The sequence below is a fragment of the Bos grunniens genome, chromosome 15 (genome assembly GCF_055505025.1).
Source record: "Bos grunniens cultivar Pamir isolate PY7600 chromosome 15, Bosgru_T2T1.0, whole genome shotgun sequence".
Classification (NCBI taxonomy): Eukaryota; Metazoa; Chordata; class Mammalia; order Artiodactyla; family Bovidae; genus Bos; species Bos grunniens.
This window is the reverse complement of record NC_141179.1, coordinates 44,824,616-44,895,378: the sequence shown is the minus strand read 5'-3', so window position 1 is coordinate 44,895,378 and position 70,763 is coordinate 44,824,616. Positions and strand designations below refer to the sequence as shown.

Sequence of the window (70,763 nt, the reverse complement as noted above, 5' to 3'; positions counted from 1 at the left end):
AGCTGCTGGTGGGGCCTGGACTCCCCCGCCATGGAGACCCGTGAAGGGTGTGAGAAGGTGGGCAGTAGGTAGATGGATAAAGGTGAAAGAGAGAGTTCCTAGAGTGCCAGCCCAGCCCAGCCCTGACCCCATGTGTGTAGTGTGTACTTGGGCAGCCTCAGTTTCCTCATCTGTAAATTGGGGTGGACGCTGGTCTGAGGTTCCCAATAGTCTAGTGTTTCAAGGACAAGTGGCAAAGGGGATTGGGAGTAAGTTCAGCCTTTTTCCTGGGCTTCCCTGGTAGCCCAGCTGGTAAAGAATCCACCTGCAATGCAGGAGACCCTGGTTTGATTCCTGGGTTTGGAAGATCCACTGGAGAAATGATAGGCTACCCACTCCAGTATTCTTGGGCTTCCCTGGTGGCTCAGCTGGTAAAGAATCTGCCTGCAATGTGGGAGACCTGGGTTCGATCCTTGGGTTGGGAAGATTCCCTGCAGAACAGAAAGGCTACCTGCTCCAGTATTCTGGTCTGGAGAATTCCATGGACTGTATAATCCATGGGGTGGCAAATAGTTGGACATGACTGAGTGACTTGCACTTTCACTTTTCAGCCTTTTACCTGCTCAAGAAAGAACTCACTTTGAGTTTGAAGGAAGTCAGTGACTCGATCAGAATAGAGATTTGGGAAGCATGCAAGGTCCCAGCCTGCTATGACCTGTACCTTGACCACTGTCATCATAGACACAGCAAGTCTCTGGGGCAGCCAAAGGAGAGTCCAGATAATTTAACCAATGATGAGCGCTCCCCCCAACTCTCACACAAACCAACCAGCTCCCTCTGACCCTCTCCTCTGTCTCTGAGTCTCTCACTGTTTCTCATTCTTTCCCGCCAACAGCTGGCTATGGAGGCCTCTCCAAAGGGGGCCAGCATTCAGGGCCCTCTTGAAACCAGAGCAGATTTGATCTAGGAAAGGAGGATTGAGGTGTCTTGCTCTTGCACCAGCTCATGCAAGGCAGCACCCCTGACCTGGAATCACATGTTCACTCCCCACAGGGAGTGTACAGCCCAGCCCACCTTTGGCCTCCAGTCCCAAGATCTGATGAGATGGGCAAAAGCTAAGCTGCCCAGAGGAGCAGACTTGCTCAGTGAGGGATTAAGGGTCACCGCAAAGGCAAAAGTCATGTGTGGGCACATGTGTAGGGGAAACAAGGCACTGTTTCATTGCACTGGGCAGTTTTTAGAAGCGAACTATTCACTTAGTAGGTTAGGGCCTGGGTTAATCCATGGGTTCTCAAGTCAGTGGTTTGCTTACTTAACAGAAAGTTATTTTCCTTATTCGGGTTTGTACAAATATCAAAATGGCAGTCATTTAACCTAGCAGAGTGACAGGTGATGGGTGTTTACCTTTGCTATTCTTCGACAGCCTTTCAATGCACCAGGAGCCCCAGAGAAGGCACTGATGGGGAGCATTTAGTCAGGAACCCAAGTCTCAGCTGTGCTCCTTCCAGTGGGGCATGCCAGTAACTTCCACACAGATGGAGCACATGTCTGAGCCTCCCCCAAGGCCTGGGGCAGCTCTAGAAATGCCTGTCAGTCCTCTCACACAGCAGTCAAGGCCCAGAAGGCCCCGGGGTCGAAAGGCCCCTGGAAATGACCAGGGAGGAACAGCATGTTGAGCCCTTGCTGCTGAGCCGCATTAAAGACGAAGGCACTGCTTGGATTGGCTGCTCGATGCTTCCCTTCATCAGCCCCTTGACCGCACCTGTGGCCTCAGTGGGCCCAGGGAGCATCCCTCTGGTCTCACTGGGCCTCAGCCTCCAGCCCTGGGCTGAGCTGTCTATCCTAACGTGTTATGAGGCTTGAGGCTCCACCAGGTCCTGCTCATTGCTTAGAGCAGCTTTGCCCCACCAGCCCTGCCCACAGCCCCTATGGCTGGGGCCCTGTTGCCTGCTGATGCTCAGTCCTCCTTGCACCTGGCCCTGGCTGTGAATTCCTACCACCAAGCTCCTCGACCTGCAGATCCCTTCTGCACTGCATGGGATCAGGGCATTGAACCTTATGCCTGGTGATTGGCCCTCCCTGTGGCCTCCTGGTTTCTATTGCTAATTAATGGCTAATTCTTACTCAGCCCTGGAGAGAAGGTGGGGTGCGATAAGGGCAGGGGACTTTCCCAACCACCTCATCCTAGGAGGGCTCCAAGTCCAGGTCCCCCAAAGCCCTTCTATCCTCATGACTCTTTCATATGCAGAGACATGACCATGTTGCTCCCTGAGTACTTGGGACTCTGGACATATGTGTCTGGACTGCAGAGAGGGCAGGCCTCAAAAGGCTGGGACTCTGAGCCCTGCATACGAAGGCAGACTGGAGAGGATATGATGATAGAGAATGGCCCCATAGGGTGAAGAGAGAAGATGGGGCAGGATGGCACATGGAGGAACCTGCCCACTCGGAGAGCACCTAAAGCCTGACTCTATGTTGTGAGCCCAGAGAAGAGAACTGACAAGTTTCTTTTCCATCCATTTCTCCTCTAGCTCTACTTCCTTTTCTTCTTTTCCCCATCCCATGGCCCCTTCTGCTAAGGAGATGTGCTGAGACAGCCCCACTACGGGTCTCAAAGTGTCTAGGGACACATTCTCCCATGAGGAACATCATTTCTATAGAGAATGGCTCCCAAGTGGGTTCCTGGAGCCCAAACCCCATGTAGCCAGAGCTTGTCTACACTGTTGCAGCCTTGCTCCATGCTGGACAAGTCCTCCCTACCCAGCACCCTACCCCTGGAGGGCCTTGACCATGGCAGCCTGTTTCTGTGCCTTTTTGCTGGCCAGTTCTTGTGTTCCCAGAGTACCTTAGTGCTTAGGACACATGCTTCAGTGGGAATCTGTATATTTAACTATCCCCCACCTCAGGTAACTCTAAGACAGACAGGAGTGGGAACTCTGGTCTTGTCAACTGCTTCTCAAACTTTAACAAGCATCAGAGACATCTAGAGAACTTGATTAAAGCCTAGATTCCCAAGCCTTCTCTTCTGATATTCAGATTCAAGACCTGAGGTGACAGCAAGAATTGGCATTTCTAACAAGCTCCGGGGTGATGGATGCTGCAGGTCCAGGGACCTCACTTACGGTTACAAAGACCTGATTCAACCTCCCAGCAAAACAGGGTGGGGGACTCTGGCCAGCCATGCAAATACCTGTCAATGGGCTCAGGCTCACATTTGAGGAAACTCAAGCCAGACCCAAGCAGGCCATGTTGCCACATGTCAAGCCACTGGCCTGGCCCAGATGGCCGGGGCATCAAGAGTGTCAGCCACTGCCATTGGCTGGTCCCTCATTGACGGGTTGTCATCGCCGGCAGAAACTTGGCCAATGGCAATCAATCAGGGGGCCCGCGCTGCCTTAAATACCAGCAGAGCAAACAGTTTCAGACAAAGCTGCGCCATATATCAATTACCAAGAGGCTGCGTGCTCCTCTGGGCGGAGGGAGCTGGAGTGAGCGGCCAGGGCTGCTGCCCCAGCTGATAAGGGTCCGTATTGTTCGGGGACAGCTGGCAGCCCGATAAGGGCCTGCTCGTCCGAGATAATGGCAGTGGGCAGGCGCCTCGCGGCAGTTTAGAATTTCTTGGGTCTCCAAGAAAGGTTCTATTAAGCCCACTGACCCCAATTGAATATTAATTAGCTAATTAACGGATTTATTGTTCCACGCCATTTCTGGAGAGGCCATTTTTTTCGAGTGCCATTATTTTTGTAAATGATTTTTCGCATTGTGCATAATTGAATCTTTGCAGCTGCCAGCATCTTCTGCATGATTTGGCAAAAAAAAGGAAGCAGAAGCACTTAGGGTTTTCTTCCCCCTCCTCTCTCTCTGAACAAATGTTTTCAGCCCCTCCTGCTAATGCTGGAGCTAGGGGGAAGAGGGGGGAGTGGGTTCTGTTTCACAGGTTTGTTTTTTAAGCTGAACTGCAGCGTCCGCACTCCTCTCCGCCCTTTTGTAGGCAGCTGAGGGCCGAGGCGCTCCGGGCGGTTCCGCACCAGGCCTTTGTCTGGCTGTCTTCAAACCGGCCAGACCTCGGTTTTTTGCAGCCCAAACTCCTTAAAGCATTGTGCTTTCTACTAGTGGGCAGGGAGAGGGAACAAGGTCCAGGCCTGTCCCGCCCAGAACTCCCAGTGGAGCGAGGCCAGCTCTAACCAGCGGAGCAGCGCCACCTGTGGGCTCTACCTGGTTTCGCGCTCGCCTGCCATAGCCCACCCTTCCCTCACCCGAGCCTACCTGGGTCTGGTTGCTCTGGCGGGACAGAACCCCATTCCAGCATCTCCCTGCTGTTCTTCAATAAGTCTGTTCTGAATTCTACACAAGGGCTGTCTGACTCCCTGGAGCTGACACCTGCCCATAATAAGTTGACCTGGGTGGTCCCACAGGCAAATGGCTGATTGAATCAAACCCATTCCTCAGCAGAGGGCCTGGAACTGAGAGGGGTATGTGCACTGGGGTGGGGCTTACGTGGAAGGCCCAGCAATATTTTCAGGCCGCATCGGGGAGCCTGTTGGACCTCCCAGCCCCCTTCAGCATCATTAATGAAGCTGGGAGCAGACAGAGGCTCCAGGAATATTAGTCAGGGGCCCCCAGTGGGTGAGTCTAAGAAAGGCTTGTGCCCAGGACTTGGCCCTGGCCACCAGGGGCTGCAGAGTTTTATTGGGATTTTTTATTAAGCCACCTCTTCCTGCCCTTGTTCCTGTCCCTATCCTGCTGCTTCTGTTCAGAAAGAGGAATTCTGAGGGCTTTCTGAGCAAAGAGATGAGTCAGGAAGACGGTCTTGTATCCCCCTCTGCAGACACTGGCTGGGATCATGCCATCTGCCCATTTCCCTTCCTCTGGTCTGGAATAGAGTCCCAGTGGACAGCCTGACAGATGTCATAGGCATCCCCACCAGGTGCACAAGTTGTAGAAGGGACCCAGAAGTCTGGCTAAGAACTGGAGGTGGCCCTTAGAGTTGAGGAGGGGGAGTCATTCAGCTTCTGTTTGAAGACCTTCAGGGGAGGGAAACTTTAATAATAAGGGTCCTCTTATATGAAGTCTGCATGCTCCTCCCTGCAACACCTCCCCCACCCAGAGTCTCCCCTTCCCTTGACAACAATTTAGCTAATAACACAATAATCATAATAGTATCTAATGTTAATTGAGGAGCTACTATGTGCCGTGTGTGTGTGTGTGTGTGTGTGTGTGTGCTCAGTTGCTCAGTCACTCAGTTGTGTCCAACCCTTTGTGACCCCATGGACTATATAGCCCACCAGGATCCTCTGCCTATGGGATTTCCCAGGCAAGAATACTGGAGTGGGTTGTCCTTTACTTCTCCAGGGATTGAACCCATGTCTCTTGTGTCTCCTGCATTGGCAGGCCAATTCTTTACCACTGTGCCCCCTGGGAAGCCCCACCACACATAGTACCAGACACCTATTAGACACCACCTTATTTAGTCTTCCTAATATTCCTGTGAGGGAAGTGGGAGTCTGAGGCACAGACATATGATACTACCTAAGGTCACTCATGAAAGTAGCAGCATCAGACACCAAACCCCACTTTGTCAGACCCTGCTTTTGACCACTCTGCTCCCCAGACAGGAACACCATGGCCCCAAGACAGGTCTTCAGCAGTTAATGCTGCAGATGCTCCTCGTCTAGCAAGGTCTCCCTTCTTCTTGCCATCCTGGGCCTCCTTCCTGCTGTCCAAAGCCCAGAGGAGGTCTGGCCAGGAGAGAGAAGAGGGAGCCCATCACCTTCCACATTGTAGACACTATACTGTGTTAATGCAGCCTCACTGGCAATAAGGTTCTTAGCAAGGGTCCCTCTTCTCCCAATACCACCTGTCCTCCAAGGTTCAGATTAATTGTTCTGAAAAGGAACCAAAAAGAATAAAGACACCAGAAGTAGGGTGAGACCCCAAGTATTGGGTTGGTCAAAAAGTTCATTTGAATTTGCCATAGCAGTGTGCAGAAAAACCTGAATGAACTTTTTGGCCAAGCCAATATGTGCTCCCAGACTTAATGAAGTCATCAAGAACATAGTTGTTTCCATTCCTTCATTCTGCCTCCTGGGTGTCAGCTTCATTCTAAGGCTGGTTTCCTTAGTGGTCATAAGATGCTTCCAGCGGCAAACAGAGCTTTCTTGGGACAACCTGGATACCTACTCACAGTGGACCAATATTTGGTGTCAGGTGGACCCTTTTGATTTAGACTGATCATCTGTGGAATGCAGGTTGAACCAAATGTCCACCAGAGAGGGTGTCTCAGGGAGATGCTCCCTGGTTCCTGTGAGAGAGAAAAGGATGTTGCTGCTCTGCTCCTGCTTCAGTATCTCAACCGGACATACACGGCTTCTCCCTGGATTTACCTAAGAGAAATTTGCCACTGCAACATAGCTGATTCTCACCAGAGGAATGCATGTTCCTCCTAATAATCTCATTTTTATTTCTCTCCAATAATTATGACCTGGAATTACTGTGCTAAGGAAGTGTTTGACTCATTTCTGATCCTGCTTTCCCAGGCTCCTCCATTCACAGAAAATGCTCCCACTTGAGTCATTTGGGATATTGGCACTATTCTCAATTCCTTTCTCTATGAGCCCCAAATGTCTTCCCTGGTAATGGAGGGGGTGATACTGAGGAGCTGGCCACAGTCCAGCCCAACTCACAAAAAATTGTTTACGCAATGTGAACACTGTTCCTTTGGCCATTTTATTCTCTGTGCTTGCAGATGCCCTGGGAGCAGAACATGGGTAAAAGTCCTTGGGAGGAGATCTGGGAGGCTGGGTTTTCTGGAAAGGGAAAAGGCAGACCTTGGAAGGCATGGCAGGTAGAGCATCTCACCTCTGCATCCCCAGGGGGGGTTCAAGTATATGTTTTTTGAATGGGTATAAACATAAAAAATCCCAGCAGGGGCCCGTGAGGAGCAAGCCATGCAAAACTCATTTCTCACCTGGGCAATTTAAACCCCAGGTGTTCCCACCCCTGGGGTCTGCTCCTTCTGATTCACCCTTTATGTCACTCCAGAATGGTCTTTCAAAGACTGCAGATCTGATCATGTCCTTATTCCATTTACAAAGGCCTGACATTTCCCTGTCGCCTCAAGGATAAAGGTCCACTTTCCCAGCCTGGTGTGCGGGCTCCTGCCAGTAGCCTGGCTGCTCTCCCTTGGCCTCTGTGTTCTGTGTGGCAGGCATACCGAGCTCTGGGCCACCCTCCACCTGAGCTCATTCTCTCCCACTTCTGGGCCTTTACCCACTGCCTGCCATGATCGTCTTCCCTTGTTTGATGGTTGAAGCATCATTTCCTCAGGAATTCTCTTGTATCCCAGGCTGTTAGTCACCTTCTCTTTCTTCTTTCTGAAGCTCTATTATGACACTGACACTCTGAGTTATGACTTTTTCACTGGCTGGCTCCTGCCTCCCCTCCTTTCTTTGAGAGTTTTTGAAGGCAGTTGCTTTGCTTCATTTCTTTTGTATCTCACTTGTCATATCCTATATTAGATGCTCAACATACATTGGCTAGATAGAGAAGTGGATGGAAGGGGGAATGGAAGTGGGGAGGGATGGATGGAGAAATTAAAACAACCTCATTTTTTTTCTGCCTCCATCACACACACTTAGGTGTTTGAAGACTTGCCCCTCAAAAGCACCAAATGTAGTAGCTTGATGGGAGGTGCCTAGTGATCAGATCAGAGAAGGCGATGGCACCCCACTCCAGTACTCTTGCCTGGAAAATCCCATGGACGGAGGAGCCTGGCAGGCTGCAGTCCATGGGGTCTCGAAGAGTTGGACACGACTGAGCGACTTCACTTTCACTTTTCACTTGCATGCATTGGAGAGGGAAATGGTAACCCACTCCAGTGCTCTTGCCTGGAGAATCCCAGGGATGGCAGAGCCTGGTGGGCTGCCGTCTATGGGGTTGCACAGAGTCAGACACAACTGAAGCGACTTAGCAGCAGAAGCAGCAACAGTGATCAGATATAGAACTCTGTCCTAGGCCATGTCATGCGCAATTTTTAGCCAATAGAGTGATCCTCTCTGCTTGCAATCAGCATTGTTATCTCTTGGGAGAGGCAGCATTTAAAAATATCACCCCATGGTGCTGAACTCTGCCACCTGTTGAACCCTCTAGTCTCTCAAAGTCCTCCCCAATAAAGGGCATCCCTGGACCTTAATCAACAGAGGGCCCAGGGCTTGCACTATGAAGGCCTGGAGGTCCCCAGCAGGACAGAGCATACTACTTTTTCCCTCCTCTTATATTTCCACTTTAACAGGTTATGGGCTGAACATTGGTGGACATCTATTGCTGCTGGGACTGGGAAAGAGCATTCAGTATCACCACATGTCCTTTGAGAGGGGAATCAAGGGCTCCCAGAATGTGGAAGGGGAGGGATCTCTAGGATTATGTAGCAAATCCCCCAGTGAACTCAGGAAAGCAGAGCCAGATGGAGTTGGGAGCCCAAGTTAGAGTCCCTAAATTAAGGAAACAATGTTAGGGCATCTCCCTATGTTATTTAAAATAAATATAATACCTAAAGTGCAAAAGAAAAGTGCATTTTTGAGATGAAACAAACTTACATACATGACAAAATTAATATTGTCCTTTGGGAATTTCCTGGTGGACTCTGCGCTTCAGGGTGGGGGGTAGCCCCAGTAAGGTCCCTGGTTGGGGAACTAATCCCACAAACTGTGCCCCCACCAAAAAAAGAAGATTTGCCCTTTTTATTTTGTTTTTTCCACCTGCAGGTTCCAGGCAGGAGGTGGAGAAGAAGAAGATGGGTCACTATGAAGGGCTGTGTTGGCCATCATTTCCCAGAGTTAGAGGGGCCTGAACAGGGGTCTCCCTTCTTAGACTCCAGCTGCTTCTGGAGACAGCAAGCACCTGTCTTCCAGATAAATGCGACATCTTGATACTTGGAGGTGCTTTCCACCATCCTTTCCACTCTGGGTAGCTGACAGAACCAGAGAGCTCAGGCTCAAAAAGTTCAGAACCATGGAGAGCTCCAGGGAGCGCTGTAGCCCTAACCCCATTCTCCCTTCTACAGGGCATGTTCAAGCTTTGGGTTTGAGCAGGAAAATTTTGAAGCTCCAGAGGGGATGATGGCCACCAGTCAGCCCTGCTTTTCCCTGTATCCCTCCTCCTCAATACCTTCTCTCCATCCAACCCACTAGTTTGGACCTATCTTGCGCAGTCTCCTCCAAGCTCAGCTTTCCTGAACTCACTTGGACATTTGCCTGGAGGGAGAGGATCCTCTGATGACGCTCCCACTGCCTCCCTGCTTCGAAGCCTGGAAAGGCATCTGTAAAAAGCCACAGCCTGAGGCTAGGTGGGAGGACAAGGAGCAAGGTCCCTCTTCAGATGGGAAGCAGTAGTGATTAGCCTTACCAGGGAGGGACGGGTAGCCCATTTCATTACAGGGAAATGAGATTTTAAAATCACATTTTAAGGGCTGCATCAGCTCTAAAATGGCCTGTGGTGGGCCTCAGAGCAGTTGGTAATTAGCTCTCTTGTTTCTAATGAAAGCAGAGGGGCAGGAGGAGGGGTCACTTAATGAACACTGGGATTAGCTTCCAAATAGGCCCTGAGTAAGAAGACAGGTGCAGGAGAGGGGGTGAAGGACAGGCCAGGCCAGCTGGGTCTGAGAATGAGGGGCATCCAACCTGTGTGGACTTGGAGAAGGGGGTCCAGGGTTTCCTGAGCCCCACAGAACCAGTGCCTACACCAACCCTGCTTTGTGAAAGTTCCCCTCACTTCTTCAGTGGGAGCTGATAGGGCTGTGTGGGAGCCTGGTGTCCTCGTCTAGAAGCAAGGGGCTCTACTGTCAGGGGGATTCTAGAAATCTATAGCCCTGGATGAAAGGCCAGAATGAAGCAGGAGGGGCATCTCAGGGGTCAAAACCACCCTTCCACCAGGGGGTGCCTGATGGGGTGCACTGTTGGCAGCAGCCCCCAACCTCAGCTCTGTGACACACAGTCAAGAGAATCCCACCTCCATTGGCCCCTCTCTGGGCCAGGTCAGTCCAGTAGGAGCCCTGAGACTGAGCCTCAAGCTGGATCACCTCCACCCTCAGAACAGACCAGCAGAGCTGAGGGCAGTGAGGGTCTGGAAAAGAGGTAAAGGAGGGCTGGTCATGCTGCCCCATTGTCCTGTGGCCCTCTGGGCACTGCCAATTTCTGCTTTTAAAGCACCTCTTCTCCCTGGAAAACTGGTCACTCAGAGTCTGCAGAGAAACCTACTTTCTTGACACATTCTCTGTGGAGGGCAGTTATTTCAAGTGTTCAGAACAATCAGACTAGAATCCCCAGAAGCCAAGGATCCAGCCAGTGTGTCCCAAGTTCGTGGTATTACAGTGCAGGGAGACTAGTGATGGCAGCCAAGAACCCAAGCCCAGTTTCTTGGTATTTTAAGCAATACTACTTCTTATGAACCTAGAAAGCAAAAGGAGAGAAGCAGCGAGCAGGCATCAGGGCTGAGAGATGCTCTCTTTCCTCCATGCATTGTGTCCCAAGGAAGATCCTTGGCTGGAATACAGGTCTCAGGATGAGGGAGACAGAGCCCTGGGTCAGGCTGAGGCCCAGGAGGCCAGGCTTCCAAACCAGTCTGGCTACAGTGTGCCTGCAGACATTGCTTTCTCTCTGGGCCTCAATTTCCCCAAAGTGAGCTCCTTGGTTAAGATGGTCTATAAGACTGGGCAAGAAAAGCCTATTCCTTCCCACTCTGTCTGAAGTAAGCCTCCCTCAAGCCAGTTGACACTATATTTAACTTGTTATTGATCTATTTGTTTATCATTTGTTTCCCCCACTAGAGTGTAAATGACACAGAGAGAACGACCCTATCTGCTTTCTCCATTGGCATCTCCATTCCTTTGCACCCAGAACCATGCCTGGAATGTTGGCATGTGGCAGACACTTGATTCATGACTGTTGACTGACTGATGGGCTGGCTCCCCGACTGAATGATGATGCTTTGAGGACTGTCTCACTGAGAAACCTCCAGCCCAGGGATTGGGTGAATGAGAAACCTCCAGCCTTGGGATTGGTGACTGAGAAACCTCCAGCCCCAGGAGTGGATGAGCTGCTGGAGTCTCACCATTGTCCCACCTTGCATTGCCTCTAACTCCATCACCTGGAATTGCTCCCTTCCAACCCAGCACCCAGCACAGGCGAGGCCCAGTGACAGGCTCAGTTAGGATGCGCAGTAAGGGACAGAAGGGCCATCCTTACCCAAGAAATAAGTTCTCATTTGGAGGATGGGTTGTGAGACTCAGGGGTAGTCTGGGGAGGTGGAAATCCAGGGGCTCTGTCATAGGTAAAACTTACTGTGTACTCTCAGATCCTTTCACTGCGTGGGGCTGCCTCTAGCTATTCATCTCATATGGAAATTACCTGCATGGAATCTGATTAGGCCAGGTCTGAATTCAGATCTAGGTTCTACTGCTTACTAGAACAGCTCTCTGAGCCTCTTTCTTCAGCTGTAAAATGGGGCTGATGATAATAGTGGCACCCATAGCAATGGGGGTAACAAAAATAGCACCTCCCTAATAGAGTTATGGCTTCCCTGGTGGCTCTGTGGTAAAGAATCTGCCTGAAAAGCAGGAGATGTGGGTTCAATCCTTGAGGTAGGAAGATCCCTTGGAGAAAGAAATGGCAACACCCTCCAGTATTCTTATCTGGGAAGCCCCATGGACAGAGGAGCCTGGCAGGCTACAGTCCATGGGGTGCCCGAAGAGTTGGATACTACTAAACAACAACAACCACAACAACAGAGCTCTTGAATGGCTCAACTGGTTTTGGCATGTTTTTTGCTTTTGAAAGCCCACTGAGTCCCAGAGTGCAGTGCCCTTTCCAGGGAGCACACACCGATGCCCAGGAACAACAAGTGGCATGTGGCTAGAGGCTGCCGTGGGGAGCCCAAGCCTCCTATGGGAGGGCTCCAAGCCTCCAAACCAGACCTAGACATGGCTGAATGCAGTGAATGTTCCAGCGGTGGAACTGCATGTTCTGGTATTTACCATGAACCTGCTGCAGTTGTAAATGTTGTCCATGTAATGACTCAGCTAATGCTCAAGGCAGCTCTGAGAAGTAGGTACCATTGACACGTCCCTTATAAAGATGAGCAATGCCTCATCTATAAGCTAAGTAAGTTGCCCAAGGCAGTAAGCTGCCAAGAGGAGGAGAATCTGAACCCACACAACTGGCTCCCAGGCCATGTGCCACCACCATGCCACACTGCCCTCTGCCACTATGGTGGCCCCTACCCCAAGTCTTCCCTGCAGTTAGCAGATTCTTCCCAGACTCTTGCCCATTCTCTCTCCTGCTCTGTTTCATCTCTTTTCATCTCTTTCCCCCATGTCCCCTTCCTCCTCCCTTTCCTCATTTGCACCTTTCCTCCCTTCCTGCTCCCTCTCTCATTTCCTGCTCCAGCTCTCCCTGTCCCTCTATCTTGGGGAAGTGATCCCTGATCTGTGTTGGCAGATGGGGAGGGAGGAGGAAGAAGGGGAGCCTGGGTCCTCTGGGGAAGCCTTTGGCCCCTCTATGGGATGAACCCCCATGTGCCCAAGTGCAGTGGGAGACCAGGTAGAACAAGAGGTGCCACCTGGGAACTGCCTCAATCCCTTAGCATCTCAGACTCTGGGAGACAACCATGGACTTGCCAGAACTATAGGAAACTCCACTCTGCTCACAAAGCAGACCCAGGAGGTATGAGTCTGTAAGTCAAGCAGAGGGAGAAGCCCCCACCTTAGCTTCTCTCTGGGATCTGGTTGTGCCTGCAGAGAAGGCAGGGGAATGTGGGTATGCAGACCCCTGAACTGGGTGCTTCAAGCAGCCCGAGGGGCTCAGCCTTTCTCTGCCAAAGTCATAGTCTCTGTAAAGCCCAGTGCCGGTGGGATGGACTTGGGACTGGGCTGCTTGTCTTGGGCTCTGAGCCTGTGAGTCCAGAGAATCAGGGCCTGAGCAGCACCCACTGGAAGCCTTGGGTAGCTGTGCAGACTGGGCATCTGGAGAGCAGGAGCGACCGGTGATTTGGAGTACCCAGCAGCACAGAGAGCTTCTATCAGTTCTCAGAAAGGAGAAGGATGTGGCCCCAGAATAAAAAACATTTTGTAGAGTCCAAAATATTTGTATCCAAGTTTCCCCTGCCCCGAACACTGAAAATAGGTTCTTAAAGCTAACTTCTCTCTCTGAGCTACGTTCCCTCCCACCTGAGGCCTGGTCCAGCCTCTCCCTCTTCCTGCTACAGCAGTTTCAGAGTAAAGCACCTCTCACCTCTGCCCTGCACCCCTGATGGATGCCGGAGCAGCAATGACGTTCCCTTTCCTTAGGTGCAGCCCTGAGACCCTAGAGAGGGTCGTGAGGGTCTAACGCAGGTAGAAGGAGCCACACCACAGGAGGTCCCCTGATCCAACAAGATGGGTATAGGCAGTGAAAGGGAGAAGCACAGGGTGGAAAGAAGTTTGCTGCGAAACTTATTATGTGAGCATTGGATCCAGTCCCAGGGGGAGAGTTGGTGAGTGCTGGAGGCCACTGGGGCCTCAGGGGCTCAACATGGTAGCAGGAACAGAGAAGTGTTGGTAGATTGGGGGCAGACCCACTGGCTGGAGGGGCTGTTGGTGGGGGACAAAAAATGGCCCCAGCAGGAGGGAGCTCAAGAACAATCTACTCTGGAGGCACCAAGAGTCTGAAGAAATCTGGACACCCCTCAAACCTTGCATCTGAGAGCAGGAGGTTCCCACTCTTGCTGGGATAAAGTAGCCTGAGAGTCTGCCCCAGGGGCCAGGAGCAGAGATGAGGTTTGCTCAGTAGGTACTGATTAACCAGCACTTTTTTGCTGGATCTTAGTTCTTTGTGTGGGTGTGTGTTTGGTTCATTTGATCATTTTCTCATGATAAACCAGTCTGGATCAAGTATTTTTCTGCACCAACTCACCTTCACGTCAGCTCTTCTTTTCATTATTAGGCAATTATAGCATGGGAGGAGATACATAGTGAACTTTGGCCACCTGATGTGAAGAGCCAACTCACTGGAAAAGATCCTGATGCTGGGAAAGACTGAGGGCAGGAGCAGAAGGGGGCAACAGAGGATGAGATGGCTTGAGTTTGAGCAAATTTCGGGAGATAGTGAAGGACAGGGAAGCCTGGTGTGCTGCAGTCCACGGGGTCGCAAAGAGTCGGACACGACTGAGTGACTAAGCAACCACCAACAGCATATAGCGAAATAATGATTTGCAGACTGACAGAATTTTCTCACTGGAGTTTTCACCAAGTGATACACAATCTCAGCTACAAAGCATCTTTCCTGAACCTACCCTCACCTAGTGGCAGCATCCCCAGGTGGGTGATGCTAGGGATCGCTCAGTGCCGGATTTAGCCTGCCCTTCACTATCTCTGACAGCTTTAAGGGAAAGAGCAGCTGCCTCCATGTAGAGATGAGATGTCCCAGGCAGAGATATCATGTGGATTCCACCTGTGGCTCCTATGTGTCTCGTGGTGTGGGGCACAGTTTCTGGGCCATGTGAGATTTCAGGATGGGCCTTGTAGTAGTCTCAAGGCTAGAATCAAACTTCTTTCCAAACACAGACTCTGTGGTCCAGCTTCAGACCAAGTAGTGGGGGCATAAGCACGTGCCACGTTCCATGGGCCCCAGGCCTCTTGTTAGAGTATTTCTGATGCCAAGCCACTAAGGAAAGCAGGAGGGGAGATGGGGTCCCATGGGCTGGTTGGAGATAGAGGGGATTTAAGCATCGCTACAGTGCAAGGCCTTCCACATTCCCACCACCCACAAGCTCCAGGCTGAGGCTTGAGCTACTATAGCCTCTATTGGTTCGTGTTCAGTGCAACCTGGCTTCTCTAATCCATTCCCCTGTGGTGGTGGGAGGCAGCCTCAAGGAGAACCAGGTCAGGAGCATTCATGCGCTATATTTAACCAAATTTCTCCTACACAGTGACCAGGGAGGTGGAGAAAATCAAGGTCTTCCTGCATCTCCCCTGGGGGCTTGCAAATCCTCTCCAGGCACATAATCCCTGGCTCCCAGTAGCCATTCCAGCCCTAGCTTGGTTGCCCTGCTACAGAGAGACTGGTCCCTCTCTGACTCGCTCTCCTCCCCACCTATTGGTTCTACACCCGCGGAGGCAAGGCCTTGTGTGGCCCCTTCGTGGGGGCAGCTGTGAACTGCTATGGGTCTTCCTGGGCTAAGGGGCTCCTACTCAGGACTTCACGATGTCCAGGGTGGTGACCCCAGATCATGTAAGCACAGCACTTCATGTGTAGATCTCAGCCTTGTGGCTGTCCCAGGAAACAGATCATCTCCATTTCCTGGAGGAGGACAGTGAGACAGAGGTAAGTGGAGCCATGATGCTGGACTTGGAACTTATACCATGTTAGGCTGAGGAAGCATCCTGGCAAGGTCTGCATCAGGCAGAGTGGGGCTGGGGTCATCTTAGAAGGCTGGCTCTGCTCTTGGGGGCTTTCAGAGCCTAGTTGCCTGACTTTTGAGTCAATCTCATTGTGAATGAATTAATTGTTGTGCAACCTAGAGTGTGAGACAAGTTAATTACATAATTACTGCAAAATGACACATTATTTCATGGCTGCAATATGGTAACTCTGTTGGAAACAACTGTAATTGCCCAGAAACTGCATTCGAGTGGCTCCGTTATCTCTCGATAATCATGCAATTAACTTGCATTACAACTTTATCTGTGGCAAACTCCGAAGTTAGGAGTTGGGTTCTTGGGGGTGGGCACAGCCATCCTAGACCTCAGGGCCCAGGGAGGGTCTGGCACTGGGGACTCTGCTACAGTCCAGAGAAATAATTTACTTGTTCATGTTGAGCAAGAAAAATCCCTCATTACGGACTTCAGCCTCCAGTTCACACGCTCAGATCCATTCAGTCTCACATGGTCACATATGGACGACAGCTCCTGGTCTCACCAAACTCACTCAAAAATACCTCCTGCAGTGTCTCTTCTCTCTCATATACATGGATGCAGCTCCTTCACCGAAGGTGTGAGACCCAAAGAGGAGAACTCTTACCCCAAGATCCTTGGCTGTAGCGATCCCTTCCTGTGGACTGGGTCCCTGGCCACAAAATCATAGCTTAGAGACACAACCTCTTCCAAGCACCCCTAAGAGCCCAGGTGTCCTCCCACATCACTCCAGGGGAGAATCAGGCCTTCCTTGGGGCAGGTGATGTGAGGTCACAGTGCAGCCCCCGCTCCATCCAGGCAACAAATCCCTTGTCCAGGAGTAGGCAGAGCTTAAAGCTGTGGGCTGACGTCATCTGGGCTCTGGTCTGTGGCCAGGATAAAAACAGTCCCTGGGGAAGGGCGAGTGAGTGGCCTGATGGTTGGAGGAGCCCATCCATTTGGCCTTCTCTGTTTCGGCTTTGGATCCAAGGAGGCTCTCTCTTTAATACTGCTCAGTGATACCTTTTCAGTTCCAGGCCATGTGCTTGGCACTGTGGCTACAGCCATGGCCTCACTCGGTCACTGGTTGTCTGGCTATCTTCCAGTCTGAGTACCTGCCAGCTACCTGGCTGTCCCTACCTATCTCTGCCGACACACCCACCTACGTGTGTGTCCATCTCTTCTTCTTGTCAGCACACATATCTGTCTGTGTGGTGCTGACTTGTCTGTCTGACTCTCTGGAGTCATCCCAAACAGTCCTGTGTCTGCTGGAGGAAACAGGCCTGTCCCAGGTCTCCCTGTGGCATTTGTCCTCACCTTGATGTGATCTGTTTGTTTTCTTGGCTTTCCCCCTAGTCCTCAAGGGCACGGACTGTGTCCTATCCATGATTCATCCTCATGTCTGGTACTTGAAGCACAGGGCTGAGACAGAGCGGATTAAGGTTTGCCAACTGAATGAATGAAAACCTCCAGCATGCGTGGGTTGAGTTACAGAGAAACAGGATTTTCTCTCTCACCCAGAGGAGCAGAATGCCAAGACCCAGGCTGTAAGGAAGAGACAGCAAATGCTGTTCATCCCCCTGAAGGTGAAGAGAGGTTTCAGGATTGCGCTCCCATCGTAGGGAGCCTGGGATTTGGGGTCTTACCACGAAGGTAGATCAGAGCTGGGTCCCTGACTGAGCAGTGTAGGGGGGATGTAACACAGGATCCCAGGAAAGGGAAGTTTTCATTTGGGGACCAGGGTATATGGTTGCCAGAGGATGGGGAGTGGACAGTTTAGCTCCCACTTCTGGTTGGGGGGTACTGGGGGTTGTCCCTTCCCCTCCAGCTTTTCTCCGTAAAGCCCACCTGGAACTCCCTTGCCCCACAACAGCACACACTAGAGCCCCCACGTCCTGCTCTAGGGCCCTCCTCCCTGCCAAGAACTGAGGGAGGGCCTTGTTTTACTCCCAAGCTGAGGGGAGGGTCCCCCAGGTCTGTAGTCATGTGATCAATGCAGAGTAACCTCCCCGGAAACATTCATAAGTTTAATCCACGCCAGTAATAAAATCGCATTACATTTCTCATAAAATAAATGTTCCCATTTATATACAGAAGACAGACTGTACAGGCCCAGCCTGGCCCCAGGAGGGGTCACACACAGACGGGCAGCGGCGGAGGGAGGGCCATCCCTCCCATCGAGGACGGAGGAGTTCTCATCGGCAGGAGAGCGGCTGGCCGGCCAGGCGGGTGGGCAGGCGGGTGGATGGACAGACAGACGGGCCTGGAGGCCAGGTGCTGGGCGTTACTGAACGTGGGAGTCAAAGGTGCCATTAAGCTGCCCCTCCTCATAGTCCATCTGACACAAGATCATGTTGTTCTTCAGGAAGAATTTGTCTCCCACACAAAATCTGGAAAATCCAAGCAGGAGAGAGAGGCCATGGTGGGGTCCCAGTGGATGATAGGAGCTCCAGACAGGACGCCACCCGGCCCAGGAGGAGGACATATGGGCAATGAGGTCCTGGGGAGTCTGAGCTTTCCAGAGAGGATCCCAGAAAGTCCCAAGCAAACCCAACCAGTCACCCTGGGTCAGCCCAGCCCTTGGCCAGGCCCACAGCCCAAGCCACAGGCTTCCACGACCAGGTCCCTCGTGGGGTGGGGGCAGGGGTGGGCTTTGTGGGAAGGTGTAGAAATGATGCCCAAGAGAGGGAGAAAGAGAGATGGACAAAGAGATAGGAAAGGACCAAGCGAGGAGAGGGAAGGAGAGAGGCAGAGATGGAGACAGAAGAAGGGATAAAATGGCTGACTTTTCCAACCCTCTGTTCCCCACCCCACCTTAAGGAGATGGCTCAGTGAAGGACACTCGTCTTCTAAACAGAATCTGTGGGTTTCCGGGAAGAGGTGACCCTGTCCCACCATCTTCCCTCTAACCTAAAGAAGGCCCTGCCCCTCCCAGTCCTCCTCAAGCACTGGAGGATTCAGCCCTTCCCCCAAAGATGTCCCCGGGGGTCGGGGGTCGGAGGCCTTGAGTGGGACCCCAGGGTCACAGGCCTGGTCCCAGCCAATCCCGCTTCAACCACCAGGTGGCGCTGCAACTTCACTGAGCCCCCCTGGCAGTGGGTCTGGGCATAGCCCCACACAAACCAGTGTTCCCTGCAAGTCCCCCTGCACCTCAACCTCTGGGAGCATTTGTATGAGCTCTTTCCTAACTTTGGGGGTCCTGAGCAAAGGGCCTTTTGGGGGTTGGCCCCTATTCAGGGCTGAAGGGCTCTGGTTCCTTAGGTCCCCAGGGTCTCCCACAGGGCGGGGCGGGGCACAGAGTAGGGGCCAAAAGACCAGAAAGAAGGCTGGGCTGGAACCAGAATCACAGGAATGAGTGACAGTTCCCCAGGGGTATTTCACTGGCCAGGTCTGGGAACCCCTTCTCACTAGAACGTCCATGCGTGTATCTGCATGTAGCACACAGGGCACAGGACACACACAGGGCTCTTGTGCACATACATTTAAAACACACGTACACAGGCATACTCACCCATCACACGCACACAGCACACACAGACCCGCCTTGTACACAGACATTTAAAAATACAATCATGGACACAACACACAATGTATGCACAGCTCATGCATGGCCCTGTCCATTACGCTTGCACAGAGATGAACTCCACACATGAGTACACATGCGACAGTATTAGAGCACACACATTTGGCTAGAGGGCTCAGGCATACATAAAACACACACATGCATGTACATACTTACAACATGCAACAGAACCCGCGCTTGCATGCACGCCTCTATGGCACTCCTGGTCTGTGCAGCAGGTGTCAGCTAGGGTCTGCTGAGTGTGTTGGGTCTGGTACAGACCAGCACTCACCTCTGGTTGCAGAGCTGGCAGGCGAAGCAGTCGAGGTGATATACGTTGTCCCGGGCCCGCATCACCATCTCAAAGGCTGGAATCAGCTTGCTGCAAGCGGCGCAGTTTCCTGTGGTGCCGAAGAGCCTGCAGAGGGAAGGGTGCAGAGGGCTCAGGGGCCTGTGGGGGGCTGTGGGGGGTAGGGGAGTTGCCTCGACTTGGGGGCCCACCTGCCCTCTACCCCTGTAGTTCAGCAGGTGGGCTCGGGCCAGAAGGAAGACGCACAGATGACAGTGTCTAACTTCTGCTAAGAGAGCAGGCTTCAGAGAAACTGACACAGCACTCAGAAAGGAGCCTGTGGGGATTTGGGAGTTGGTTGATATGCCTGTCCCCTGGCTTCGCTGACAATGAGGGCTCCCACTGGGTCTCTCAAGCACCTGGGGATACCAGAACAGTAGGCTGGGCCCTGAGCAAGGATTCCAGGCTTACACAAGCTCAAACTTAGACACAGTCTGTCAGTCATGGGCTGTGTGTCCTTAAGCAAGTCATTGAGTTTCTCTGAGCCTGATTTATTTCAACTGTAAAATGGGAACTGAAACATAGCCTTCACAGGCTTGTTGTGAAAACTGTAACCTCTTAGCCACAGCTCCTTTAGTGAATGCCTACATAGCATTTGCTATATGCCAGGTGCTAATCTAGGGGCTCTTCAAAGACCAAGTCATTAAATCCTGACAATAACACTATGGGGTGGTCTTTTGCTGCTACTGACTCATGGTGGGACTTGCCTAACTCCCTTGAGCCTCAGTTTACCCTTCTTTAAAATGGGGATGCTGGGCTAGATGATCCTGTTTAAAGATGCTTCTAAAACTGGACTGATGCCAAAAGGAAGTTTCAAGGACATCTGGCACAATGCCTCTTTGGGGCAGGCACCCCTCCTCTTGGCTGCTGATTGCAAAGCTCTAAGGACAGGGAACTCACTCCCTCCCCATGCAGGCCTGCCCTTGACTGGACATTCCAGGGGTATGTGCCAGCCAGGCTCCTCCTCGCTTCCCTTCTGCACAATGGCAGAGTGAGCCCCAAGTGAGGCAAGGGACCAAGAGGCAGGCGGGACGCCCTCTAATCCCTGATTTGTCCAGCTCAAGCTCAGGCGCCTGCAGATGAGCGTAGCTCCATTATTCATCAGCCTGAGTTGCCTGGTGGCTCAGATTAAGGCAGACAAAGGCTGGGCCACAACATCTGCCCGCCAAGGGGGGCCTTTCCGGCCACCAGTCCAATGAGAAGTCACTGCAGAGGGGCAGGTTCTGGACAGCCATTCTCTGGGACTGAGCAACTCAAGGAAGCCCCACAGGCCCCCTGGCCTACTGGCCCAGGTGGCCTCAGAGTCATTCCTGGGCCTCTGCCAGAGCTCAGGAAAATATCTTCAGGCTCCAATAGCTGGCAGGGCCCAGGGTGATTGTGGATGCATTGACCTTATAGATGAGCCCCTCCTGCACTGTGGCCACTCCTGGCCAGGTCAGCTGGTCTGCCATCTCCCCTCAGCCTGGTTGGGTTAGCCCCCAGGTGATGTCCTAAACCTCCAGACTTGGAGGCCGCTTCCAGGTTGCCAAGGGGCGAGTCCCAATGCCTAACCCCTCCTCTTGGCCTCAGCATCTCTCCTCCAGCTCCAGTCTGAGTCACACATCTTGGTTTACCGCACCACTTAAAAAAAAACAAAAACAAAATAAAACCTCCTGCAAAGGCAGAAGGTGTAGGCAGGTAAATCTTAGGCTCTTTGGGTAAGTAGGGGAGCCTCTGCTGATAATCGCACCCTCCCCTGCAACAAGCCCAGTCCTGAGTAGAGAGAGCCCCAAGAAACCCTGGGCACGACCTACTAATTAATGCGATGGGCCTTCCTTCCCCGCAAGGCCCGGCCACCACCCAGCAGCCTGCATGGGAGCCAAATGCAGATACTGGGTCTAAGCCAAGGCCCCTGCTTGGTGGCCTCCTTCCAGCCTTGCTGATGTCATAGATGGCCTAAAGGAGGGTTAACTGGGGGAGGCAGCCCCAGGGAATAGGATGCAAGTTGTAGGGGAGGGGTGGGTTGGAACTCTGAAGAATGCAAGGTGGGGAAGTGTTGGTATTTTCACTGTCTACAGAAGAGTACACTGAGGCTGGGGAAAGAGGCACAGAACAAGTTTAAACCCAGGTTTTTAAGCTCCAACATCAGTGGCTCTTCCAGGGTCTGGTTACCTACCAGACTCTGCAGGCATGGGGGTGTCTAATCCCAGGGCCCACCTGGAAGATGGGGAGCTGGGCCCTGGGGAGATTGAGGAGGAAACCAGCAGGCCAGGGGGGCCCAGGGAAGTTGGAACTCCCCTACTTGCTCCTGGAAGCTCCTTCACCGCATCCCTTCCTCGATTCCAGGGACAGGGTGGGTCAGAAGCGCCTGGCAAAGGCAGAGGCAGAACCACGTTGGTGGCCTTGGGAGGCTCCTCTTGGATGCCCGATGGTTAGAGACAGGCCCGCCCTGGACAAGTGCTGGGCACTGAGTCCCAGGGGCAGGGCAGGGGCCGGGATGTGCGTAGACTGGGTATGGGGGCTGAAGCAGGGCAGAGCAGTGCCAGCCGTGGAGAAGAGGGCTCTCGGGCTGGCAGGGCCGGGGTGCGTGCGGGGCGGGGGAGGCTGCCCACCTCAGGTAGTCACGCCGGCACAGGATGAGGTTGGCCTTGGTGTAGAGCGTGGAGCCCACCTCGCCCAGGCGGCAGTCACAGCAGGCGCACTTGAGGCAGTCCTCGTGCCAGTACTGGTCTAGCGCCTTCAGCAGGTAGCGGTCCTTGATCTTGCGGTTGCAGCCCGCACAGCCCTTCTGCTTCCCTTTGGGCTGGACGGAGAGCATCGGCACACCTGTGGATGGACAGACAGATGGACATGGTGGGCGCTGTGGCTCAGGACATGTCCCTCTGCTTCTTTCTGCTGCCCCGTCCCAGGATCCTTCCCTGTCTCCTTGGCAACCACCTCTCCTGGCCTTGGGTCCCACGCTGTGGGGCTGCAAGGCACAGCCTCCTCCCCTGGCCCATGAAGGTCCCTCCAGAAGCTGCAGGAGCCCCAAGTCTGCTCAGCCACAGGCATACAACCAGCCCCAGGGCCCAGCCCCCCCGAGTCACCCCTCTCCATCCAGCCACTGTCCCCTGTGCTGTGTGACCCACCGTACACCCGAGGCCTCCTCGGGAAGCCCCATCTCATCAGCTCTTCCAGCAGCCCTGAGAAGCTCGTCATGGGCTTGGGTTCCACTAGGACTCCTAGATTTGTTTGCCACCTCAGGACGTCCTCACACTGCAGTGTGCTTTTCATTTTAACTGGACACATCAGATTAAAGCCTCTTGGTTGTGGGGGTGTCAAGAAGAAAGTGGGGTGCTCCTGTGATACTCCTGGGGGCACAGGAGTTCTGGAGCTCCTGGCTGGTGTTGGGGAGACAGCCGGCGCTGGCCTTGTTGGTGGCCTCCCTAGGAATGTTTCTGCATGTGTGCCTGCTCAGTTGCTAAGTCGTGTCCAACTCTGTGATCCTGTGGACTGTAGCCCGCCGGGTTCCTCTGTCCATGGGATTCTCCAGGCAAGAATACTGGAGTGGGTTGCCATTTTCTGTTCCAGTGGAACTTCCTGACCCAGGGATCAAACCTGTGTCTCCTGCATCTCCTGAATTGGCAGGCTGATTCCTGCTGGGCCACCTGGGCAGCCCCCAGGAATGTTTCTAGCTGGATTCAAACTTCCTACCTGCCCTAGCCTGAGGAAGGGGAGTTTCAGTGCCTCTGCATCCTTACTCGTCCTACCAAAGTAAGAATCTTGGAGACTCTGGCCAGCTCCCAGGGTCCATATGAACTTCCCGGCATACAAGAAGATGGTGAGTACAGAGGACAGGAATCTCAGCATGGCCTTGCCTGGAGGAGGGGCAGACCACCCAGCAGCAAGCAAGTGCACTCACACGCAACCCACGTACACTGGTACCGCATGCAGTGGGCTTGTATGTGCACAGAGGCATGGCTCCTAGGGCCCCAGCCATGAGGCCGCAGGGAGGGGAGGTTGAGAAGGAGGTGGGGGCAGATGTCCCCAGGGGACCTGGGCATCCATGCGGGGCCCTGAGGCTCGGGTGTGGTGAAATCCAGGCTTGGATGGAAATGCGGGGAGTCTCAGAGATAGGCTGGACAGCGGGGTTGCCTGTGACACCTGTCTAAGAGCCCCTCACAGCGGTGGTGGGGGTAGGGGGTGTTCCTTCCCTGACTAGAGCACTGCTGGGCTGAGGGGTCGCCTCTGGAGGGAAAAGCCCACTTCTTCCTGCCCCCTCGGTTTTCCAACAAGCCCCTGAAGGCTCCCTCTTCCTGGGCCCATCTTCTCCAAAGGACCTGCGTACTCTCCAGGCTCTGGGTTCAGTTCCAGTTCCAGGGCACCCCTCCTCTCGGCCCTCCCCCTCACTGCACCGCCCCCCCCCCCCGCCCCGGCCACCAACCATTCCCTTCCTTCCTCCAAAGGTGACCCTTCCTCATGCTTCAGGAGAGAAGTAGCTTCCAAAGGACTTCAGTCTCAGAGTCCACAGAGGTCCAGTCAGACGGGCCCCCGGAGTTCTTACAGGCAAATGCTCTCATTCCACAGGTGGGGAAACTGAGACCCAGATAGGTCAAACGGCTCACATAAGCCCCGCATCAAGTTGGCCCCAGGGGTCCTGCGTCCCTCCTGTGCTCTTCTCGCCCCGCTGCCTCCTCTGGGAGAGGGGGCAGCCCTGGAGAATCCAGGATCAGCTAGACAGGCGAGGGCAGTGTGGAGGCCGACCAGGCTTCCTGTGCTGGGCTCCTCCCTCCCCCAGTCCCCGCAGGGCCCATCTGTTAGCTGGGAAGTCCGTTGCCTCATTTCCTTAATGCAGCTCTAAAGGTTAATTGGTCTGAGAGAGTGATGGGGCTCAGGTTGGCTGCGTCCTCAGGCCTGCCTGCGTCTCCGCTGACAGGGGCCAGCCCGGTCACAGAACTCTGAGGAGCCCAGAGAGGCTGGCTGGGGAGCAGACACGTCCGTGAGCTAAGGGGGGCCCAGGGGGCCCTTCCAAGGCCTGGCCTACAGGGAGCAAGTGCGGGAGGGATTCAAAGAGCTGGGCGTGGGAAGGTCTGGGGGCTCCCGGGGGCAAAACTGTCCCTGGGGCCTGTGGAGGGAGAGCCAGCCAGCATAGCTATGCATATAAATTCCAGCTTGGAAAACCCCAGGCGAAGTCTCTATCCAGTCTCCCTAAGGCTGATTTCCCCTTCGTTCCCCTGGGCTGGCAGCAGGCCTGGCTCCCTTCCCAGACATGCTGGGCCCTCCTGGGGCTCTACACTTGTGCTTTCACTGCTGTGGGGTTTGGGGGTGGCTGGAACTTCCTTACTCAGGGGATATATCTGGCCCACTAAATTATACCCCCAAATGAAGGGGGATCCCAGCACTAGGAGTGTCTGTCCTGTTCCATATTCCATCTGGCTTGACTCCTGGAGAGGCTAAGCCTGCAGTGCTATAGACCACATGGTAGCTGGTAATTCTATCGATGCTGGGACGGGGCACCTAGAGGACCCAGGGAGGTTATGGGGAGTGAACCCACATGCTGCCCCAGGTCCCCAGCCTGGCATAAGGTGGGGGCTCTGGAAGGCCTGAACACCCGACTCCAGGCAGGCTGCTTATCTGGACACTGCTTTCTGGGCCCTGGAGAACTCTAAAGAAGACATGTAGCTCCTGTTAGTGTCTGACGTCCACTGAGACACGGAACATTAGGGTCAGCCTGGCCGAGGAGGTCCCAGAGCATCTGGGGACTTTGCGCTTTCTTTGCCTAGAAAGTCTGAGGTCCTGGGAGAAGTCTGACTCACCCCTCCCTTCTTTAGGAAGCACTCACGCTATTTGCTCTCCCTGGGCTGGTCCAGGAGACTTGAAAACACCCCTGGCAAGGTGAAAGGGCTTTAAGGAGAACATCTATGGTCCCTTTTTCCCCAGATGGAGCAAGATGCTCCCCAGAGGGTCCAGGCTGTTCATCCCTGTCCTGCCTCCCCAGCCCCCTTCCAGCCTGCCAGTCGGCCCTGCAGACACCTCTCCTCTCCCTCCTTCCCTCCCCTGCCCGGCTCTGGGAGCTGAGCCTCAGGCCATGCACTTTCCATTAAGGAGATAGCATCCTTTTGCTGAAGTCCATTTGGGATCCATTTTAGTGTTATCTAAAAATCAAATCTACATGGTAATCCTTTTAATGTACTCCTGACTTTAGAAAAAAACAGCTTTGCGCTCCTTCAGGAAAGGTTTTAAAGCATTACCCAGTAATTACTACTCACCCATGAAAACACTGATATTTTACAATGGATGGTGTTTGCCCCTGCGTGTGCGTGCAGGCTCACGCTCAGACACACACACACACACACATACACATGGGACCCAATAAAATAAACTAATTCACTCAGCTCGAGTGTTCCCCTAAATCTTGGGGTGTGCAGGGAGATATTTGACGGGAGATGAGCCCAACCCTTACCCTATCCCTACGCTGGTCAGGCTGAATCCCTGGGCGGGCCGATGCAGGAAGAAGGCTGGCTCCCAGTCTGACTCATTCGGCTGCCAGACACTAACCCTCAGCTCTTTAATCTGGGGAAAAGCCAGACAGTCCGGGTGACCAGAAGGGACTGCCAGAGGTCATTCAGCTCTTCCCACACCCCACAGAGTGGTCTGCCAGGCCACACCCAAGTCCTCAGCAACTCTTGCCACCTACCCCCGGCCAGCCTGCCCCTCAGATCAGACTTTTCCAAAGTGCCAAGGCCACCGGCTCCTGGGCCCACCCATGCCTCTAGTTTGAAGAGCAGGCTAAGCCCAGCTGTGGAGCACTCTCTCCGCTCCTAGTGATCTCAAGGGCCGGTCCGCCTCCCCAGAATGGCATCCCCATTCAGCCCCGGGTCACTCCACATTATGCTCTGTGGCTCCCCTGCTGGAAGCCACTGTGGCCACCACCCAGAACTCCACCTGGTATTTGAGGCCCCCCCACTGCCTGGCTCTGCTGGTTCCGCTCCCTGCAGAATTCAGGAATAACATTCCCTTTCCATCCTGCAAATGGAGTTCGTCTGCTTCTGGCCCAGAGCCTTCCTTTCACTATTGCTCCAGGAAGAACAATGCCTGGTCCTGCCCACCCCACTCTTTCCCAAACGTCAGAGTCAGCAGTGGAGCTGAGGCTAAGAGCCTAGACCCTGAACTGAGAAAGCCTACTTTCCAGTCTGGGAACTGTCCTAAGTCACTGGAGGGCCTGGTGCAAATCCCTTTACCTTTCCAACTGTCATCTGTGAAATGGGGCCATACCAGTTTCCTTCCACCAGGTTGTGGTGAGGACTGAATAAGGTTCTTCATAGGAAGCCCCAGCCCAGAGTCTGGCCACTGGCTGCGACTGACAAATAGGAGCCTATTGTCAACATGCACCCTGGGAAGTCTTCCCTGTTCTGACACTTGTTTTCTTGCTCTTTAACTTTTTATTTTGTCAACACTTCAAACTTCCAGGTTTTGCAAGAACAGAAAGAATTCCTGTATGTTCTTTACACCAAACCTCTAAATATGAACTTTTTAAACCATATTTACTTTATCCTTCCCTGTTTATCTATGCAGCTACCTCCTTCCCTCCTTCCTTTCCTATAATTCTTTTCCTGACTCAGGGGAGAGTTGGTTTCAGTAATGAAGCCCCTGCACCCCTTAAAACTTTGGTGTGATTTCCTAAGAGAAAGGACAGTCTCTCACGTGACTCCAGTACAACGATCAAAGCCAGAAAATTACCACTGATCTAATACTATTATCCATCCATTCAGATTTCATCAGTTCCCCCAATAATATCTTTTACAGGAAAATAAAAGTCTGGATCATGCATTTCATTCAGTCGTTAAGTTCAGTCTACTTGAATCTGAAAGAATTCCTAAGCCCTTCTTTGTGTTTCAAGACACTAACATCTTTGAAGAGTACAGGCCAGTTATTACGGAGTTTCCTTCAATTTGGTTTTATCTGACACCTTTGACTATATGACCTTAACTGCTCTGCGGTTCTTTGTTATAAAACGAATATGAGAATAGCACTCCTAGAGCTTCGGTGAGGAATCCAGGAGCTAATCCACGTGAAGTGCTCTGGACTAACCGAACCTGGCAGTCCAGAGCTAGCCCTGATTAGTGTCAGCCCATTCAGCACGTGGGGAAGAATGACATTAGTCACAGCTCCATCTCAGGGCCCTGCAACCCGTGATGGACACATTTTGAGGAGGATCACTTGATTTGAACGTGCCACCATGGTTAAAGTCATACAGGCGCTGACTAGAGTTGAGCCTTACCCAAAGGATTGTCTAGTGGCCACTGCAAACGTGTATAGGAGGAGGTCAGCCGCATCCATCTGACAGGCAGCTTCAGGGACCAGTCGGGAGCAGATGGGGGCTGTGGCAGCTCAAGGGGTGACAGCTCAGGGCAGGTCCCGCTGGCTGCCCTGGGAGGCCTGGGACACAGGCAGGTGTGGGCTTGGGATTTCTCGTCATCGCCCCATATGCCTCGGTACTGTTTCAAAACCACGTTCACACAGCACAACACAGCTGCGCAGCACAGAGCTAGGTCTCCCTTTCTCACCCGAGGGGCCAGCAGGGAGCCAGGGCTGGACTCTCCTGGGGGCTAAGGGTATTCTGGAGGGAGATATCTATGATTGAATACTTAGCAGTGCTCGCCTCCCAACTGCCTTATGGGACGGTACCCTGATTATTTTCATTTTATTATTTTTCACACACCACGTGGACCCCATTCCTGTCCACTGTTGACACCTTTGCCTCCCTTGAACTTGTCCTCGGCTCTGTTGGTGGTGTGGGGCACCCGCTCCTGCAGCAGACCGACGGAGCGGGGGCTTCATGGACCAGCACCCATCTGGTCTCCTGTGCAAGCCCTGGTCTTGATCCTGGATAAGTCATTGCGTCTCTCAAGGCCTGTTGGTCTCCCCACCTGTGCGGTGGGAATGACTCTAGCATGTACTTTCAGGATGTCCTCAGGCACATGTAGGATAACACCTGGCATTAAATGCACCTCTCCTCACAGAAACTAGCAAATGCCTGTGAAGATGAAAGCAATTTTCATTTTAACAATGGGAAAACTGAGGCACTGGAAAGGTTGTGACTTGTCGTAGGTCATACAGAGCTGGGATTTGAAGCCCAGCAGCCTGTCTTCAGGATTCATCTGCTCTGATGTCGGGCTGGGCATGGCTCACCTAGAGCTGCTAGCAGACCCAGGAGGCAGACATCACAGAGGTCAGGAGACACAGAAGGTACGCAGATGCAGGTCACACCTGCAAACATACATAGCTGCACACAGACTTCCACATGCACATGTAATCGCACACTTGCAAACTAGGTCCATAAGAGGCTGGGCCACATCTGCTTACTCTCCCCAGAACGTTATTCCAGGCTCTGGCACAGTGCGAGCATTAGTAGGTGCTCAGTAAATCACATGAAAAGACATACCCCTGCATCCAAGCACATGCACGCACAGGTGTCACGTAAATATACACACATACGCTCGAGTGGTCATATGATCATTGACTGTCTTTTTACAAAACAACATATCAGGACTTCCCAGGTGGCGCAGTGGATAAGAATCCACCTGCCAGTGCAGAGGACATGGGTTCAATCCCTGGACTAGGAAGATTCCATGCTGTGGAGCAACTACGCCCGTGTGCCACAACTACTAAACTCCGCATGCCCCAGGGCCCGCAAGAGTAGCCCCACACTCCACAACTACAGAAAGCCCTCGTGCACCAATGAAGACCCAGCGCAGCCACAGATAAATAAAATTATATTAAAAAAAAACCCACAACATATCCAAAAAGTGGACTGTAGCTCAAAATCAAGCTCTGATTTGAACAAAACCCACAAGTAAGAAGCCTAGTGCTCGGTTCTCAATACCACATTCCCCAGGAAATGGAGGTGAACGAGCCCTGAGGTTTTGCCCACACGGACCCATGTGAAGCGGCTGACATTATCCAGAAGAGATCAGTCTACAATCATCATACCCACGTCAGCTGCCAGAGGCTAGGGTCTGGGTCCCTGCCACCTGCAAGGTGCCTGTACCCAGCAGCGTCCGCACCTGGACCTGGAACTGCAACGTAGGATCCCAAACACAGCCAGCCAGCGGCCCCTCCTTAGCATCAATCCCGTTTAATAAGGAAATTTGAAAGTGTAATCTAATTCTGCAGAATCTCTTTAAATCTCGTTTTCTCAGAAGTAACTTCATTTCACACGGACACATCCAGCCTTGTGCGAAGGCCTCCATTTCACACCAGTTTTATCTCCACAATTTCTCGTCTGACTGCACTCCTATCCGAGGGCCTTGCCATGCGCCAGGTGAGGCCTGAACTAATAGCATTTCCTACTCATTTGGACTCAAAAGCCAATGAGAACAACTGTTGAAGCACGCGGCTACAGCCACCTAGAGCACGCTCATCACCACCTCTGTGCGCACACCCCCTTACAGGCAGGCGGCTGCGCACTGGGTTCGATGAGGGAGGGATGTGGGGCTCCCGTGACCTCCAACTCCCCGTGGTGGGGGCTCGGTTCCTGGGATGCCAGACAGTGCAGTGGGGGGACTGGCCCCTTTGACTCTGGAGGAGAGGAAGGCCATGTAGACCCTGACAGTGGTCCACACAGAGAGACGGACTCAGCTGACTCCATCACTCCCCAGCCCAGGCTCAATATATTCACCTGCTAAATGAGGACAGCCTACTTTAAAGGATTATTTAGAGTATCAAATTAGATAATGGACATGAAATGCTTATAACAACATTTAACAAAGTAGCTTTAAAAAAGTCAGCTAAGAAAACTTACGTACATCTGACGACCCAACAATTCTCTTCCTAAGTATGCACCCAAAGAGTGAGAGTTTATGTCTACCAAAAGAGACGCACAAGGATGTTCCCAGCAGTTCTCAATAGCTCCAAACTGGAGACTGCACAGATGTCCATCAACAGTAAAATGGATACTAAATTATGCTATGATTATACAATGGAATAGTACACAACCATGACAAGGAATGGATCACCAGTATACACAACAACATGGATGAATCAGACAGTATAATGTGGCACAAAAGAAGCGAGACAGAAAGGCACACTGCGTCACTCTATTTGTATGAACTTCCCAAACAGAAAGCTGACCCATGGTGATCAACGTCAGAATGATGGCGTGTATCATCACCTGTCAGGACACGTGAGGAAGCCTGCTGAGGGCCTGAAAATGTCCTTTATCTTGATCCTGGTGGTGTGTGAATGGGGGCACACATATGGAAAACGTCACTGAACAGCTGAGACTTGGGCCTTTTACTGCATATACATTATACCTGAGCAACAACAAAAAACTAAGAAGGCCCCTCAGTTGGGACTTTATATGTCTTTTCATAAAACCCACCATTTACCCACCATTCACTACCTCTGTTGTCTCAGTGAATCCTCATTTTTACCCCGAGGCACTATATGATTAACTCACTCAACAGGCCCAGAGAGGTTCAGGCTGTTACCCAAGGTCAAACAGCTGGAAGGTGGGAGGGCAAGGATAGGAGCCCCAGCCTGCCAGATTCCCAGGATCAAGTTCTCACCCCTGCACACACCCCATGGCCTCCCTGAACAGCCCAGGTGAAGAAGGCTTGCTGGAGCAGCTTCTGGGTTCTCCTGTGCAGCCTGAACAGGGGTAACTCTACGGTGGGACTCTGGGGGCAAGCTTAGAGCAGGGTCTGGACTAAGAGCAGGAGGAGTGACGGGCAGGGCACTGTGCCCAGGCTCTGGCGTGTCACAGGCTTCTCAGGCGTTGGTCCTTCAGAAGCTGTGGCTGCTATAGGGTCTAGACAGGGCTTCTGGCCGGGCCAGCAAGGGGATGTGGACTGGAATCTAAGGACAGAGATGATTCAGTGGCTGGAAAGGGAGCAGAAAGGCTGTGTGGAGGCAGGGATGAGATGTTTGCCCTGCGGCCTTAAGAAAGACAAAGAAGCTTCACTGGGGAGGGCTGAACTGTGAGAGGACAGACAGCTGGCGGCTCCGGACCCAGAGCTACAATGGTTGGGGGAGCCTCAGTCAATAGCCAGGAGCTTCGTGTGAATGAGAGGATTGGGGAAGCGGGGCCTGGAGAGGGGCCTAGGTAAGAAATTTAAAGGGGTCCAGCAACACTTGCCTTCTCTAAAGTGCCAAGTGCCTCTGGGTCTCCACAGTCCACCACAGTAGAGGCTGAAGGAAAGCACTGTCCAGTCCTGTCCCAAACATCTGCAGCCACGGTGGGTGCGTTTGACCTCATGATAACACTCCACAATGAATGCCTACTACAGCCAAATGCTTTAGACTCCTTAACGCTCATCCTGCTCATGACCCCAAGGTCAGGGAAATCACAATCCTGCCCAAGGCGACCTGTGAGCGGCGGAGCAGGGCTTTGGACACAGGCTGCTGGCCAGGAAGTGCCCCACCCCCTCCCTGCTCTTTCCAGAGGCAGCATCGCATCATTTTTTTCCTAAGCAACAGGGAAAGTGAACTTCTGCTTGGACCCGATCTGGGCCTGGCCAAAAGAAGGCGGCTCTGAAACACCCCCTGCAGGGACACACCAGGGCAGGATGGGCCCCTGGTCCCCAGGGTCCCCCAAGGGAGCCACTTTCTGTGCCGGAATCCGAAAGCAGCTGGCACTTCTGCAGTGGGTTCTGGTGGAGGCAAATCTCCTGAGGTATGGTGCGTCTGGAAGCCTGAGCCCACGGGGACCTTCCAGCGGAGGGAGATAACACCACATGGGTCCTCGCTACTGAGGGAAGCCGGACCCAGCATAGCCTGCTGTCAGGCAACAGCTTTAGGGAACCCAGTAGAGAACTTGAAGGGGAGCACCGAGAGACATGGGAGCAGCTGCAGAATCTAGGGGCACTTTGAAACATCAGAAGCTGCATGGGGAATGATGCCTAAGTTAACTGCGTACTTATCTGCAGTCCGTGCCCCTCCAGCATGGGTGAAGGCCTTCTCTTCTCATCTTTGGGAAGCTCCAGATACATCTAGGAAGCAACAGATCCAAAACAGGGCTCTAGGTCTCCTCCCTCAAACCTGTATCCTTACCCAGGCTTCCGTTCACAGTCCTAACACCATCATCCATCCTGGTGCTCGGGGTATAAACTCAGAGTCATCCTCAGATCTTCCATCATCCTCATTCCTCTCCCCTGCTTGGTCTGTATCCCATCTCACCTACTTTGTTCCACTTCCAGAACCACCACCATCTTTCACCACACTACTAGCTAAAGCCCCCCACCAGCTGCTGCTTCTGTTCGTATCTATAACCCAACTTCAAATAGCAGCTGGAGAAATCTTTCAGAACAAAGTAGGTCAGGTCTCTGCTCAGCTTGAAACCCTTCCTCAGCTTCCAGGGGGCTGGGAATATCACCCACACTTTTCATCAAACCCATGATATCCTTGTGTGGTCTGGTCTCTGCCCCTCCACCCCCAATGAGCTTTAGCCAGAGTCCAGCTCTCCCTCCTGCCTCAGGGCCTTTGTACCTGCTGTTTCTCCCTTGCCAGAACACCCTTCCCGCTTCTTTATGAGGTTGGTTGACTCCTTCTCATCTTTTGGCTTCAGCTTAAATGTTATCTGCTTAGAGAGGCCAGCCTTGATCTCTTGATTTTCTTATTTAAATGACTCCTTGGTCATTTCCTTCTGAGTTTTCACCACAATTTGTAATTGTTTTTACTTTTTAGTGATTTTACCTAAGAAAAATGTTTGGTCTCTTATCATAAGACTGTAAGTGCCATGAAGACCTGGGAGTTCTGTCTTATTCACCACTGTGTCTCCAGCACTGAACCCCACAGTGATCACTTTTTAACCATCAGTTCAGTTAATGAATGAAGAGACTGAACAGAATCTATGCAGATATTACTGACCAGAGTCTGCTAGGCCAAGTGGGCTGATGCAGATAGGCAGGCTCCCCAGAGATGGGTGTTTTCATCAGGCTTGGTGCTGAATCACACACCTGGAGCTATGTAGCTCAAAGAAACAAGCACAGATGCAACTGCAGCAGTGCCTGGCCTGCCACTCTCTGGAATTTGAATAGGCCCACCCCAGGGCTCTAGCTGAGAAATGACTGCTCTTGTGCAAACACTGGATTGGCCAAAAAAGTTCCTTCGGGTTTTCCCGTATAATCTTCCCGTATAATCTTAAGGAAAAATCGAACGAACTTTTTGGCCAACCCAATATAAACCCTCTACCTTTTAGATAAAGGGGCACCAATCCTGTCCTTCAGCCCTGCAGACCCATGAGGAATGAAGCCCCCTCCCCTCCTCAGTGCATCTGAAAGTGAAAGTATCAGTAGCTCAGTCATGTCTGACTCTTTGTGACCCCACGGACCTGGCTCCTCAGTCCATGGAATTCTTCAGGCAAGAATACTGGAATGGGTTGCCACTCCCTTCTCCAGGGGATCTTCCCCAACCCAGGGCTTGAACCTGGGTCTCCTGCATTGCAGGCCTCTTGAGTAAATACTCCCTCCCAACTCTTGTGCTGGGGTGGAGGCCTGGAGCTCAGGCATCTGTGTAATCTTGGCAGTTCAGTCTTTCCCTTTGTGTTTGCGGCCGGGGCACCCCTCCCCTGGCACACAATCCCACAGCTGCCCTCTCGAGGGTCCTTTGAGCTTAAAGATATAACCACTACTCCCTCCCTGCCTAGTCTGAACCTCTCGGGGGAAGCAGAAGGAAAAAGCCCCTGAAGTTTGCTACAGAAAACCCCCAGGTCCAAGCCTCTCTCTATCTGCAGCTCCCTCAAGCCCCATCCCATCCTGGTCTGTTGCAGCCAGCCCCCAGTCACTTGGCAGGATGCTGCTTGGAGCTGCATAATTGTGGGTACTAGCGGAGAAACGTCTGGAAGCTGAATTCCCCAGAAGGCAACTCAGCTGCTCCCTGGGCACCGGCAAAGCCCGCGTCACCCATCTAATGAAACAGGGCTCCCAAGGGGCCTGCAATCTCCACAGAGGAGGAGGAGGGCACGGACTCTCAGACGAGTCTCAATTTCACAGCATCAGAGACGCGAGCACCAACGCGCTGAACCAGAAAACGAGAGTCTGGCAGGAGCTGCAGGCACACCGTGAGCGCCAGGGGATCGGAGATTAGGGCCCTTCAAAATCAATTTTGAATTCAAACTTTTAAATGCGTTCTCTAGATGCCACGAGGGGACCCTCCAGGCAGGCTTGGCCTAGCCAGCTGCTGGGTCCTGCTTGCTTCCTGGAGCAGCCAGGGCCCATCTGCTAGCCCCCGGGCTGGGTGAGGGAGGAGAGGGTGAGGAGGCTGGGAGGGAGACCCCAGAAGTGGGAGAAGCCTCTTAGGTGCCAGTAGCCCCAGCACGGCTCCTGGGGTGCCTGGCTGAGGTGCTATCCTGGGGCCTTCTGTTGAGGCCTAGGGGGCTGCTCCTCCCTCCTTTGTAGACCTCAGTGAAAAGAACTGAAGGCAAGGCCCACGTGAGCCAGATCCCCACAAACCCCTAACCTGGTTGAGGAGGCTCGTGGGGTCCCAGTGGAGGAAGCTGCTAAGAACACGAGCAGTGGAGTCAGACAGGCAGGAATTTGTATCTCAGACATTTGTATCTCAGACCAGCCATGGGTTCCCAGGGAGAAGGTGTTGGTTCAGAAGTGAATTTCCCTTCCAGAAACCTGGTGGGAGGAAGCCTGCTGTGCGGGCCTGGGCGTGCAGGCCCTGGGAAGCAAGAGTAGTCTGAAGCCTCCCAGTGCAAAGGGAGAGTAAGCGTGACTAGGAAGCTGGACTGCTGGGAACGCCAGGGTGGAGGCAGGCTGCACTGAGGCATGGGGTCTGCAGCCAGGGAGCTGACAGTCACCCTGCCTGCCACCCGTCAGGCCGTGTGGGGCATGCTGAGTACCATCCTGGCCCTGCACTGGAAGGGGATGGGACTCAGGGGGCAGCGGGCCACAGCTGGAAACCAAGCAGAACAGACTGCTCCAGCCAAACTTAGGAGGAGGCCCCTGGGCCTGCAGGATAAGGGCCTTGGGGATACTTGCAGGCAGAGTAGGCTCCTAGGAGCCCCTGCTCTGCCTGGGGCTCTGCTCAGGCATATTCGTTCCTCCAAGCAGACGATCATCCCACCACTGATGCCTTCCATCTCTGGGTGGGGAAGCTGGTCCACGACAAGCCTGTCTGACCTCAGTGACTCACCGCCCCTGCCCCTCAGTTTTCCAAACCTGAGGCTAAGCCCTCAACTGGAAGCCACACTGAAAGAGACATAAACACGAGCGACTGTGAGCCACTCTTCCACTGAGAGGCACCGGGAGGGCAGCCCCCTTCTGGAATGAGCAGCCCTGCAGAAGGGCTGGGGTCACCAGACCACTTGCAGGCGAGGAGGCAGGAATGCCCCAACCCCTCCCACCCTCTGTCTTGGGAGTGGGCTGCCTGCTCTGTGAGGAAATTACAACATGGGCCTGGGTAATGCTCCTTTTAGTTACAGCATAAACTGCGGCAATAAAGCGTACCTGGGGAATGTTTAGAGAAAGCACTAATGATTTCTTCCCCAGTGGTTAATAAATTCACTTCCAGATCAATTTGTTCGCGATAGAGCCTGGCGAGCGGAACCCGCGCGGCGGGCACAGCCGACTGTGTCTTTTTCAGTATAAATGATTTATTACAATGATTAGCGGCACATAAACAATTTAAAATACAACGCTAATTAGTTTGGGGAAGAAAGGAGGGGAAAAGCCACCCTGCCTCTCTCCCCATTATGTTCTACTTCCCTAAGTGTGTACTTTTTAATTAAATCCAAATGTCACAATAAATTTAAAGTGTTTTATTACCATTCGGGCTAACTAAGGCAGTCATGCAAGCCCCCGTCTCAGGCATCATGGGCGAGGCTGGGGGTGAGGGCTGAGGGGGCAGCAGGGCCTATCTACAAGCTCTCCTGGAGACGGGAGGTTTTGGTGAGACCCCTGGAAACCCCTCCTGCTTTCTGGCAGCCCCAGGCTGGAGAACGCTGGCAGAGCCCACCTCCTCTCAGCTTCCTGGCCAGCCCAAGCGATGTCTCCTCCCCAACACCGGCTCTGAACAGCCCAGAATCCACCCATTTCTCCTCCCAGGTCCCACAGCACTCCGCACCCTCCCCAAGCCCTGCTCAAGTGTTCTAGCACCTGCCTCACGTCGTGCTTGGCATTTCCTATACATCTTACCACATTCTCTTTCCAGTGCTCTGAGTAGTAGTTACTGCTTCAGTTTAGTGGATGGGGAAATTGAGGCTCAGAGAGGTGGAGTAATTTATCCAAAATCACACAGCTAAAAAGCAGACTCTTGACACATCCTAGAGTAGCATTTTGCCTTAGAGCCCACGTCTTACCACGTCTGGGGCCTGACTTTCCAGCACGCAGGATGGGGACGAGATCGTGATGGCTGCTCAGACAGGGATCTCCCTCGTATAACACCCTGCTGTGCCCAGAGACACAGGCGAGACGGGAGTTCAGGCCAGGGACCTGGACCTTGATGAGTCTGGGTTCAAGTTCAGGTTTTGCCACGAATCCACAATGTAAACTCAGTCAAGTCCTTCAGCCTCTCTGAGCTTCAGCATTCCCATCAGCAGAACTCGAGTAATAATACCCAAACTGCAGGGCCAAAGGAGCAAAGCAGCTAAAGCAAGAGGAGTGTTCTGCAATCCTGGACACGCTATGTAAGTAGTAATTACTAACAACAGCTCTTGAAGTGAGCAAAGAACCATAAGAAATCCCACTTCACTGATCAGAAAACTGAAGCCAGCAGTTGAAAAGGACTGACCCAAGGTCCTGCTGAACCTTGGGTGCCCAGAGGACCGGGCTGCAGGCAACCTCCTTTCCAAAAACTCAGACAGCCAAGGATGGTTTATCTTCTCAACATTCTTGTACTGTTTATTTAAAGTCAAAAACAAATATCCCTAAACATAGAATTACCATATGACTCAGCAATTCTACTCCTAAATATATATCCAAGAAAAATGAAAACATATGTCCACACAGAAACTTGTATATGAATGTTCATGGTAGCATAATTCACAATAGCTAAAAAGTAAAAACAATTGCAATGCCCATCAACTGATGTATGGATAAATAAAATGTGATATACACAGATAATGGAATATTATTTGGCAATGAAAAGAAATGAAGTATTGAGACATGCTACAACATGATGAACCTTGGAAACACTATGATAGGAAAGAAGTCAGCCACAAAGACCACAACTTGTCTGATTCCATTTGTATGAAATATCCAGAATAGGCAAATCCATAGAGACAGAAAGTAAATCAGTGGTTGCCAGAGAGGAGGGGAATGGGGAGTGACTGCTAATGGATATGGAGTTTCTTTTTCGGGTGATGAAAATGTTCTTGTATTAGATAATGGTGATGGCTGCATCACTCTAAATACACTGAAATGCACATTTTTAAAAGGTTAATTTTGTGGCATTCAAATTATTCTCTGTAAAGCTGTTATAAAGGAAAGCAAAACAAACAACAAAACAAATATTCCTTTGAGAACAAGAGAAAACAGTTCACAAAAGTAAATTCTGGGGTCAGGAGAGGGGTCCTGGGAGGTCTAACAGCCAGCCCTCAGCCGGGATCACCCTGTGTCATAACAGCTACTCCATAGGGAAGGGCTTCAGATCACCCTCCCCACCCCTACCGGCTCCCTCCTCAGTACTCCCATCCAGAAATCTGATTGTGCCCTCTCTTTCCAGCCCTGCTCCCTAGGCAGCATCATCTCCTCTGACTCCCTGAGTGTGTCCACTCCTACACTTGCGTTTTGTCTCCCTAGAGCTCTCTGTTGAAATTTCTCCATCCTCTGAGGCTATCATCCCACCTACAAACAGCATACTCATGGAGGGGGGTCCCTTTTCCAGACCCTGAGCTTGTCCTACATCAGGTATCACAAGTTACAGCACAGGCACTATGACTAGGATCGGAGTGAGGTCCTCCAGGTCCCCAGCCAAGGTTCAGTAAGGAGTGCTACCCTATCTCAGGGCCTGAGTCTCCCCTAGGCGGGGTGTACAAGCTCAGATCCAGGCCACAAAGGCCAGGAAGGAAGGCGACTAGGCTGCCTTGGGGTCAAATGAAAACTGCTGGAGGGAGAGAGTACAGTGCCCAGGCCAGGGCAGCACCCTTTGTGGCTAATCTGAGAAGGTGACTCAAGAAGATGAAGCACGTGGTCAGCAGAGGGAGCCAGGCCCACTGTGGCAGGGTGCACCTAGCCGCCCCTGAATCTGGGGCCTGGACTGATGCTCTTGGGGTTTCTCTCTTCTTGGGGGAGGGAATCTGAAGCCTTTACCCTGGAAGGGAAGGCAGAGCATCTGGAAAGTGGGCCATAGGGAGAAGACTGCAGCCAGGGTGGAATGGTCTGGGTGGCTAGGCCCTGGGCAGCCAGGCAGGAGCTGTGCTGCACAGAGGCCCTGAGGGACAGCTCATTGCAGAGCCAGGGCCTTACGCTGGGCTCACCATGGAAGTGCCCTCAGACACAGGTTCTGATCTTCTCAGGCCAGTCATACTCTCATATAATCAGGAGGTGGGCCGTATTAGACATGGATAAGGGTAGAGGGACTTGGCTGTTTCCCAGAATCAGGAGTTTTTTTAAATTTTATTTTATTTGGCTGCACTTCATTGCTGCACTTGGGTTTTCTCTAGTTGGGGCAAGTGAAGGGCTATGCTCTAGTTGTGATGCACAGGCTTCTCACTGCGGTGGCTTCTCTTGTGCAGAGCACGGGCTCTAGGGAGCCCAGGCTCAGTAGGTGTGGAGCACGGGCTTGGCTGCCCTACGGCATGTGGGATCTTCCTGAATCAGTGATTGAACCCGTGTCCCCTGCATTAGCAGGTGAATTCTTAAGCACTAGATCACCAGGGAAGTCCAGGAGCTTTCATGGAAGCCAGTCTGAGAGAGGAAACAGGCCCAGAGCTGTGAAGGCCATGAAACACTTTACAGACGGATCAAATGAGATTCTGGGAGCCGGGACGTGGGTAGCTGGTTGGGCTGGACTTGCTGCTCCCCTGCCCTGGTGTGCTCCCCCTGCCTCAGGCCAAGGGCTTCAGCTCACTCCTTTGAAGCCTGGAAAGCCAGAAGCTTGGTCCAATCATGGAGCAGCCACAGAAGAGAGCACAGAGAGCAGGGAGCCTCAGGCCAGGCTGGGCAGGGTCAGCAGGAGCCTCCAGGACAAAAGTGGATAAGGACAGGCTTGCAGTTGAGGACTCTGTCTGCCTTCCCTGGGGCTCAACTCTGGAAACTCAAGCCTTGCTACTGGTAGTAGAAATGTTCTAGGCAAGATCTTGACCACCAGGAGACTACAGAGATTCCCTCACATTCCCAAGGCCACAGTTCTAGCCACTCCCTCCACCATTTCTTTCCAGGACTTCAACTGCCTCCAGTCTGACCATCTAGTCCCCGATCTCCACCCCACCCACCCACAGGCCCAGAATGACTCTTGGAAGGAAGGGAACTGCAGGAAGGAGCAGAGGGCTGTCTACGGCTGGAGGGGTTAGGGAGTGGTCATCCTATAAAATTCAAAACAAAGAACACTTCCCTCCTACGTCATGGCTGGTTTTTTTCTGCCCCTAGTTTTATCCCCTCCAAATATCCTCCAAATTGGGGAAGGAGTACGTCAAGGCCGTATATTACCACCCTGTTTATTTAACTTATATACAGAGTATATCATGAGAAATGCCAGGCTGGATGAAGCACAAGCTGGAATCAAGATTGCTGGGAGAAATATCAATAACCTCGCATATGCAGATGACACCACCCTTATGGCAGAAAGTGAAGAGGAACTAAAGAGTCTCCTGATGAAAGTGAAAGAGAGTGAAAAAGCTGGCTTAAAACTCAACATTCAAAAAACTAAGATCATGGCATTCTGTCCCATCATTTCATGGCAAATAGATGGGGAAACAGTGGAAACAGTGACAGACTATTTTCTTGGGCTGAAAAATTACTGCAGATGGTCCTTGGAAGAAAAGCTATGACCAACCCAGACAGCACATTAAAAAGCAGAGACATCACTTTGCTGACAAAGGTCCATCTAGTCAAAGCTATGGTTTTTCTAGTAGTCATGTATGGATGTGAGAGTTGGAACATAAAAAAGGCTAAGTGCCAAAGAATTGATGCTTTTGAACTGTGGTGTTGGAGAACTCTTGAGAGTCCCTTGGACTGCAAGGAGATCCAACCAGTCAATCCTAAAGGAAATCAGTCCTGAATATTCATTGGAAGGACTGATGCTGAAGCTGAAGCTCCAATACTTTGGCCACCTGATGTGAAGAACAGACTTATTGGAAAAGATCCTGTTGCTGGGAAAGATTGAAGGAAGGAGAAGGGGAGAACAGAGGATGAAATGGTTGGATGGCATCACCAACTCAATGGACATGAGTTTGAGCAGGCTCTGGGAGTTGGTGATGGGCAGGGAAGCCTGATGTGCTGCAGTCCACGGAGTCTCAGAGTCTGACACGACTGAGTGAACTGAAAGAACTGAGTAGATGTAACAGTAATATATCTTTGTCTTTGTCTCAGGTTCCTGGCACTGAACTCCTATAAACCTTGCAATTTCCTGAGTGATGGGAGTATCTTTTGTTATTCATAAGGAGTCCCTACTGAGTACCTCTGAGTTTATACTAATGAGGTGACTTAGGGTGGGGCCCCTAGATAGCCTCAGGCTGGGGATGGTCACCAGAAAGACCTTATGATTAGATGGTCAGAACTTTCTGCCTCACCCACTGACCTCCAGGAAAGGCTGGGAGGTGGCTAGTGATGAAGCTCTATATAGAGTCCTGAACAAGATTTGATGAGCTCTGGGTTGGTGAACATGTTCACATATTAGGAGGGTGATGCATGCCAATATTCAGGAAATCAGTCCTGAATATTCATTGGAAGGACTGATGCTGAAGCTGGATGAAAGCTGCTATGCTTGGGACCCTACAGACCTCACCCTATGTGCTTCTTCATCCACCTGCTCATCTGTATCCTTTATCATCTCCTTAGAGCAAACTGGTAAATGTAAGGAAATGCTTTCCTGAGCTTTGTGAGCCATTCTAGGAGATCATCTCACCTGAGGAGGGGTGTTGGAGAAGGAAATGGCAACCCACTCCAGTGTTCTTGCCTGGAGAATCCCAGGGACGGGGGAGCCTGGTGGGCTGCCATCTATGGGGTCGCACAGAGTTGGACACAACTGAAGTGACTTAGCAGCAGCAGAGGAGGGGTGTAGGGAACCCTGATTGTTAGCATGTTGGTCTGAAGTACAGGTGACACCTGGACTTGAGATTGGCTTCTGAAGTGAAGGCAGTCTTGTGGGAATGAGCCCTGGACCTGTGGGATCTGACGTCACCTCTGGGTAGGTAGATGTCAGAATTGAGTTAAATTTGTAGGACACCCAGTAGGTGACCACTGAGAAGTGGAGGATTGGTTGGTGGTTTTGGAAAACATTCCAGAGTAGCCCAAATGATCTTAATAAAATGAAAATCTGCCCTCTCTCTGGGATAAAGGAATTTTTCATTCTGTCTGCTCATCGCCTGCCTTCCTTTACCTGCTAACTCATTCATCCACAGGTCATGCAACAAATATTTACTAAGCATCTACTACTAGGGGCTAGCCCCTAACAGCTATATGTTAATAAGCATTATATTTTGATGATAGTTCATCAAGAAAGTAGTTCTTAATGAGCTTCATTAAGTCAGTTTGATTTGACTCAATCAAAATTGCCTTGATCAATTTTCTATTCATTAGTGTTAAACCATTTCTTTCTCCTCCATTTTATTATATTGGAATTATTCTCATTGGGATAAATTATTCTTAAATTCTTAAGTGACTATGTGGCTCATGATCAGTTTGGGGCTCACATCAAATCTTTCAAATTAGAACTTTCATTGTTGCCGGGGATTTTTTTTTTTTTTGTAGTAATTACTTATACCAGAAAATATTTCCTGAGCCAACTTTGGCAGGTCTAAATTCTATCAGGAAGATTTGGTTCTTCTGTCAATTTTTAGTCAATAACATATTTTGCCAGGTGCAGTCTTAACTGTTGCCAGTTTTGCTTTGTGTTAATTATTTCAACCAATTTAGGCTTTTTCCTGGATTATTTTTTTCTTTACATTTTCAATAATACTAATGAGATGTTATTCTTGTGTAAAACGCATATTTTAGCACTGATCTGATAAAGCATTCTGAGGATCAAAGAGTAGTGTGAAAACATCCTAAGGGGAAAAAAGGCAGGTCAAAACATCATACTCTGTACTTGGGCTGAGTACTAAGCGGGACCTGTGCCCAAGTTAGCCCCGCCTACTGTCCTCTGCTCCTTGGGAGCCCTAAGCCCTGCCGGGATGCCTGGAAACTGGGGAGCAGCTTCTGGCTGGCATGAGAATGGCCGCCTGCAAGAGATTGCCTCTGGTCAACAGGCAAAGAGATGAGGTTCAGCCCTGATGTCCCATCCCAGGTTGCAGGCAGCCTCTGCTGGGCCCCAGACTTTTCTACTCAGAAAGTATCAGCTGAATATCTCAGTGTCAGCAAAGAATTATTAATGGATGCTTCTTGGTGCATTCATACCCCCACCCCCCAACCACTGATAAAAGGACATAATTGACCAGGGTCCTCTCAGGTCTGAAGCTGGGACAGGCTCACTGGCCTCCAGGCTTTAGGCCTATTTCAAAAGTCCCCTCTGTCTCCTAGTTGAGCTCTGCCTGGGAAGAGCCAGGGATGGGATCGTCCACCTGACCAAGTGTGGAGGGTTGGAGGCCACAAATGCTTTCACCTGGGATCTCTACTTCTCCTGACCCCGGGAGACGAAAGAAGGACACAGCAACATCAATGGGGTGGTGTCTCTCTCCTGGTCTTGGCCTCACCCCAACTGCTTTCCACCAGGGGTCTCGTCTCCATGCATGGTATAGCTTGGGCATCAAGCAGCCAGCAACCCTGGAAACATAAATGGCAAAACCCCAGAGAGGGGAAGAGGCCTGCCCAGGGACATATTGTGAGTTGGTGGCAGAGCCAGGTGGAGGAGGCATGAATTTTGGTCTCCATCCTATGCCCCAGCCCACAGGAGAGTCTCCTTCAGCCCTGTTCACAGGTGAGAAACTGCTGAGGTGGCCTCTGCCCAGGCCACCTCAAAGACGCCAGCTCCACCTGGCCTGAGCAGAGCGGGCAAGGGGCTGAGGCCCTCAGTCCCACTGCTGTGGGGAGGCTGCCACAGGAAGGAATGACCCTTATCTCCTCCGAGAGAAGAGAGGCCCTGGAGTAACAGACAAGTGCTTTGCAAGCCTGCCCTCTCTGGGCATAACCCTCTCCTCTGCAAAATGGGACTAATGCTGAGTTCCAGCCTCCTGGAGGCGCTGTGAAGATGAAATGAAAGGTGCTGGGACATCTGTGTCCTTCCCTGGTGTGAGGTGATGCAGGGAACAGAGGTGCTGGGCCTCCTGGGGATAGAGGTGAGTCACTGTCTCTGGGGGCAGCTAAGCTGTTGGACACCTGGGGCCTGAAATGCTATTCCAGAGGCTGACAACTCACAAGCAGTAGGAAGCTTCTTAAGATTGTCCCAGCGATCCTCTGGCTTCCCAGGTAACTCAGTGGGTAAAGAATCCACCTGCCTGCCAGGGCAGAAGTCTCAGGAGATGCAGGTTCAATTCTGGGTTGGGAAGATCCCCTGGAGGAGAGCATGGCAACCCACTCCAGTATTTTTGACTGGAGGATCCCACAGACAGAGGAGCTTGGTGGGCTGCAGTCCCTGGGGTCACAAAGCGCTGAACAGACTGAAGCAACTGAGCACACAGGCGTGCAATGATCCTCTGCACCCTGTGTAGCCCCACCCCCCACCCACTTCCTTGAGTATGAGCTGGACCTAGAGACTTGCTCCCAAGGAAGAAAATACAGCAAAAGTGATGGAATGTCACATCTGTGATTAGATGTGTCACATTTTATAAAAGACTGTGACTTCCTGCTTGCTAGCAGACATTCTCCCTTGGTGGCTTCAAGGAAGCAAGCTGCTCTAGTGGAGAAAGCCATGAGGTATGGAACTGAAGGCAGGCTTTGGCCATCCTTCAGTGGAGAATGGAGGCCCTCAGTCCAGCATCCCACAAGGAATTGAATCCCACCAACAACCACATGCAGAGAAGGCAATGGCAACCCACTTCAGTACTCTTGCCTGGAAAATCCCATGGGCAGAGGAGCCTGGTAGGCTGCAGTCCATGGGGTCATTAAGAGTCGGACACGACTGAGCAACTTCACTTTCACTTTTCACTTTCATGCATTGGAGAAGGAAATGGCAACCCACTCCAGTGTTCTTGCCTGGAGAATCCCAGGGACGGGGTCGCACAGAGTCGGACACAACTGAAGCGACTTAGCAGCAGCAGCAGCAGCAACAACCACAAGTGAACTTGAAAGCTCATTCCCCTGGATGAATCTTCAGATGAGACCACAGTCCCAGCCAGTGCCTTGATTATTATGACAGACCCTGAGCAGAAGACCCAGCTAAGTACCTGGACTCCTGACCTACAGACACTGTGAGATTAAAAAGTGGGTGCTTTTTTAAGCTGCTAAATTGTGAAATAATTTGTTACACAGCAAGAGATAACTAACACACCACCACACTGGTGGATACACGCAGGACAGGAAGGACCTTTCCTCAGGCCAGAGAGACGGGGCCTGTGTACAGATCTCTGCCCTACAACCTTTGTTGTTGTGAGCTTCCTGGAGCCCCATTCTTGCTGTGTAGTATGGAGAGTTCGGAGGACAGAGAACACCCTCTAGCTTGCTGCAGCAGATTCCCTGTTCTCCGCTGGGCAGACCAGGAAAGTGGGTGGGGCTGACCCACTTCCTTGTGGAGTCATTGCCCCAGGTCCTCTCCAAAGAACACTCCTGCCAGAGTTCTGAACCCAGGCACATCTGGAACGGAGTAAACTTTCCAAAGCACACCCATTTCCACTTTCTCCCCTGCTCCTCCCAAAACCCTAGGAATGTGAGGGAAACCACATCAATCACCTTTAAGACCATCAAGAGCTGTGTGAAGATGGTCATGATCATACCCGTTTCACCAGTTAGAATTACTTTTCAGTTTACTATCTAGAATTACCTAGTGACCAACGTGGGATTTGAACTCAGTCTGTCTGACTAAGCCCAAGCTAGTTTCACTTGGGAAACTAAGAAACAGAGAGTTCAAGCATTCATGATGTAGCCCCCCACAATCCATAGGCAGCCCCCATAGGCAGCCACCCACAATCCATAGGCAGCCCCCATAGGCAGCCCCCCACAATCCAGGCTGGACAGTCTATCACCAAGGGATCAGGAATTGGAGTTTTTAAAGATTCAGGGGACAGGAAAGTCTGGATGGAGTGGGTGCCCGTGGGGGCCATCAGAGCCCAGACCAGGGCTGCTCCCACTTATCCAAGAAGAACCAGCCTCCCTCCCCCGCTCTATCAAGTCATTGTGCCAAGCAGCAAAGGTGAATTATTAAAACTCCCTTCTGGGGTACCACATGGATTTTTCTCCACTGAGATTTCAAGCAGAGGGGCGGCCGCTCCCGCCACACAATATTAAAATGTCAGGAGTTTAAGGTCTGCGTTGGTTGAGTCATAAGTTATCAGCACCCAGTGAGGGCCAACAGAATGCCTCCCTTAAATTATTAAGCAGAAAGCGTCAGACTGTAATATTTTGCTAAACCAAAGTACAGACACAGACAAAGATGTCATTTCAATATTTGAAACCAGCAAGTTTAATTTAAAATAAGAGCAAACCAATAAGCTCAGAACATAGCGGCGTATGAGAGGAAAATTATACTGTGAGAGGAAAAAAAGTGGAAGGACTTAAGAAATTTATAAAAGTAATCTCCAAGTGGAAATTAGAAATCAAGGCCTAGAAACAGAATAACACAAAAGAAATATTACTGTCCACTTTCTAAATCAATATAACACTGCTCCACGCTGGAATTACCATGGTAACTCAAGTAAAAAGAATCAAGCAATTCTTATTATTTCAAAATAAAATCACAGCCTGAAGCCTGGGTTTTATTACAACCACTGATAGATCGCTGGCTTGTATTTATCTGAAATATTGCTTTTCAATCAGTTGGTTTATGAATGTACACGGGCCTCTCACCAGCCCACTTACTGCCCTGTTTTGAGGCGAGGGGCTAACCAATGAATTGATTCCCGCCTGGCTGCATCTGCATGGATGTCCAGGTTTCATTCCGTTCTGGGAACCATAGAACTTCACACCCCTTCCAACTGATGGGTGGCTTTGCTGGACAGACGAAAAGGCAGAGAAGGCAGTAGGGCCTGACCTCACTGTGGTCCCCCTCCAGGCTTCCCCATGGAGGAATTGGCCAGGCTCTGATGTCGGCCCCCAACAATGGCCCCCACAGGAAGCCTCCCACACCCCCAACCCCAAGTCATCCTCTTGCTGGCTCCATCCCTCTCCCAGGAGCTCCCCCTGCAGCCCCATTACAGACCATTCCGATTCTACTCAGGGTCACAAGTGTCCTTCTCTCCTACCCTCAAGTCTGCCGGCTGCAATGGGGAGCTGGGAGCCAGCAGAGCACAGAGAAGGAGTGCAGATGGCCTGGGCTCAGAGCCCAGCTCTGGTCTTGTGAGTTGTGAAACCTGTACGTGGCTCTAAGTCTCTGCCCCTCCCCATATTCACACTCTTTGGAATGTGACTTTTCACCTCCTTCCTTCAAGGGTAGAACTGTTTCCCCATCTTTTGAACTGGGGCTGGACTTGTGATTTATTTTAGCCAACAGAATACAAAGTGACAATATCCCAGAGCCAAGCCTAGGCCTCAAGAAGCCTTGTGCACATTCATTCTGGACCTGCCTCCAGCCTGGGAATAATCCAGAAAAGTCTGCTGGATGATGAGGGACATAGTCTTGTTATCCCCAGCATCCAGCTGATCAGCCATCCCCTGGGCATGAGTGAGTCTAGCCAAGGCCCAGAAAACCCCTTAGCCAAGCCCAACCTTCATTACTGACCCACAGATTCAAAAGCTAAATAGATGTTTGTTGTTTTGAGCCTCTGAGTTTTGGGGTGGTTGGTTATGCAGCAGTAACTAACTGATACGCAGGCACAGTACAAGGCTTGCTTTTAATTAAGAGTTCAGTGAAACAAGAGCTGCTGTGTAAAGACCAAGAGGCCAAAGCCAAAGAGATCATCCCGCATCTGTGTAGAGAGCACTCTCACTTCACATGGACACGAGGCTTCCAGGATTATCAAGTGTGTACATGAACATTAGGTGCCAATTAAGTGTTGCCCCCACTGTAGACATGTGAAAACCGAGGCCCAGGAAGCTGTCTGAAGTCACACAGCAGTCAGCCGAGTCTCCTGACTTATGCTAGCAGGTTGCACCTGAAGCAGTAGGCCACTCAAGAAAGCCCACTTAAGAAGGGGTAGGAGGTGGAGTTGGGGATCCAGTCTGACCCGGTAGGCCTGCACTCTGAGGCATCTGTCCCTGCACCTGGGCCAGCCCCCCTACCCCCACCCCCCACTCTGTTATGTCAGCCACAGTAGGCTCCTGCCTTAGCCAGAACACAAAATAAACATCCTCCAACCAATGAGAGATGAGCTTGTAGCTAGTTGGGTGGATGTGACTCTGAACAGGACCTGGAATGGTCTGTAAGAAGCCTAGGCTGCCTGTAGGCTCCCTCAAGGCCAACCAAAGGGTAGTGAGGATGCACCAGGCAACGGGGACAGCATGAGCAAGGGTACAGAGGGAAATGCCAGGTCGGCACGGGAGATAAAACCAGAGTGGACATATCAGTCCTGCCCAGCCTAGTGTGGCAGCAGGTATCTGGTAGAATGTCAGGGTGGCAAAGGCTGGGTCCTCTGGTACCAAAAGAAAGGTGATAGATGGGTTGGGAGAATGGTGGTGAAAGAATTAGGTCCAGAGTCCCAGATGAATGCAATCCGGTGATGTGCTGATAAATATCTCACAACTGATTCTCCAGGAAAAAAAAACCCTTGATTTCCAGTGTTTGCCAATTTCTGTGGTGTTAATATTTCCACTATGGCTTGTAACAAGTTACCAATGTGATGTCCCTGAACCCAGAGTTGGGAAGGGATGTGCAGAATCAGCTTCTGCAAGTCAGCGCAAGGTGACTCCACTGGTGAAGCCCTATCTAGAGTACAGACCTACCAGGAAAACTCAGGCCAGCAGCGCCACGAAAAGTTCAGCCGAGGCTGGGAGGGTGGCCTGTGTGCCTCGGTGTCCTTCAGCTCCAGGCAGGGCAGGCAGGCAGCATGGGCTACAGGCCACATGTACTTCTGGGGCTTCTCTAGCCCGTGAAGGCCCAGGTCAGGTTAGCGCCCATCAGCACCGACCAGGAGGACCTTCCTACATCTGAGAACACGTGCCCTGCCTGTCAGTGAGGCCATGAGTAGGATGCCCAGACACATGGTCTTGGTTAAGCTCATATTCCTCCTTATCAGAGATTTCTACCATCCAGCCTTGTTGCACTTTGGGTACAGGCACAGGCATGGAAGCCAAGATGGAACACAGAAAGATGCTAAAGCTCTGGGCTCTAACTCCCTATGTAATTCTGGGCAACGTTGAGTTTCAACTCTGCCACTATAAATGGAAGGGCTTACAAAGAGTGATTCTGGAGGCTTCTTCCCATGGTGCTACCTGACTGTAAGGACCTGAACAGTGGTGAGTAGTGAGTTCGCCTTGCCTCCTGGACAGTGGTGAGGGATGGCCATGATGGGTAAACTAGAGAAAAGGGAGGATGAGGGCCCAGCACCAGGCAACAAACAAAGCACTGATCTGGGCACAGGACTATTTCGGATCAGCCTGTGGTTTTGCAGATAGCACTGTTACTTCACAATGCATGAAGCTTCCTGGTTTATAATGTGTGTACATGGACATTATCTGAGCTAATCCTGAAAACAATCCTGCCAGTTAGATGTGCTTGTTCTCACCATAGAGATGAGAAGGTATAGAGGCAAAACCACCTCAGCACTGGGTTGGCACAGAACACAGAACTACAGTGGACATATCAGACCTACGTAGCTCAGCACAATAGTAGATGTGGCAGCAAGTCCCATAGTACCTGCCACACTGGGGTATCAGGTCCTTTTTTCTACCTTCATCCCTAGCTTCTTCCAAACTTCATAATATGCCTGATCAGGGGTTCCTGGGAGGTCGTCTGGCCCCTGGAACTGGACCTGAACAACAGTTTTGGCCTCCTGGCTACATGGGGACAGCTGTGCCCTTTGTGGGATGTAGCTCTGGAGGGGGTCCACATTGGCTAAGGACCCCAAGCTGGCTTGGGTCACTTTCATCAGCCAACCAGCTCTGTCTTCTGTTCAGAGAAGGCCCAGCCAAGACCACTCTTCAGCTTCAGCAGCCTTGCCTGTGCCAGCAGTCCAGCTGTGCTGAGGCTAAACCTCACATCTCTTCCGATCATAGAGGGTCGGCCGCCAATGCTCGCTGGCAATCATCCATCTGTTCCAAAGGGGAGAGACCAAAATAGACCTCCTCTTGGTCCTACTCTCAGATGGGGCTTTTTGAGCGGTTCCTTAAATGGAAGCAGGTGGGGCAGCCACCCCATCTGACTCTGGGACTTGGAGCTGGGTGGGAAATCAATTCTCAGGAGGGATGAGAAGCAGGCCCCAGCTCTAGGAAAATGCACATTTCCATGTGCTAAAAGCATCGTTGTGGGACATGCAAGAGCGAGAGAGGCAGTTCCTACGGCCACAGAGGCCAAGTGAGTGGCCAGGCCAGGGCCGAGCCCCGGCACGCAAAGGGTGAAGCTTTTAGGCGAGCAGCGGCCAGTGATCTCAGCTTTCCCCAGTCCTAATGCTCCTGAAAGGCTCTCTCCCACTCCCTGTAATTGGGCATCAGTAGTTAATGCAGTATTGACTGCATTACACGCTCCCGTGCCTCCCTCGCTAATGCCAATTGCATCACCTTGTACAGTCACCGGCTTGCTTAGCCAATAGCCGTTAAAAGCAATCCAAATCATGAATCATATGGGAAACTTTTAGCAAGACACTGCCATCCAAGGAGACAATTTACAGTTGAGTTAATCTGGGTACATTAGCGAGACATGGATTCCGGACGACAGACCAATTTATGTTGTTTCCCTGTCCCTCCACCCCGCCCCTCATCCCAAGTTCTCCGCGTGGGCAGATGAATGGAAGAGCAGGGGACAGACGGAAGCACCTGCTTCTTACCCTGGGCTCTGGGAGGGGGTTGGGGAAAGCCATCCTTATAGGCTCCCTGCCTCGCTGTGTTTGGGCAGGAAGGGGACATAGCTGTACATGCTCAGATTTTGTGATGCTTCATTCCCCTGCATGAGGAAATGGCTGCAGCCCAGGCCAGACTGGTGGGTGCAGATGGAGACCCTTCTCTTCCAGGCACACGGCAGGTGCCAGGCCTGGTCCCCACCGTGCCAGCCTCACAAGGCCTTTACCAGCCCTCAACAGAGAGCAGTGTCCAGTGGGCTCCACCCTCCTGCGGATGGGTTGGGGTCTGCACTACGGAACAGCATCAGGGCCCACTCCCTCCTGCCTTTCCTCCAGGACCAGGGAGGTCCTGGCCACACTCTGCTGGGAGAGGCCCCTAGGACCCTCTGTGGTCCAGAGCATGACGGGATATTCTAGGAGGTCCTGCCAGTCAGTAGCCAAGTGTAGCTGAGAGCTTGCCCCCATGGATCAACCAAGTCTGCTGTGGAAGCTGTGCTCATAGTGGTCATTAACAATTGAAGATGCACTGTCTGGTCCTCCTCAGCCCAGCTCCAATCTCCTTAGGTCTTTTTAACTTATTAAAAATGCCCTAGGAATTAAGTCAGTTCCACTGCCTGCCTGTGTTTCCTGCAGTCGCCCCGGCCCTCCTGCTGGGCCTATGCAGAGGCAGCTTACACCCAGACCTGCCCTTCTGCAGCACACACGTGGGGCCACCCTTCGGGGGTGACTTCAGCATGCTCTCCTTCCCATTCCTTCAAAACCTGAGGCTCTCCCTGTTTTGGGGGCTGCCTGGACCCTCTGCTGCCTGCTCGTGCTCTAGGGCCATTTCTCCAACAGGCTGAGAGCTAATCTGACTCTTCAGGGTTCAGGGCTATAGCTCCCCTTGGACCACAAACCTCCCCGGAAAGCCCACTGCCTGTGCCAGTCCAAGCACAGGTGCCAGGGGGAGAAGGGTGGTTTCTCCAGGAAAGTTGGAGCTGGGCTCCCTTTGCTGACAGGCAGGCCCCACGGCACGTAGAAAGGCAGGACCCTGAGTTCCAGTAAAGTGGAGCTGGCTAGGCCAAGAGCAAGCATCCAAATGAAAGCAATTAATCTTGAAACCCGAAGTTTAACCGTTTGCAAAACAGATCTTTCCTCTCTGTGGTGGCCCTTCACTGCTCGACCTAATGGATTACTTTATTAATAATGCACTGTGCTTAAAAGCAAAAAAAAAAAAAAATTTTTTTTTCTGACGATTCAATACTTCAGAAAGTCTCTTAAACCCGTTGCTACGGCAAAGCGATTGATATTTTATTATCTTTCAGAAGTGCAACATGAAAGCCCTGCAGCCCAGCAGAGCAAGAGCTTTGGTCCTCGGCAGCTGGCAGACCTGACTTCAACCAGAGGAGCCTGGGCCTCTTCCCACAAGATGCTGTCAGGTGGAGAAAAGGCGTTGGGGGTGGTTAATAGGAGCCCGAGTTCCCCGCTGCAGCCAGACAAAGGGTGCAGTCCACAGCCGGGAGGAACATACTCCTTGGGGGCCCTGGGGAGCAGTACTGCCACCCAGCCCAGATGGCCACCTGCTGGGAGAGCATTAAGTGTAAGGAAGGAATTAGGCAGCAGGTTTGGGGGTGGGGGTGAGGATGTGAATGGGTCTAGAGCCTTTCTCCCTCCACCTAGCTGAAGGTACCACCTTCAGGGTTTCCTGGAACCAGGAGATGCTAGACTCCAACAGGGAATGGAGGGTGGATTTATGAGCAAAAAGGCTGCTTTTGAAAGACAGATCTAGGCTGAGCAGGACATGAATCAAATGACTCCTCAGGACTTGAGCCAGTCTTCTTCCTTGTGCTGTGAGGGGTCCCAGAGCTCAGTGATCTCAACACTACTGGGCACCACATCGTTAAGACTGGACAGGCTGGGGGACCTTAGGGCAGAGTCAGCTCTTCTTTACAGGTCTGGGGAACACTAAGGGAAACACATATACCAGGGGGGTAGGCAGGAGACTGGCTGAAATGACCTCCAGAGAACCATGTCCATTTAGGGCTCATCTAGAAACCTTTAGTACACAGAGCCAAGGCATTCTGGGGTGCCTGCAGAGTACAAGACCCGAAGTGCTGGTGGCGGTGTTATCTTGTCAGCTGGAGGTCCATCTTCCTGCCTGAGGCCACCTGTGTACAGGGCCTGGGTCTTCTGGATTTCTGGCTTGGGCCTAGGGACCAATACCAAACAATCTGGGTTGAAGACATACCCCAATTTCCACATGCTGCCCATGGTGGGAGCACCTCCAAACACCAAGGAAGGACCTGCCTGCACTGGCTCCTCACTTTACCAAGAGGAAAAGTGAGGTCTCAAGATGGGCATGACTGGTCCAAGATAACACGGGGAGTTGATGAGAAAGGAGCTAAAGCGAGGACTCCTTCCTCCTTGTCTGGCCTCACCCCTGACCTCTTCTCCTTTCCAATCAGTACACGCCTGCACCAGCCCAGCCCTCTAATGGCCCACCTGGGGCTCCAGGGGAGGGCCCATAAAAAAGAACAGCACACAGGAAGTGGGTGTCTCACCCTAGCCAAACCCTGGCAAACGGATTCTTTTGGCCAGAGCATTTAGTCCTCCTCCCTCTCTTTCTACCCACATGCCCAGAAATGGGCTGACCGGCCACAGAGCTCCCCAACATGCCACCCCCGGGCCAGATATTTTAAATGGCCCTTCCTGCCTGAGGTCTCAGTGGGTGGAAGGGAGGCTAGGGGCATCGGCACACAGTGGCAGCAAAGGGAACATCCTGTGTGACCTTAAGTCACTTAACTTCAGATTTCCACCAAGTGACCATGTCAGGAACACCACCGACCTGGAGGGCAGAGGGCACAGACCTTCATACTCACTGGGAGAGGTCAGCTGATGTCACTCTAAGAAGATTCCCGACTGACTCACAGAAAACCCCTCTTCTCAGGTCCTCACCAGCAGTACAATGCAGGTGGGGCTTGGGTGCTAACAATTAGATTCATGTCTCCCGACAACACTAACCCACCAGGTAACCCTCACCTCCAGAGGAGAAGGGCATGGGCCGGGGCCAGGGAAGGGCCACTCTCCCGACCCCGAGGGCTGCCCCTGGGTCACAAGACACCCACTGGTTTTACCCTTAAGAGGGCTGGGTTCTCCGACCTCTCCTGCACATACCAGGACAATTACTGCGGGACAGTCGCAGTCAGGAAGGCTTTGGGTGTGTGAGACCCCCTACTAGTGGCTTCTAGCCACCGCGGGCCCCGCTCTTCTGACCTCTCAGGCGCAGTGAAGCTCTTGATCAAGGTAGGTCCTGGCGCCTCCGGCACGCGTGCTACTGGCCGGGAGCGGGACACTTTCTTCCTCTGGGCCAAACTCCTGCCTCCGAGCTCAAGAGCCCTCAGGGAGACAGTGGGCAGCACAGGAGGCGTCCCTTTATCTCACCGAGCTTTCGGGCAGCCGTGTCCCCGAGGGTCCGGCCGGCTTTCCCCCTGGCCTGCCGGGCACCCCGGTAGCCACCTTCTTTCTGCGCGCCAGCGGGCCGCAAGCTCTGGAGTCCGATTTCCCGAAGCCACTGATTTGCTCGGCGCTCTGCGACTCTCGGGTTACGCGTGCGGCGCGAGGGTGATGGCTGCGGTGAGAGGAGCAGCCGCAAAGACGAAACGTTCTACGCGAACTGCCGCTGCGCCGAGATCCGAGGGCAGCCGGAGCCTCCACGCGGCCCCGCAGAGCATCACACGGCCGGAGCACAGCTCGCCCGCCCGCGGTCCGGTTCGGCCTGGCCCGGCCCCGGGGGCGCGCAGCCCAGAGGTCCCTTGCCTCCCCACCCTAGTCCCAAGTCCCCTGGGGACCGCCAGCCCAGCACAGCCCGGCGTGTGCGCGCCCGTGTCCCGGCGTGTGTGTTCCCGCGCGCCACGGCGGGGGCGCAGGGGCGCGGGGCGTTGGGACCCCCGCCCGCCACCTACCGTCCTCCTTGTCCAGCACCATCATCTCGGGCGCTCCGTGTCCAGCCGCAGCTCGACTCGGCCGGGAGAAGGGCGCCGATTCCGGGCGCGCTTCGGCGGGGCGGCCGGTCCTCCGGCAGCGAGCGGACTCTAATTACCCGCTTGTCCGGCTCTTAACCTAGATTGCACTCAGCTAGAATTACATTCAGGAGTGAAGCACTTCGCAGATACAAAAGCAGTCTCACCTACTTTTGTGCCTCAGAATTGCAAGGAACTACGAACTGCAATTTGGAGAGGGAGAGGGAGAGGGAGAGAGAAGGGGGAAGAGAGGATCAGAGCCGTTTCTTTGATTCTCACCTTCTAAATGGCTCAATTTGCCCAGTATAATCTGTCTTAATGTAATTGCATTTGATAGCTCATAACCCTGGCTCTGGCAACGACACAGCTTTCAGCCTCATAAAGTGTTTTCCCCTCGGATTTAATCTGAATCTCAATCTAAAATTATATTCAAAGAGATGGGGGAATCTCGGCGGCCGTCTCCCGCTGCCTTTCTCCCTCAATGTATGAGGTTTGCACTCCTGCTACTGAATAAATGCACACATTTCCCGAGGCCCCCCTCCCTCCCGAGTTAATGGGGAGTGGAGACGCGCGGCTGCCCGGCTCCGCAGCGCCACCTGGAGGCCTCTAGGCCTCAACTCGGCGCGTGGCTCTGCTCAGGACCCAGGGTCCTCATTCCCAAACACTGTCTGGTAGGCCACTCCTGTCTGTCAGTCCCCTCAGCCTTGATTTTGGCCCCCTCCCACGGGGGCACTCTTTCTCTGACCACGTACCCTCCCTTGCTACCTCCTCTCTCCGGGGTTCCTGGTTGCTTCCTGGATTGTTTGGCAAAGTTAACCCTCTGCAGGGCACAGATTTTCCCACTGTTGAGTCTTCCATCACCACCCTTACCCCAGCAGCCCCTCAGAAGAGCATCTTGATTTCACAGAGAATGAGATCCTGTCTCAGCTTCTATCTGAGCAAGCACAGCATGGCCTTGAAGGTTATTATTTTCATTCCACAACTATTTATTGAGCACATACTAGGCACCAAGCTCTATTCTAAGGCACTGGGGATACAGCAGTGAAAACAGATTCCTACTATTACAGAGGTGCTGATTTTTGCTTAGTAACGCAGGAGGCAGGAAGGGATACAGTGTTCATCTCCTCTCCCTCCGAACCCTGCTTCTCTCTGAGCACCTTGGGGCTGGTGCCCAGGCTGCCTTCTCCAGGAAGGCCACTCTTCAATATCAAGGGCTTTTTTTTTTTCTCTTGACAGTACAGAGTTCCAGGATGGGATGGAAATCTTAACATGTGCCAGAGGCTCATCCCCCACAGTCACTTCCAAGGATTAGATCCAGGCAAGGAGAAGGAAACTGTAGTCCTTGGAGGGGCAAAGGGCCATCACGACTTCATCTCGTCTCTGCCTATTACCAGTAGGGGACTTTTGCAAGTCATTTTCTCTCCCTAGGGCCTCAGTTTCCCTGTCTGTGAAGCAGAAGACAGCTCTGCTATCTCCAAATTTGCTCTGGGGATCAGATGAGACATTGCATATGAATGTGCTTTGTAAATGTAGCACCCCAGACAATGGCGAAGGGGGGAGGCAGTGGGTACAAAGGAGATTTGAAGGCCAGGTCATGCCCCTTAAGCCCTAGGGGGCCCCAATGTGGGGTGCTTGATGGGAGGGGGAAGGGGAGAAGGGATGGTGCTGCAGCCCATCCTCCTCTACCCTAGGCAGGAAAGTCAAGCTTTGAGAAAACAGAAGAGAGGCTGCTTCTAATGAGATGCTTCATCCGCAGCTCAGAGGGTTTCGCTTTCCCCTTCATCTTGAATACTTAATCCTAATAGTCCTTGAGTATATTTGATGTTAAATATATCATTTTGCTCAGACTCACCATCCCTCAGGACTGCGAGCTTGATCTCTCCCCTGCCACTGCAGCTCAGCTGTACCCTGAGGGTCTGAGGGAGGCTTTGGCACTGCCGCCGCTGGCACATTTAGTGCCAGCCCCTCACCCCAGCCTGAGATGGGGGCCTGACAGCACAGCAAGCACTGGACCTGGCAGGCTGGCAAGGGGGAGCTTCTTTCTGTAGACAGCTCTTTGCTACCTGGAGGTGTTCACTCTACAAGGGCTGTGGCCTTACTCCTGGCCTCTGGGACTGCCTCTCCTCACTCTCAGGGTCTGGCCCTGACCCACAAACCCGAACTTGATTAGCTGGGGCCACTTTCTCACTCTCAGGTGTGTGCTTGGGACTCTGTCCCAACATCAGCTCTCCCCAGCTCCCAAGGTGCCCAATTAGCAGCCACATAGTTAGCAACATCTCTTTCGGGAGTCAGGGGCCTTGCAGCCCAACCCAGGGACTGGGGCAGGCCTGGGTTACAGAACAATGGACTGTAGAAGAGGCTGGGGTGTGAGCAGGGAGTTGGTGCTGTGTGTGAAGGGCTAGCTGCCTTTGCCCACAGGCAGCTCCCTCTGCAGCCCCAGTGATGAGCACTGAGCTGCCACACTCATCTGGAGAAGGGCCTCCACAGAGGCCTTCTGGTGGACAGAGCTACCCAGCAACCTTTGGACGCTTTGGGTGACTTGAGCTCCCACCCAGGAAGGGGCCTGCTGGGCTGACAAACCCAGGCAGGAGCCTGGCTCCTCCAGCAGCCTCCCTCTCAGCTTATGGGTAATTGTTGGGCAGGGAGGTAACTCCTGTGCCCATGCTCACTCCCACCCAAGCTGCCTTCAGGTCCAGGGGCACGCCCACAACACGGGGGTGGAATTCTCGTATCCCCTGGGGCTGGGGGCGGGGGTCTGCACCTGACACATTCCACAGGTGATGAGCGTGTACTCTCACTGTGAGACTGCCAAGAGTGCTCCAAAATGCCCTTGAAATGCCTCTGGGGACAGCAGAGGGAGGCCAGTTGCTCAGCCCCCTAGGTTACGGTGAGCAGAAAGGGGGTGAGCCTGGCTGCTTTACAAAGTTTTGGGCAGGTCCTAGCAGTTTGTCATTGCATCTGGCAGTAAAGTCCCGATGAAGGATTCCTGCACTGGGGTTGTGGGGGAGGGGGCTGAAGACTTGATGCCCGGGGGGCCCAGCAGACCAGATATTCCAGAACTCCTCAGTGGGGCTTGTCACATGTGCCTTGGCCTGAGGGCCTGCCTCCAGCTCCAAGATGGAGTTACAAGCTGGCCTCACAGGTGACACTCAAAAGGGGTATTTGGAGTGACAAAGGCCCGTTCCCAGTGGCCGCCACAGTTGAGGGGACAGAGTGACTCTACAGACTTTGCGTACCATCAGGATGGCTGCTGGCCAAGTTCAGGTGCCCTGCCCTGCCCAGCCCCCGACTCCCACAAAGCAGCCCATGCATAGGGATTTGCAACCTACTAGAGTGGCAAAGTACACAGTTGGCAAACTTTTCCTCTTTCGGTTTCTGGAAGCCTAGGACAGGCCTTCCAGGAAGCTGCCGTTATAACTTGCTGGGTTTTGTGAGGGCCTATGCAGAATCTACACTCCAGAAAACAAGTCTCCCCGCCCCTTCAATGAAGGCCAACCCACCCCTGCACAACAGCCCAGAGAAGGTTGTGGATATAGGCTGTCGACCAGATGTCCTAGTTTGCCCCAGTTCTCTGGACTGAGGGGCTTCCAGATCCTGGGACTGTCAGTGATAAAACAGGGATGGTCCTGGGCAAACCAGGATAGTTAATCACCCTACTGGGAGGTGGCATGGTGGGAAAAGGGACTAGCGGGGCCAGAGAGAAAGGCCAGGCACCCAGACCCCTCCCTGCAGACCAGCAGCTGCCTCCCAACCCCCAATTTCCCAGCCTCCTGCCTCAGGGCTTCATCTCCCGGGCACCAGAGAACTGCCCTAGCAACCGGGGATGCTCCATGGACCAGCAGAGCTGTGAGTTCTCCTAAGAGACTGGCATTTACAATGGGAAGGGTGTGAGCTGGACCCAGGGGTGGTTAGATTTTCTGAGTCAAGCTTCCTTATGCAACTAGGGTTGGGGTGGGTAAGTAAAGGGTCTTTAAGAAAAAGAATAGGAGATTTACTAAACAAAATTACAACGGAAGGGCTCTGAAGCTTAAAAACTCATTCCATCAATGTGAATCCGCCTCTGCTATCTTGGATATACAGCCCGTCCACATGCCCTAACCGGCAGTGCACCTCCCAACACTCTGGGCTGGGGGAACTGATCGGCCAGAGTCCTCCCCAACCCGGCCAGGTGTGAAGCCATGTCACCCATCCCGCAGCTATGACGTTCCAGACCTGAGGGACCCCAGGGCGGTGCTGGTTGGACGGCACCCTCACCCCGGGGTTCTCTGGGCATCCTCCTGGGGGAGCCTTTCCGCAGCGGTGCAGAAGCGGGAACATGCAGATACCAGTGGGGAGGCAGAGAGACTGGGGTCAGTGGGCACTGCGGGGAAGCCCACGGCGCGGATCGGAGAGGCACTCCTTTGCCCGCGAGGCGGCAAGAGCCACTGAGAAAGTTCCCTGCCCGAGCGTGCAGGGCTGCCGGGCTTGGCTGGCCCGTGTGACTTCCTAATCCGGCTGAGGAGCCTCGGGCTGAGCCCGGCACTCCGATACGCACCCGCGCGCACCTCCACCGCCGGGCTTCCGGGGAGCGGGCCAAAGGCGGCCGGGGCCGGGCGCGGGGGACGCTGCCGCCGCCCTCGCCCTGCGCCCCGCGGATCCCCGGGCACCTACCGTCCTCTTGGTCCAACACCATGGTCCCCGGCGGCTCCAGCCCGGCCCGGGCCGAGGACACGGAGGGGCGGGCGGTTCGGACTCCGCCGTCGCTCGTCTGCTTTGCTCCCGCCGGCCCCGCGCGGGCTCCGCGCCCGGCGAGCGCGGCCGCGGACTGGGGCGGATCGACCGGCGCCCGGAGCTGAGCCCCACCGGCTAGGAGCTCCGGCGGGCGGGCGGCCGGGCCAGACCCGGGGGCGGGGCGGCAAGGGGCGGGGCTGGGGCGGGGCTGGGGCTGGGGCGAGTCCGCCCGGCCTCGATGGACGAGCCGAGCCGGCAGCAGCTGCCCGGGCCGGGCCGGAGCCGCCGCCGCCGCCGCCGCCGCGCGCTCTTCTCTCCGCGCGGGCAGCGCTCGCTCAGCCGAGGGAAGAAGCCTGCGTTTCCCAGGGCCCCTCAGATTCCCCTGTTAATTAAATCAATTCATTATGTTCAGATCTGATTAGCGGCCCTTCCCCCCCTTTGAATCAATTATTCAATACACAAACATAATTGCTTGGGCCAGAGGTGCCCGCCATTAGCTTATTTAACTCCAAGGACACTAATTACCCGCAGGGCACGGGAACTTTTCTCATTAATTCTGACAAAACACAAAAGCACAGCCAGAGTGTGTGCGTGTGAGGGACTCTGTGTGTGTGTGTGTGTGTGTGTGTGACCACATGCCAGAGTGAGGGCTGTGTTGGGTGGTGAGACACCGTGGGAGCTTCAGCTCGGACTTGGGGGAGGCGGAATGTGTGCGATTTCGGGTGGGAGTATGTGGGGTGTCGTTTTGAGTCTGTGACCCTGTCCTTGTGAGTGTGGGCTTCCCCATGTGTGACTGTGAGTGCATCGGGGTGAGTGCGGCCCTGGGGCTGGGGACCGTGGGCCAGTGTCTGAGACCCAGCACCGGAATGTGTGAAATTGTGCACGCGCTTCTGTGTGTGGCTGTGAATGTGACTCCGTGGCTACTGTGGCTGGCGCCCCATCCCCTTTCATTTTGTCTAATTTTCTGGCCATTGCACATTGCAGGCTCAAACCCACAAGGGCAAGTGCAGACCACAGACGAGACGAATCAGGAGGCGGTTGGGGTCTGTGGAGCCAGGCTGAGAGAGTGTCCTCCTCACCCCATCACGGACTGGAGGATGCTCCCCTTCCCCCCAGTTATAAACTCCGGGTCCCCATCATCCCCTTCTCTTGCCCTCTCACTGCACATCCCTATACTCGCCCCCCTCCCCCATTCTCCAGGTTTTATCCCAAAGCCCTCCCCAGCCACAGCTTGCCTCCTCCCATTTCCACAAGTGTCTGATATCCAGGTGCACCCCCAACTCCCACTCCACAAACCCTAGTTCTTTGCCTCCTGTTTGTAAGGCTAAACGGAGGGTGTGCCTATGGTTGACCAACTTCTCCATATTCTACCTCCCAGAAAATCTCTATTGAGAGAAAGCCAGTGAGAGAGCCCACAGAGGCAGGGACACAGAGGGTAATTGATTCCCCCAAATTAGGTTTCTGCTTTCTAAAGACCAGTATTGTTCCCGTTCTCAATGTGCACAGAGGTATTGAAGATTTCCTTTTTGTTTCCCTGGGCAATGAATGAGCTTAATCCATTTGGCTTTATAAATCAGGAAACTAATATTCGCTCCTTCCATAGCAGCTTTTTAAAAAATTTAATTGGTGGAGGAGGCACAGTTTGTCACCCTCATGCTGTCTCCCAAGCCCCCACTTATCAAAACACATTCTGATTGAGGGGTGGAGAGAGGGCTAGGGCAGGGGAAGGGAGGGCTCATCCTGGTTCCTCCTGCCCTCCTCCATCCTTGCACATTGACCCACATCGTTCATATGGGGCAAAGTTTGTGAAATGAGTGAATTAATTATACTCAATTCAGTGAAGAAAAGGGGGCTGTTCAGAGGTGCTCTTCAGAATGACCTCCCAAACCTGCTGTTCTCATCTTCCACAAACACCGGACATAGCCATGCAGTGACCGAGTTTGGCAACTCCTCCTCACCATCCAGCACAAGCTGCTAGAGTCATCTTCCTGGTGCCAAGACCTGACCCTACTACTCTCCTGCTCAAAAAGTTTCCATGGTTCCCCTTTGTCCACAAGACCAAGACCTAACTGCTTATCAGATCATTTTAGGCCCTTCCCCAGATCTGGGGAAGCCTTTGTAACCACCACTGCCCTTCACTTCAATTTAATTGCTATCTATTGACCTCCAACAACAGCCTCACACTCCTGCCCCTCTGGATTGCTTTGCTGTAATTGAACATACCCTGCAGGTTCTCGCTCTAGTGATTCTTCTCATGGCATCCCTCTGCTTAGGAAGCCCTTGCCCATCTCTCAAAATCCTCTAAGGAAACATCTCCCCTGTGTTCCTCTAAGTGAGTGTCTCTGTGTGAAGTCTGGACTTCTGAGCAGTGCGTTCATTGGTCCACTGAAACCTGAAGAATAAGGTCAGTCCCTGAGGGCACAGTTTCAGCTCTCCCCTAGAGTAGAAGGACAGATACCATATGAAGAGTCTACACTGGGTCACTGGAGAAAATGGGAGCCATAGAGGCAGGGGAGGAATTCAGATATAAAAATGAAGGCTCAGAAGGAGAGAACCTTAGGCACCATCTTTTTGTTTCCCCCAGGACTTCAGATGGAAAGGGACCAGAACCCAGGTGCATGCTTCCTATGAATCCAATATTTTGATCTCCATGCTGTTTAGTTCTCTGTGTTGCTAGGCACGGTCACTGTCTAGACTGGTGCTGGCTGTTCCTGGCACTAGGGCTTCTGGCCAAGAGGACAAGAGGGGGCTGAAATTCTGCCCTCTCTCTGCTCTCCAAGCCATGTGCCTGACATAGGCTGCACCTGCCAAAAGAAAGTACTTTTTGCTAATTTTCAGAAAAGCACTATATGGACAAGCATGGCCTTGTAATTGGGTTATCTGCTTGGCAGGATCTGACACTTGAGTCCAGCCCAGCTTCCTTGCCCCACCCTCACTTACACAGAGGGCCTGTGTGAGCTCTTTGAAGACCAGCCTCATGGTTTTCATAGTGGAAGAGAAAATTAGAGCTTCACCATGATGAGTGGTCAGGGATACTGAAACAGATGCCCAGCCCCATCTCTGAATGTATATGAGCCTCAGGCACTAGTGAAGGACACTGAACTTAGTGTATCCCTGAGATTCGGACACGGATGGACATACTATAAGGATCAAGGTCCCCAGTGGGGACCATGCTGGAGGAGAGACAATGAGGGTCCTGAGAGGAGATCCCCATGGGGGTCTAGATTGAGTAGCAAGGCCTGTAGTTTGGAAGGGCAACAGTTCCAGGTATGGTGCAAAGCTGGGCCTGGCCCACTTCTGCCCAGCACTCCAATGAGAAGAGGGCAATGATGCAGATGAGGAAGCAGGTCACTAAGAGTCCTATAGCTCTACTATCAAAGCCTCCTCTAAAACAGCTGGTCACTAGAAATGACGGGTAACTACAGAGAGGGACAAGAGTACCTGCGTCAGCAGCTCAGTGGCATGGGTGGAAGTGTGTGCATGCAGTGGATGACGAGATGGCAAGAGTATCAGGGAACAACCCTAATATTATGGGAGGCATCTGTATCCCTAGCCTATCAACCCTACCTCCCAACCCTGGGAATATTAGAGAGAAAATGGCTTTATCCAGAACTCAAAATCTGATGGTGTCCAGAGGGCACCTGGATTACATGTATAAGCATTCCTAGAAGGTCTTACACCTTTTTGGAGAGGAGGACCCAGAAGAGAGGAATCAGAATTTGGAGCTGATTGTTATAAACGTGTGAGATCTGGTACCTGACATATGTACGGCATCCACGTTCCAACCTGTTTTAGCTATGTGACCGGCATGAAGGGAGAGGCTGTGGGAACGAGAACGGGCCAGAATAGCACCCATAGCCAGCCTTGCCTGGGAGGCGGTGGAGCTCAGCCAGAGACGCAAAGGGCGTCATCAATGTCATCAACATCAGGCCAACCAAAGGCTTTGCTCCCACTGCCCCTTGCTGCCCAGAAGCCACACGTGTTCTCCCACACTCTCTTTCTCTTCTTGTCCTCTTTCTCTTCTTGTCTCCACAGCTGTCTGATCTATTCCTCTGCTCCATCGCAGTGTCAGTAGGTGACGTCACTTCCTACTTTAAGAGATGGGATGTGTCCACAGAAAGGCCCACGTCCTCCTGCCCCAGGTCTGTGCTCCTACCATCATTTTCCACATCTGCAACAGGCACCTGGTCATGCATGCCTTCCCTCCTGGAGAACATGACCTTCTTCCTGCTGGGCCCTATCTCTCAGCATGTGCTCTGGTCCACCAGCTACCACTGGTCAAAGGGTCCCATTGGTTCTTCCCCTTCCCTTTGACCTCCTGGTTCTGCTGGACCTTTCACCACAGCAGGCAGGCAAACTCTGGTGTCTTACCTGAAACAAGTCAACAAAGGAGTTCCTTGGACCTCACATCTGCCTTGAGACCTTTTGCCATCTATTCCCTTTGTTGTCACACTTCCTCATCTCCCACTCTCTCCTCCTCCACAACCATCTGGCTTCAGCCTCCGTAAGGCTTGCCAAGGTCACCAGTGACTTTCATGTCACTAAAAGACTATGTTTAGGGCTCACCATACCTCTCAGAATTTAATGCATATAATCCCTTCTGTCTTGAACATGTTTCTTCCTCAGACAGACACATTCTCTGAGTTTTCCTTCTACCCCGTGGACATTCCTTCTAGTCTTCATGGATTGCCAGCTTTTCTTCTTTCATCAGCTGTTAACTATGGCATCCCTCAGGACTGGGTCCCAGGCGTCTCTGAACACCTTCCCCACCTTGAGGTGCCATCTAGGGTTGTTGGTGTGTAGCCCTTACTCAGAATTCTCCCTTTGAGTTCTGCTCTGGTATTTCCACATATCCCCTTGACATCTCCCATAGAATGTTTCATCCCATTGGATGTACCTTAAAATTTTAAATCCAAATTGAGCCTATGATTTTCTTCCCAAATCTTTCTTCATCTTTTTTCAGTAAACCAACCACTCAATTCTTAATACCAGAAATCTAGAAGTAAAGCAGAATTTCAACCAAGCCAGCAAAAGCAACAACAACAAAGGTATGTCTGTGTGTGTGTGTGTGTGTGTGTGTGTGTGAGGGGGGAAGGAAGAACAAGTATACGGAATAAGATGGAACAAGTAAAGCTAAGTATATCGGTATATTACACTACATGTGAAGAGGCTGAATTTCCCTATCAAAAAACAGATTGTCTGAGTAATTTAAAGCATAAAATATAGCCACATGCTGTTTACAAGAAATATTCTCAAAACAAGGTGATAATGAAGACTGAAAATAAAGCAATGAGCAAAGATACACCAAGTAAATGCAATCAGAGAAGGAGGAGGAACAGCAATATTAATATAAATAAGACTAATTTCAAGGCCAAATGTATATACTGCTTGGTAATTAAGAAACACTCTTTTAAATTACTACTGGATCAAAAACAAAGTCAAAACTGAAATTACAAACCACCTAGTAATGAAAAAGAGAATAGCATACCATGAAGAATTTATAAGACACAGCTGTATTCAGAGGAAAAAATATAGCCATAAACTTTTTTTTGTTTTTTGTTTTTTTTATATATTTACTATAGATATAAGAGAATTAAAAAAAATAGTTGGATCATAAGTGCTTTTAACAATGAAACAAAGACTAAAAAAATTTTAACTAAGTATTTAATTTAAGAAATTAGAAAGAGAACAAACTAAGCCCAAAGAAAATAAATGAAATTAACAAAGTTATAAAAATTAGAAATTAACGCAACAGAAAATAAATAATAGAAAAATAATTAAAAGAAAACCCAACCCTGGTTCTTTGAAAAAACCAACAAAATTGATAAACTTTTCCAGGCAACCTTAGTTAAGAAAAACAAGAAAGCAAAAACACACCATATTAGATTTAAGAAAAGAGGCATATCACAGATACAGAAAAGGTTAAAGAATTGTAACAATAATGTACATAAGCTTATGAAAACAAATGTGAAAACCTAGAGGAAATAGATGTTTTCCAGGCAACGTAGAAAATTATCAAAATTGAGCACAGAAGTTGAAATCTTGAATAGGCCAATAAACAGAAGCTGTTGTTGTTTTTTTAATGAAAACTCTGCTATTAAAACATTACAAGATACCATGTGCACGCATGCTCAGTTGCTTCAGTCATGTCCAGCTCTTTGCAATTCTATGGACTGTACCCCACCAGGCTCCTCTGTACATGGGGAGTCTCCAGGCAAGAATACTGGAGTGGGTTGCTTTGCCCTCCTCCAGGGGATCTTCCTAACCCAGGGATTGAATCCAGATATTGCAGGCAGATTCTTTACTGTCTGAGCCACCAGGGAAGCCCAAGAATACTGAAGTGGGTAGTCTATCCCTTCTCCAGGGGAATTTTCCCAACCCAGGAAGTGAACTGATGTTTCCGGCACCAGGCAAGAATATTGGAGTGGATTGCCTTGTCTTCCTCCAGGGCATCTTCCCAAGCTGGGGGACAAACTCGCACCTGCTTGCATCTGCTGCATTGCAGGCAGATTCTTTACCCACTGAGTCACCTCGGAAGCCCACAAGATACTGTATGATCCAGCAATTCCTCTCCTGGGAATATACCCCAAAGAATTGAAAACAAAGTCTTAAAGAGGCATTTGTAAACCCCTATTTGTAGAATCATTATTCACAATAGCCCAAAGCGGGAAGCAACTCATGTGTTCATCAGTGGATGAATAGGTATACTAAATGTGGTATATAGATGTAAAAATATACATATATATATGATAGAATATTATTTGGCCTTAAAAAGGAAGGAAATTCTGATACATGCTACAACTTGGATAAAACTTGAGGACATTATGCTAAGTAAAAAAAGACCATTACAGGATGACCAATACTGCATGACTTCACTCATAAGAGGTATCTGCTGCTGCTGCTAAGTCACTTCAGTTGTGTCCAACTCTGTACGACCCCATAGATGGAAGCCTACCAGGCTCCTCTGTCCCTGGGATTCTCCAAGCAAGAATACTGGAGTGGGTTGCCATTTCCTTCTCCAATGCATGGATGCCAAGTCACTTCAGTCATGCCCAACTCTGTGTGATCTTATGTACAGCAGCCCACCAGGCTCCTCCGTCCACGGGATTCTCTAGGCAAGAATGCTGGAGTGGTTGCCATTTCCTTCTCCAAAGAGATACCTAGAGCAGTTAAATTCATAGAGACAGAAAGTAGAATTGTGGCTGTCAGAGGCTGAGGGATGGGGAAAACAGGGAGTTTTTGTTTAATGGGTATAGAGTTTCAGTTTTGCAAGATAAAATGAGTTCTGGACATAGAGTTTGAGTTTTGCAAAATAAAAAGAGTTCTGGGGATTGGCTGCATAACAATGTAAATGTACTTACCCTTAATGACATGTACACTTAAAAATGGATGAGATGGTGAATTTTATGTCATGTGTATTTTACCATAATTAAGAATAAAATAAAAATATTACAAGCCACAGATTATAGCAAAAATGAGTTTTATATAACCTTTAAAAACAGATGATTTTTAATGTTACCTAAATTATTTCCAGACAAGAGAATAATTTGGAAATATTATTGGTTCGTTTTATTTGCTAGCATCTTCTTAATTCCCCAAACTTATAAAGATTGAATTAAAAGAGAAAGAAAAAATTACAGACCAGTTTCAATGAGTGCAAAATCTGAAATAAGGATATTAACTACTAGATATGGGAAAAGTATCACAAATTTACACCATACATAGGAGAGTTTATCATCAAAAACATGATTCTGCATCAAGAAATTTATCAATATAAGTCCAGTACATCAACTAATGAAAAGGATCAAAATATGACTATAGTAATAGATGCCAAAAACCACTTCATAACATTCAGCAAATATTGCTAATAAAATACAAAGCAAAGCAAAAAAAAGAAGAAAAATATTTTAATTTGATAAAGACTATCTATCAAAACTCAATAACAAATATATGACATTCAGAAGCTCTTGCCAGAAATTGGCAAGAGCATCTCTTGCCAAGATGTCATTACCATCACTAATATTCAACATTTTTTGGAGATTTTAACTAATTCAATAAGACAAAAGTAAACTAATTGGAATAAATAGCTGATTTTTTAAAATGACAACATGTTTTTTTTTAACAAATGATATGATTGCATTTCAAGAAATTCCAACAAAGGTTAGTTTAGAAGTTACTAGGTGGCTAAATACAAGGTAAAGGAAAATCTATAGTTTTTTTCTCAATGCAATGACATATTAGAAATGTAAATGACAAAAAATTAATTTGCAATCGTGACAAAACAGTAAAATACTAAGGGATAATTTTAAAACAACAATCACAAAGGTAAAGTTCTTTGGATAAAGTTATGATATCTTATTGAAGGACATATGACAAGATCTAAACGTATAGAAAGGTAGCCATGTTTCAAAGAAAAGACTTATTCTCATAAAAATAATTCATTTCCCACTCCTGACAAGCCAGCCTTTTGGGATTCCCTTGTGGCTCAGCTGGTAAAGAATCTGCCTGCAATGCGGGAGACCTGGGTTCGATCCCTGGGATGGGAAGATCCCCTGCAGAAGGGAAAGGCTATCCATGCCAGTATTCTGGTCTGGAGAATTCCATGGACTGTATAGTCCATGGGGTTGCAGAGTCGGACATGACTGAGAGACTTTCACTTCACTTCACTTTCAATGCAATTTCTATTAGAATCTCAAATTAAAAAGTATTTTAGAAATGTAAAAAATTAATTTGAATTATATTTGAAAAATAAGTGTCTGAGTCTAGTTGAGAAAACATGAAAAGAAAGACTAGTTAACAAGAACTTGCATTATTAGATAATAAAAGATATTACAAAGCCACCATGATCTGAACAGTACGGGATAAGCTAGGAAGTGGTAAGTAGAACAGAGGAACAAAGAACCAATATATAGATCCAAATTAGAAAATAATTTAATATATGATAAAATTTCATTTCAGTTCATCAGAGAAAACAATGAATAAATCGAACTGAATAGATAGTTCTCTGAAGAAGATAAACAAATAAGCCAATAAGCCACCTGAAAAGATGTTCATCACTATTGGAAATGCACATCAAACCACAATAATATACCACTTCACATCCACTGCTGCTGCTGCTGCTGCTAAGTCGCTTCAGTCGTGTCCGACTCTGCGACCCCAGAGACGGCAGCCCACCAGGCTCCCCCGTCCCTGGGATTCTCCAGGCAAGAACACTGGAGTGGGTTGCCATTTCCTTCTCCATTGCATGAAAGTGAAAAGTGAAAGTGAAGTCGCTCAGGTTGTCTACTTTAAAGTTATATAGTCGTGTCCAACTCCTAGCGACCCCATGGACTGCAGTCTACCAGGCTCCTCCGTCCCTGGGATTTTCCAGGCAAGAGTACTGGAGTGGGGTGCCATTGCCTTCTCCGTTCACATCCACTAGGAAGCTAAAATCAAAAAGTCAGATAATAACAAATGTTGGTGAAGATGTGGAGAAACTGGAACCCCTAACTGCTGGTGGGAATGTGAAATGGTGCAGCCACTTTGGAAAACAGCCTGGTAATCCCTCAAAAGGTAAACATAGAATCACCATATGACCCATTAATTCTACATCTAGGTATGTAGACAAGAGAACTGAAAACATATCCGCACAAAAAATTTGTACACTGATGTTGAAAGTAGCGTTGTTTATAATAGCCAAAACGTGGGGGAAAAACAAATGGCCATCAACTGACAAGGGATGTTATTGGGCCACAAAAAGGAATGAAATACTGATACATGCCACAAAGTGAATAAGCCTCAGAATGTTATGCTGTGTGAAAAAAGGCAGTTACAAAAGTCTACATATTATATAATTCCATTTATAGAAATGTCAAGAGTAGGCAAGTTTATAGAGACAGAAAACAGACGAGTGGTTGCAGGGGTAGGAACAAGCTAGCACCTAAAATGTTGTTGTTGCTGTTGTTCATATGCTGAGTTGTGTCTGACTCTTTGCAACCCCATGGACTGTAGCCCTCCAGGCTCCCCATCCTTCACTATCTCCCAGAATTTGCTCAAATTCATGTCCACTGAGTAGATGATGCTATCGAACCATCTCATCCTCTATCTAAAGTGTACAAGGTTTCTTTTTGAGATAATGAAAGGTTCTAAAATTGACTATGGTGATTCGCCTATCTAAGAATATATTAAAATACATTAAATTCTATGCTTTAAATGGGTAAATTGTATGTATGTGAATCATATCTCAATAAAGGAGTATGTCAAGGCTGTATATTGTCACCCTGCTTATTTAACTTATATGCAGAGTACATCATGAGAAACGCTGGACTGGAGGAAGCACAAGCTGGAATCAAGATTGCTGGGAGAAATATCAATAACCTCAGATATGCAGATGACACCACCCTTATGGCAGAAAGTGAGGAAGAACTAAAGAGCCTCTTGATGAAAATGAAAGAGGAGAGTGATAAAGTTGGCTTAAAGCTCAACATTCAGAAAACTAAGATCATGGCATCCGGTCCCATCACTTCATGGCAAATAGATGTGGAAACAGTGGACACAGTGGCTAACTTTATTTTTCTGGGCTCCAAAATCACTGCAGATGGTGATTGCAGCCATGAAATTAAAAGATGCTTACTCCTTGGAAGGAAAGTTAGGACCAACCTAGACAACATAATAAAAAGCAGAGACATTACTTTGCCAACAAAGGTCCGTCTAGTCAAGGCTAAGGTTTTTCCAGTGGTCATGTATGGATGTGAGAGTTGGACTATAAAGAAGGCTGAGTGCCGAAGAATTGATGCTTTTGAACTGTGGTGTTGGAGAAGACTCTTGAGAGTCCCTTGGACTGCAAGGAGATCCAACCAGTCAATTTTAAAGGAAATCAGTCCTGGGTGTTCATTGGAGGGACTGATGTTGAAGCTGAAACTCCAATACTTTGGCCACCTGATGCGATGAGCTGACTCATATGAAAAGACACTGATGCTGGGAAAGACTGGGGGCAGGAGGAGAAGGGGATGACAGAGGATGAGATGGTTGGATGGCATCACTGACTCAATGGACATGGGTTTGAGTGGACTCCGGGAGTTGGTGACGAACAGGGAGGCCTGGCATACTGCAGTTCATGGGGTCACAAAGAGTCAGACACAACTGAGCGACTGAACTGAACTGAACTGAAAGTTACTTTTTAAAATGGTGCTGTCATAAATGGGCCAAAGAACTTAATAGACATTTCTCCAAAGAAGACATACAGATGGCTAACAAACACATGAAAAGATGCTCAACATCACTCATTATCAGAGAAATGCAAATCAAAACCACATTGAGGTACCATTTCATGCCAGTCAAGATGGCTGCTATCAAAAAGTCTACAAACAATAAATGCTGGAGAGGATGTGGCAAAAAGGGAACCCTCTTACACTGTTGGTGGGAATGCAAACTAGAACAGTCACTATGGAGAACAGTGTGGAGATTCCTTAAAAAACTGGAAATAGAACTGCCATACAACCCAACAAACTCACTGCTGGGCATACACACTGAGGAAACCAGAATTGAAAGAGACATGTGTACCCCAATGTTCATCACAGCACTGTTTACAATAGCTAGGACATGGAAGCAACCTAGATGTCCATTGGCAGATGAATGGATAAGAAGGCTGTGGTATATACACAATGGAATACTACTCAGCTATT

At 51.2% G+C, this 70,763-nt stretch overlaps 1 protein-coding gene across 7 annotated transcripts; it reads right to left on the bottom strand.

The window, feature by feature from the left end:
• Positions 1-17,406: 17,406 nt before the first annotated feature.
• LMO1 (LIM domain only 1) lies at positions 17,407-59,267 on the bottom strand. Of its 7 annotated transcripts, XM_086340192.1 has the most exons (6): positions 59,041-59,256; positions 54,334-54,593; positions 25,733-25,842; positions 21,903-22,116; positions 19,255-19,380; positions 17,407-17,790 (listed from the first exon to the last, which is right to left on the bottom strand). In XM_086340192.1, exons 4-6 carry the CDS (start codon positions 22,106-22,108, stop codon positions 17,685-17,687), a joined length of 438 nt encoding a protein of 145 aa, XP_086196318.1. In that variant the 5' UTR covers positions 22,109-22,116; positions 25,733-25,842; positions 54,334-54,593; positions 59,041-59,256; the 3' UTR covers positions 17,407-17,684. The 7 variants fall into 7 exon arrangements, with proteins under 7 accessions (XP_086196318.1, XP_086196314.1, XP_086196316.1 ...); XM_086340188.1 differs by lacking the exon at positions 25,733-25,842 and having other exon boundaries at positions 59,041-59,267; XM_086340190.1 differs by lacking the exons at positions 25,733-25,842; positions 54,334-54,593 and having other exon boundaries at positions 59,041-59,255.
• Between the last annotated feature and the right edge of the window lie 11,496 nt (positions 59,268-70,763).

Coding starts and splice junctions, on each gene's coding strand:
- LMO1 (XM_086340187.1), bottom strand. CDS start 23,750: ATGAGGAAGGGTCACCTTTGGAGGAAGGAAGGGAATG. Junction 22,117..23,713: donor TTGGAGGAAGGAAGGGAATG/GTTGGTGGCCGG, acceptor GTCCATCCACAG/GTGTGCCGATGCTCTCCGTC. Junction 17,791..19,254: donor TGCCAGCTCTGCAACCAGAG/GTGAGTGCTGGT, acceptor TGGATTTTCCAG/ATTTTGTGTGGGAGACAAAT.